Raw genomic sequence first — 72,089 nt, 5'->3', positions numbered from 1 at the left:
GTTGCAGAGGGCCCCACTAAGTAGCTGAGGCTGTCTGCGAACTGCGATGCTCCAGGTCTCAGCCCCCCAAATGCTGGGATTACAAGTGTGCGCCACCATGCCTGGCTCCTGTAACCCTATTTCAAAATAAAGAAAAAAAATAAAATAGGGGCTGGGGCTGTAGCACAGAGGCAGGAGAGAGAGAGAGAGAGAGAGAGAGAGAGAGAGAGAGAGAGAGAGAGAGAGAGAGAGAGAAAAGAAGAAGAAGAAGAAGAAGGAGGAGGAGGAGGAGGAGGAAGAGGAGGAGGAGGGGAGGAAGGAAGGAATCTATGAAAAATTTCAACATATCATATAGACTTATAAAGTAAATATGGCTATAAAGAATAATTATATGTAATCCAAAGATTAGCTTAAATGTATGCAAGGGTGTGCTCAGGCTATATACAAATAATGCATTATTTTATATAAGGGAGTTGAGTGTCTGTAGATTTTGATGTCCTTTATGGTGTCCAAGTATAAATCGTCAGAAGATACTCAGGATTGATTGTATATACCCATGTATTTAGGTGGGTTATCCTCAATAAATAGTTTGAAATTTTTGAATAGAAGGAATAGTATTAAACAAATTAAAATATTTTGTAAAAATTGTATGTATAGTTAGAAGTGGTAGTTTATGCTAGTAATCTCAAGTCTTTTGGAAGCTGAGGCAGAAACATCACTAGTTCAAGTCTAGCCTAGGCAACTTAGGAAGCCTGTCACTATAGAAAAATTCAAAAGCCTGGAAAGAAGCTCAGTGGTACAGCATTTACCTAGCATGTACAAAAGCCTGGATTTGATTCAGGTACAGTAAACAAACAAAAAATACCACAAAACCCAACAATAATTCAGAATCAAAACCTGTGTTGATTTATAGAAAACACAATTGTAGCTTATTTATATACTAGTGTGGAGACAGTAAATCGCAGTGATTAGTTATAAAAGAAAAAAAGGGCTTACTTTCAACCTCTAGAGTTGACTAAGGAGAACCCTCATCAGCCATTGATGGTACAGAAAATTGTATTTTGATAGGAGCCTTTATGGCAGGAGCTTGTAAACTGCTATCCTGAGCTATAGCTTGCTACAGATGTTTGAGAATGCTATAGAAAGTACCTTTTCTTTCAAAATTTCTTGGTTAAATTTTGAATTATTTTAGATTTTAATAGAGAATACAGGAGAATATATTCTATTGACAGTCTTGTGAAATTCTTGGTTAAATGAAATTGAACAACTATGTTTCCTCTGGAAGAGCCCATTGTATTTAATGTGCTAATAGTGTGATTCACAAATAAGTAGATATTTTGAAGACATAATTTTCTTAGCTACTTATCTCATCAAACACAAATTCTATTTTGTATACCATCTCTAAACTAGAAGCAAGAATGATGGATACACTTTGCCCCAAAAACTATACTTCCTTTGGGTATTTTGTTTTGTTGGGTTTTGTGGGGTTTTTGTTGTTGTTGTTATTGTTGTTTGTTTACTGTACCTGAATCAAACTCAGTTCTACAGTTAACTAAGGAGAACCCTCATCAGCCATTGATGTTACAGCAAATTGTATTTCAATAGGAGCCTTCATGGTAGATGCTTATAGGTTAGCTAAAAATTCTATGCATTTTATTTTATTTTTAAATAAATCCTTTATACATAGCTATACACATATATGCAAGAATTTCTAAAGAAGTTACTCCACATTTTGGAGTCATAGAGTATGCACTTCATTTTAAGAAGTAGCACACCTAAGGTATTATTATCAGAGGCAGGTGCTAAAGTCAGTCTTTTTCTTGGTTTTTTTTTCTTTTTTTTTTTTTTTATGGTACTGGGGGTGGAAGCCAGAGGCTTTCTATCTCTGGGCTATATTCCCAGATCCATTTTATATTTTATTTGGAAACAGGGTCTCACTAAGTTGCTTCGAGCCTCACTAAGTAGCTGAGGCTGGCTTTGAACTTGCGCAATCCTCCTGTCTCAGCCTCCCAAGCACGGGGATTACAAGCGTGCGCCACCATGCCCGGCTCTAAAGTCAGTCTTTTTAAGAATATTCCACTTTGACAAACACATAGAATATATATATATATATATATATATATATATATATATATATATATTCTAATCTGCTTTGCAATTATAATATATTTTGAAGATAATGTCATAAATAATATACAAAAATATACCCATTCTATTTTAGGTTTTCTATTCCTGATAAATGTTATGATTTTACCATAACTTATTTAATTATTCTCAGAAGAATAAATATTTATTATTTTCTTGGTAATTTGTTTAAATTCTACAGAAAGTAAACATATATACTAATTATTGTAATTTAAAAGCAATTCAAAAGCTGCATATGTTGTTCAATGATACAGTGCTTGCCTGTATGATCAAGGCCTTGGTTTTAACCTATTGTACTGCTAAAATTTAAAGGTAGAAAAAAAAGAAGAAATGGAAGAAAGAAAGAATGAAAGAGAAAAATGCAAAGCTATTTTAAGAAAGATGATAATATTTACACGGAAAAAAAGATAGAAATGCAAAGTTAGCAAGAAAATATGCTAATATTTACACAGGTTTAGTACATATTCTATGTCCTGTCAGAAATAAATATCCCACCCCTCTTTTGACTATATTTGTATCATTTTCATTGTATTGAGTTAGAAATTTCTTGATATAATGAGTCAGAAACCACTTTATTTTCTTTACATATTTGATGAGGTGTCAAATCTTGGTGAGGTGGTGGATATTTGTAGTTCCAGAACTTGAGAGGCTGAAACAGGAGTCACAGGTTTGCAGAACTCTCAGCAATCTAACAAGACCTTGGTTCAAAAAAAAAAAAAAAAAAAGGAATGGGGGTTTAGCTTGGAGGTAGAATGTTCCTGGGTTAAATCCTCAGTATCACAAACATATTATTTACCTATAACTCACACTTTGACCAATCCTAGGAATAAAGAAGGGATCACTGCAATGATATTGAACCTTAGAAATTATACTGCTGAATACTGGATATCTGGTAAATTTTGTCTAAAACTAATTCCACATTAGGAGTATTACATGTATTTATAATTATTTTAATTACCTTCTGTGAAGACAGACATCATAGGCTAATTATGAAAGGTAATCATAAATTCATTTTATATTCTTTATGCATAAAAGAAAATGTCATTTCTATTTTTTCCTAATTTATAAGACAAGAAATTTATACAAATTGTGAAACATTCAATTCTTTTCAAACAAAGAAAACACAAGAAGAAATTTGTAGATATTAATTTTTGCCTCTCTGCAAGGGCAAATTTAGACTATTTTTTGTAATGGGACAAAAACCTTATGAATTATTAAAAACAATGGTTATGGTTCAACAGTCACATTTCTTTTTGCAAAGAGAAACAATTTTTTATGGTCTAGTTAAGTTCTTAGGTCAACTTTGAATACAATTCCAAGAGTTTTACAAAACTGAAAGAAAAATAGGCTTCATGACTTTAAACTTTATCAAATTTGTATATTAAAAAGTCTCAACTGAACTAGGCATGGTGGCACATCCCTGTAATGCCAGAACTTGGGAGGCTTAGACAGGAGATAAAAGTTTCCATGGCAGCCACAGCAACTTAGAGAGATTCTCAGCAAGTCAGGGAGACCCTATTTCAAAATAAAAAGGAATGGGAGTTGAGCTTGTAGGTAGAATGATCCTGGATTTAACTCCCGATAAAAAGAAGAAAAATATAAAAAAAAAACAAGTCCTAAATTATAAAACATTGAAAAAATAAATTGAAGAAGACCTTAAGAAATGGAAAGATCTTTCATTATTCCTGGATAGGCAGAAGAAATATCACCAAAATGACCATTCTTCCAAAAGTGATCTACAAATTCAATGCTACTTATTAAATTACCAAGGCCATTCCTCATAGACACAAACAAATCATTTCTTAAATTCATTTGGAGCCAGATGTGGTGACCTATGCTTGTAATCCCAGTACTTGGGAGGCTGAGAAAGAAAGATCACAGGTTCACACTCATCCTCAGCTACTTAGTGAAGCCTCTGCAACTTAGTGAGACCCTGTTTCAAAATAAGGAATAAATTATTTTGAACACTTTGTATATTCTGGATGTTAGTCCAGATTAAAGTCGTGGCTGGTAAAGATGTTCTCCAATTCTGTAGGATTTTTCTTTAGATTTTTGATGAGTTTCTTTGATGAGCAGAAACGTTTTAGTTTGATGCCATTCCATTGTTAATTCTTGTTCTAATTCCCTGTGCTTTGGAGTTCTTGTTGAGAAAGTTACTACCTATGCCTCTGTGTTGTAGTGTTGAGCCTATGCCCTCCTCTAATAGCTTCACAGTCTCTGCTCTAATTTCCAAGTCTTTGATCTATCTGGAGTTGATTTCTGTGCATGTGAGAGGTGAGAATTTAGTTCCATCTCTCTACAAATGGATATCCAGTTCTCTCAGCAATATAACCCAATTAAGATACAGACAACTGAATTGAATAGACACTTCACAAAAGAAGAAATACAAATGGACAATAGATAAATGAAAAAATGTTCTACATCATTAGCCATCAGGGATATGCAAATTAAAACTATCCTGAGATTCCATCTAACCCCAATCAGAGTGGCAAGCATAAAGAAATCAAATAACAACAAATGCTGGCGAGGGTGTGGGGAAATAGGAACTCTTTTACACTGTTGATGGGAGTGCAAACTAGTTCAGCCACTATGAAGATCAGTATAGAGATCCTTAGAAAACTGGGAACTACATTCGAATATCTGTTTAGGTATAAATGTAGCATTGTTAACCTGGGCACTCAGTGTTGGAGGGGAAGTACAGGGGAGAGGAGGGCTCCAAGTACTGTGTGAATGTATGCCATTGTCAATATGATATATATTATGATGTGAGACTATAGTGTACCAGTAAAATAAAATAAAATAAAATAAAACAAGGAATAAAAAGTAAGGCTGGGAGTAGGCTCAGAGGTAGACTGTCCCTAGGTTCAATCCCCAATACCTCAAAAAAATTATTTGGAACAACAAAAGACAGAATAGCCAAAGTACTTCTTATTAGCAAGCTAAGCAGGAGGCATCACAATACCTGACTTGAAGCCATATAGCAAAGCCATAGTAATAAAAATAATATTGGCACAAAAACAGACACATAGACCAATGGAGCAGAATAGAAAACTCAGAATTAGTACAGTAATTAGTTTTTGACAAAGGAACAAAAAATATACACTGAAAACAAGATAGCCTCTCCAACAAATGGTGCTGCCAAACTGGTTAGCCATATGCAAAAAAATGAAAATAAATCCCAATTTTTCACCTTGCACAAGAGTCAATTCAAGATGGATCAAAGACTTGGAAATCAGACTAAAGACCTTATAGCTCCTTGAAGAAAACATAGGTGCAATACTTTTCAACACAAAGACACAGCTAAAATCTTTCTCAACTATACCCAAGAAATTAAAAGGAGGATCAGCCTGGTTTGTTAGCACACATTTGTAACCCCAGTACCTGGGAGGCTGATACAGGAGGATCACTTGTTCGTTCCCTACATCAGCTACTTAGTGAGGCCCTCTGCAACTATGTGTGACCCAATTTCAAAATTAAGAATAAAAGATAGGGCTGGATGTGTAGCTTGAAGGTTGAATTCTCCTGGGTTCAACTTCTAGTTCCGCAGAAAATAAAAAAGTTGATGATAAGTAATAGGGATTACAATAAACTGAAGTGCTTCCTTCCATGCAGCAAAGTACACTAGCAAGGACTTCAACAAAGAGCCAAAAGAATGGAAGAAGAATTTTGACAACTACTTTGATAGAAAACTAATATCTAGAATATACAGAGAACTCAAGAAACTTACCGCTAAGAAAAAAAATAACCCAACCAAAATTGGGCAAGTAAATTAAATCGATACTTCACAAAAAAGTATAATAAATGTATGATAAATGTTCAAAATCATTAGGAATCAGAGTGATGCAAATAAAAACTATCCTGAGATTTCACCTAACTCCAATTAGAATGACAATCAGTCAAACCACAACAAATGCTGGAAAGGATGTAGAGAAGTGGAAACTCTATTACATTGTTGGTGGGATTGCAAATTACTGCAATCACTTTGGAAAACAATATGCAGGATCCTTAAAAGAATGGGAATGAGCTAGGTGTGGTAGTACACACTTGTAATGCCAGCGTTTGGGAGGATCCATGTACACAACTTCAACTACTTAGTGAGATCCTGTTTTAAAATAAAGAATAAAAAAACAGGTCTGGGGGTGTAGCTTGAAGGTAGAATGCCCCTGGGCTCCATCCCCAGAACGACAAAAAAATAAAAAATAAAAATAAAGAAGGAGGAGGAGGAGGAGGAGGAGGAGGAGGAGGAGGAGGAGGAGGAGGAGGAGGAGGAGGAATGGGAATGAACCTACCATATGATCCAGCAATACCACTTCTGGATATTTACCCAGAAGAATGGAAACCAAACTACCAAACTAATGCTTGTGTATCTATGTTTACAGTCCCACAATTCACAATAGCCAAACTATGGGAACAGCCAAGATGTCTATCAACAAATAAATGGGTTACAAAACTATGGGATATGTACACAAGGGAATTTTACAGCCATTAAGAAGAAAAAATATTATGTCATTTTCAGGGAAATGGGTGGAACTGGAAAACATTATGTTAAGTGATATTAGTCAGTCACATAAAGTAAAAAAAATCATAAACTATCACTAATATGCAGAATAGAAGCTTGGGAGAAAATGGGTCATAGGAGTAACTCTAGATGAGGAAGGAGAAACCTTTGATGAGCAAATAAGTAGATCTTGGGAAAGGGAGACAGAAAAAGAAAAATTCTCTAATGCACATGATTACATTCACAAACATCAAATTCAATCACTAAGCCAAACATGAGAAGGAGGTAGAGTAGAGGGAATAGGGTTGGAAGTAAGAAAGGGCTTAGTAATGTGTGCATGTACGCCTCTACCATTTTGTACCCCATTAAAATGGATGACTACAATATACCAATAAAAAAAGCCTTAACTGTTTCATTCTACTCAGAAGTCCGCAATTAAAAATATTAAATAAGCCAGGTGTGGTGGCACACGCTTGTAATCCCCGCGCTTGGGAGGCAGAGACAGGAGGATCGCGCAGGTTCGAAGCCAGCCACACGCGCTGGCTTAGGAGAGCCTGTTTCCAAATAAAAAAATATATATAAAAATAGGTCTGGGAGAGTAGCCCAGAGGTAGAAGGGCTTCCAGGAACCCCAGTACCACACCACACACACACACACACACACACACACACACACACACACACTCTCTCTCTCTCTCTCTCTCTCTCTCTCTCTTTATATATATATATATATATATATATATATATATATGTTTTCATATTAGGAAGCCCAGATTTATATGTCTAAAGCATATTTCAAAATATTGTATTTGGTTACTTATTTTCATGCATTTGGGTAATAAAGACTGAATGTTTATTATATGAAGGCAATTCCTAATAATAAACTCTAGTATATATCATTGGGTAGATAAATCAAATTTTAATTAAAGCTACTATGACATATAACTTGGGGACATTTCCTAGAGAACAACCTAAAAACAATCTGGAAATTATCCTATAGTAACATCTCTATGGAACATAGTTTATTTTCTTTAATAATATTAATAAATAATATTAATATAATTTATCAAAAAACACCTTTAAGTGGAGAAAAATAAAAATAAATTTTTATTTCTACAAGTTTTGTTTTGAATTATTTTTGATATAGTATTATTTTAAGTAATTAGATTTTTATCTTACATTATAATGATGTTGATAAGTGAATAGAATTTTTAAGTTTTGATTGTTCAAAAGTATGAAAAACCAAAAACAAGGAATAACTAATTATTGTTATTATGATGTACATTTCCAAATATATTATGTGCTTACCATTGTTTTACTTTTTTTCTAACAAAATATAATTTATATTACCTGACTAATATATCAATCTAGTTTTTACTGAAGGAGATATATTATTACCATCATGTCATTATTGCTAGTGACAAGAATAAAAATTATGCTTTATATCTAAGATCATGCTGTGTTCACATGTCAAAAATTGATCAATTTATGTCTAAAAGTTGTTACATTAAGAAATAGATTTATCTTAAGTCACCAGATATATATCAGAACCAGATTATTTTATTAGACATTTTCATGTAAGAAAAAAATCTTTTATTTATTGCATATGTAATCAACTTGTTTTTTTCATAGAGGTTGTCAGCTGAGAAAGATAAAATTTGTGGGTAGATGATGACTTCATAGCCTGCAATTATGCACATAAATTAATTAGAACAAAATGAAGTACTATCTATCCCACTGCACATTATAAAATTTAGAAAAACATTAGCACAATGATGTAAATTAGTTGACTGAGATTCAGTGATGCTAGATTTATTAAAATGTGCTTTTCAAATGGTGACCACAGAATAACATGCTAAATCCTCCCTACCCTTACCTCCATGAATATATGAAACACTTTCTTTGACCACAAAGCAGTTGAAAAAGCCTATGAATTCAACCAGCAGTGGCAATAAGATGCAGTTAATGAGACATAAAAACAAATCAATCTTCATGTGTACCTGACCTTAATAATTATTTTAAATGATGGGCCATATTGAACAAATTAAAATACTACAAAATAATACTTTTTTCAAAAATAACCCCTATACTTGGACATAATAAGCTTGCAAAACAACAACAAAACCAAAGTCAAGTATTAAGAAGTCCTGTGAATGACAGATAAAGATAGACACATTTTTCGATCATCCTCCTAAAATATAAAATTATAAATCTCAACATATTTTGAAATGACATCACATAAAAGGTAGAATGTCTAATGTTTGGGATTGTCACTTACATTTTTTTCACACACATACATAAAAAATGTAGATTTGGACATACAGCAATATTACATGCTCCTGAATTTAATAATTAATTACACAAAATGAAATACTGGGATATTTGATATATAATAATAATATTGAGTAGAACAAACATAGAAGTGATTTTTCAATGTGAGAATCTTTCTACATTTATTTGCATGAGACCTTTATTAATCATATTTTATAGTTTATACTTATTATATATCTACATAAGCAATCCTGGTATTAGGTCCCATAAAGTTATCAAAGTGACTATGTGACTATTCCACAAATTTCTGAATTTTCTTTATTGAAAAATAATATTTGAAAAAGTCTAAATCTGAGCAGAAGTCAATGAAATAGAGAAAAACAACAGTATGCCAACACCAAATAGCAACAAAACAAATATCTTGCCGTTGAAAAGATCAAGATTTATAATTTCTAAACCAACGTAACCAAAAAAGAGAATTTACTCAAATTTTCAAAATAAGAAATAAAACAGGATAGATTATCACAGATTATGTGACAACCCAGAGGATCATTGGAAACTTATTCTCCAATAAACTAGAAAACATTGATGAAATCCACATATTTCAAAACACATATAACCTACTAAACTGGCTAATTTCACTTAGTCACAAAAAGTAAAGGGTCAGATGTACATCATAATATGGAAAAAAATTAGAGAGAAATTGGGACACAGGAGAAACTCCAAACCAAGGAAAAATCTTAGTGGAATGAAGGAGGGAAACTGAGAGAGATGTAAGGAAGACTTGAAGAGGGGAACGCCTCAACTGACATGATGCACATACACAAACTTGTCAAAGTCAATTGCTGTGAGGAGCACAGCAAGGTGGGGAGGGGAAGGACGTGGAAACTGGGGCACAGCTGAACAAGTGCTGTATGTATGTATACCTCTATCACCCTAAACTGCTTGAGATATATGAGTACAATGTACCAATTAAAAAAAAAACCTAAACTGACCAATAGCAAGCAAGAGTTAGAAACAGAAAAACAAAAGCCTTCCACAAAAGATGGATTCCTACCTGATTTCTATAAAAACTTTTTAGAAGAACTTAATACCAAAACTGAAAGCAAACTCCACAAGGAAAGAAAATTACAGATCAATATCCTTGATGAACCCAAATGATATAAATTCTAAGCAAAATACTAGTGGTATACATTCAAAACAATATAAAAAATTTACACAATGACCAAATTGTTTTTTTTCCAGGGATGCAAGGTTAGTTTAACACAGGAAAATCAATATATGTCATTCATCACATAAATAGAAGTAATGACAAATAGCACCTGATAAACTCAATAACACTAAAAAAGCACTTGACAAAATCTAACAACAATTCATGTTCAAAAACACTATAGAAATTTGGAATAGGAGAAACTTCAAAATCATAGAGGCAATAAACAATAAACTCAAAGACAACATTGTATTGAATGGAGAAAAACTGTAAGAATTCCCTTAAATTCTGGATCAAGACAGGGATGACCATTATCACCAATACTTTTTCATATAGTACTCAAGGCTTTAGCCAGAGAAGAAAATCAAAGTAATACAAGTAGAAAAGAACTGAAATTGTATATATTGTCAAATGACATGCTATTATACTTAGAAGACCAGAAAAAAAAAAAAAAAACCTCAAGAGACCTGTAGAACTGATTAACAAATTCAACAAAGTAATGGGATAAAAAATCAATCTAAAAAATATCAGTAGCTTTTCTCTATGTCAACTATGAATTCACTGAAAGACAAATCAGAAACAATTACATTCACAATAACCTCAAAACAGTGAAATGCCTTAGAATAAAAACAGCAAATAAGGGCAGCAAACTCTATAATGAAAACTATAAAATACTAAAGAAAGAAATTAAACATCTTAGAAGATGAAAAGGTTTTCCATGCTCTTGGATAGGCCATTATCAAAATGGCCATTCCACCAAAAGTAATGTACAGTCAATGCAATTTCTATCAAAATATCAATGTTATTATTCCCAGAGCTATAGAAACCAGTCCTAAATTTAATAAAAGAAAAAAAATCTAGAATAGCCAAAGAAATTCTCAGCAGTAAGAACCATACAGGAAGCATCACTGTACCTGACTTCAAAATATACACAAAGCTACAGTAATAAAAACAGTATGGTAAGGGCACAAAAGCAGACACATAAACCAATGAACAAAATAAAAGGTAAAAAACAAATCCACACACTTGTAACAAATTGATTGTTAATAAAGGTGTCAAAAATTTATGTTGGAGAAAAGATAGCCTTTTTTTGCCTGGCGTGTTGGCGCATGCTTGTAATCCCCACGCTTGGAAGGCAGAGACAAGAGGATCGCGCAGGTTTGAAGCCAGCCGCGCTGGTTTAGGAGACCCTATTCCCAAATAAAAAAGTACAAAATAGGTCTGGCAGTGTAGCCCAGAGGTAGAAGGGTTTCCAGGAACCCCAGTACCACCAAAAAAAAAAAAAAAAAAAAAAGACAGCCTTTTTAACAAGTGGTACTGGGAAACCTGGTTATCCATTTGTAGAAAAATGGTATTAAATCCCTACCTCTTTCCCTACAAAACAGTCAATAAAGATGCATCAAGACAGGTGTGGTGATGTACATTTATAATCCCAATACTTGAAAGGCTGAGACAGGAGGATCACAGGTTCATGGTCAGCCTCAGCTACTTAGTGAGGCCCTCCAAAACTTAGTGAGACACTTTCAAATTAAAGAATGAAAATTAGGGCTGGGGCGTAGCTCAGAGGTAGAATACCTCTGGGTGCAATCCCAGTATCCCCCCCCCAAAAAAAAGATGGATCAAAACCCAAAATTTAGACCAGAGACATTGAGATCACTAGAGGAGGGAATAGATCTAATACTTTAACACATAGGTACAGATAGAAACTTCATCAATAAGACTCAAAGCTCAGGAAATTAAAGCCAGAATTAATAAGTGGCATATCATTAATTAAAAAGTTTCTGCTCATCAAAGAAAACCATCAAGAGTCCAAAGAGAATCTATAGAATAGGAAATCTTTGTCTGATATTTTTCTAATATAGGGCAAATATCTAGAAATAAAAATTAATATATAATAAAAGACTTAATATTAAAAATACTAATAGCCAATCAAGAAATTAACAGTTGAACTAAATAGACAATTCACAAAAGAAGAAACACAAATGGCCAATAAATACATGAAAATATTATTCAACAGCATTAGTTATCTGGGAGATGTAAATTAAAACTACACTGAGACTCCATCTAACCACAAGTAGAATGGAAATCATCAAGAAGTTAAAAAACAATAAATGCTTACAAGGATGTGAGATTGCAAATTATTTCAACCATTAGAGTAATCAGTGTAAAGATTTCTCAGAAAACTAGGAATGGATGCATCACATGATCCAGCTATGCCACTCCTGGGTATCCTTCCAAAGAGACAGAAATCAGAATATTATAATATTGTAATAAATGCATATCCTTGTTTATAGCAGCAGCATTCATAGTAGCCAAGTTATGGAATCAACCCAGGTGCCATCTATAGACAAACAGATTACAAACTTGCGGGATATACATACAATGGAATTTCTACTTGGCAATAAAGAACAGAATTATTTGACTTGCTGAAAAGTGGATGAACCTGAAAAATATTATGTTAAATGAGATTAGCCAGTCATATAAATTGACTCGAGGAGAAACTCCAGCAGTATCTTGGAAAGGATGGAGTGTGGGAAAGGGAGACTTAATGAAAGGAATATTTCCACTGATATGTGACAATAACAGTGTCAATCTCAATGTCTTTTATGAAGAAGAGGGTAGTGGGAAGGGACTCAGGGAAACTTCACCAAGTGCCATGTGCATATATATCACTATTACTTTGAACTGCATTATAATGAGACTTTAATGGACCAATAAACGTATTTTAAAATAAGTGACTTTTTATGTTATTTGATATGGTTCCTCATTATCTTCCTATAGCTTTTCCATTTGTTCTTTCTCTTTTCTTCGTGGGTCTTCCATTACCTATTCTTCCAGAATCATGTACAAGTATTTTAGGATTTATTAAATCATCAACATGGTCCTTTACTGGACTTTGAATTTCTATTTCTTCACCTTTAGAATCTTTATTCCCTATGCACTTCAAATTAAAATATAAATAGTTTTATAGTTTTATAAGAGTTCCAAGGTCATATGAAATTTGTATTCAATAAATATATAGACTTTACTTTTGGTAATTTTTTGGAGACACCCAGGAACCTAGGAGAAGAAAGTTGAATTTTTCTAGCCTTATGCTTTCTTTCCCCAAACTTCAACTTATGTCTTAACTCAAAATATCTAGACTGTGGTCAAGTTCTCCTCCCTAGAAAACAGTCAAAACCTTTCTTCCAGGCAGAAAGCTTGAGCAATGGCAGAACTCTACTTCTGGTTTCCATTCTTTCTGTGACTTAATTGTTGTTTCCTGCTGTCTTCTATCAGCAAAGAATGCTTTCTTCCATTGTTTCTGATACTGTAAATGTTTTCAAATTGCTACATATTTTATCTTTTAATGGATATTCACTTAGGATATTGACAAATTACAAGTAACAAATAAATACATATTTTTGTTTACATAATTTCTTCATAGAGAGTAAAATATCTCTAAGTATCCTGATTTCATTAAGTGATATTGGTTATAATAAAATTGTTTAACATATTGTTTTACCTAATTCAGAGTAAAATCTCAAAAAATTACTTACAAATTGAAAATAGAACCTGCATATTCATCATATTTTGTACAGAAAAGATTCATCATCTGTGCTACATGGATAGCTGATTTTAGATTTTCTAAAACCACCATGAATATCTAATTTCTCTACATCTGGTCCACCAGATATTTTGTTTGTTTTAGCCCATGCATTACTATTGCTTCTCAGAGTACAAATAGAAAGAATGAAGATTATTTAATGAATAATGTGTGGTCCATTAACATGATCTCTAAATGCTAAGAATGGAACACATATCATTTAATTTCTATTTAGCAAGGTTCCAATTAAGCTTGTATACTTTTTTCTTGTTTGGGTTGTTTTTTTTTTTTTTTCTTTTTTGGTGGTACTGGGGATGGAACCCAGAGGATTTTTACTTCCGGGCTATACTCCCAGACCCATTTTATATTTTATTTGGAAACAGGGTCTCACTAAGTTGCTGAGAGCCTCACTAAGTAGCTGAGGCTGGCTTCGAACCTGTGCGATCCTCCTGTCTCAGCCTCCCAAGCATGGGGATTACAAGAGTATGCCACCATGACCAGCAAGCTTTTATGTTTTACTATATAAGGCTATTAATAATTTATTTTCTAAGTTAATATATAAGACTGCTTTCCAAATAGATTAATATAAAACATAAGTTTAATATATGTCAACATGATTAGGATAAAAATATTTCATATTTTATAAGCAATAAATTACAAGTGCATGTTATCTATCAAAAGTGATATTGAGGTATTAAATATTTCCTAGTAGATATTTTCTAGAACAATTAACTAATTTAGTTATAACATTATAATTTTCTTTTATTATAATTTTAGTAACAAAATGGTGCAAATATTTTGGACCAATTTTTTTCCCCTGAACTCCTGCATTCCTCGAAGACCATAAAACACCAATAGTGTAACTGCTTACAGCTCTTATTCAAACATGTATATAGTCATCCATTCTGTGAATCAACATTGCCATTTTCCATTGCTGATAGTAAGAAAAATGTCAGTTTACTTCCCAATCTATAAATTCTACACTGAAAGGCACTACAAAAACTAATGTATTATTTTCCACAAATCTTACTTGTTTCCCAATATAGATTTTATATTTAAGCAGCCTTTGGAGCTCTCCATTTTATAGTTATGATTATGAGGTGATAAATTTTTTGATCTAGGAAGAGTTTAGGCATTCTGAAAGCCCCATTTCTTACCAGTCAAATAAATAAATCAAAAGGTTGTAACATAAAGTTTGGTCTATAGGTAGAGCAACAACAACAAAAAAAAAAAACAAAATTAACAACTGAGTTTCTTTCTTTTTTACATGAACTCGGCTTTGCATTCCTCAGTATATTTTGAAAACTCCTTTCACAGAGAACGTATCCTTAATTTGTATTTACTGTATGCGTACTTTTTGAGAATCTAATAAAGCTTAAACTACATATGTACATGTATGTAGGTAAATAGATCTTTATATCACCTTGACACCTCTCTCTCTCTCTCTCTCTCTCTCTCTCTCTCTGTATTTTGAACATATTTGTCTCATACATAGCATTTTAAAACTCTGCTGAACTAATATATTTTTCTTTCCCCATTGGAAAACATTTCAAATATATAAATATATTTGATCTATCATTTACCATCGCTATAGTTATCTAAAAAGTGAAACAACATAGTTACCTAAAAAGTGTTTTTAATGGTTGGGATTATTATAATTGTTCTTTTTCTATTCATTTTTAGTTGTCTAATTTTACTGCCATTGCATTTTTTAAAGAAATCATACTATAAAAGCTTAAGTTTGTATATGTATTTCTTAAGCATTTCAATTGTCTAACTGCCATATATTTAAGTTGTTTTCTCTTATTCTCAATATTGAGGAAAACCTTAATAAATCTTCTGTTGATGGTTAAAAAAAAGTGTTTTTAATTCAAGTCTTGGATGCAGAAATATTTCATAGAACTGACTCTTGGTACTGATATTTATAGATATACACAATATTTGATATTCTATCTTTACATATCTGTGGAATTTGCCTCCTCCTTAGTTAGCTTTATTCAAGGCAGCCCACCCTTTGTTCTAGAAGTATAATAGTGAACAACTTCAGGTCAAATTCCTACTGATTTAGCAACTCAAGTAGGCAGACATATATTTAATTCCCTAGTCACCCTTATTTGGGGTGCATGCCCAAATATGTAGTAAATTGGATGACTTTATGGGAAACAGGAGCAGCTACAGCCTGGCCAAGGCTTTAGCACAAGTGTGCCACTTCCATATGAGGTGGTGAGGTTAGCCCCAGTGGAAATACCAAACTGCGAAAAGCTAAGAATTCAGTTCTCAAGGAAACAAAGAAGTGGTGCTGGTTAGACACCCCTCAAAAAAATAAAATAAACCTCACCATCACAAGGCTATAGTAAAGCTTTACCAAACAGTCTGTAATGATCAAGATGAAAACATAATTATTTCTCTATTGTATAACTACAATTAATATAATACTAGCAGGAACTTAATAAATTATCTAGTATTGACTAAAAACCACTTGCCATTTATTTTTATTCTTGAAAACTTATAGATTTCCTCAAAAGCATCTGTTACTATGTATGCTATTTTACTGATTTTTTTTCATTTTGACAAATTCAGTCGAAAGACATAGTATGGTATTTTTACTTTGAGCATGTTTAGACAGTTAAATAGCAAAAATATTTTATGTCTCTGGTGTAAATACATCTGTACACAGGGAGAGAAAAAGAAAAAGTGTTGCGAGAACAGTAGAACAAGAGACAGAAAAGAATAAATAACATCATCTAGAGATTATATATATATATATATACACATATATACATAAATATAGATAGATATATGCACTTCTCCTCTTGAAAATGCTTAACTGGAGAAAAATACAAATTCCAAACAATTTTAAAAGATTAATTACTTACTACTTAACTTTAAATTAAAAAAGAAAGTCTCTTATGGAACTCTTGGGCATATATATGTGTATATATGCATATATATTTAAAATATAAATAAATATTGCAAACACTTAATTCAAAATTTTAAAAATTTACTAGACATAATTATAAAATAAATAAGACAAAAACATACATAGAAGTGTTTAAATTAAATCAGAAAAGAGCAACACAAGCTGGGCTTGACGGCGCATGCTTGTAATCCCAGCATTTGGGAGCCTGAGACAGGTTTATGGACAGCCTCAGCTACTTGGTGAGGCCCTTTGCAACTCAGTGAGACCCTGTTTCAAAATAAATAATAAAAAAGGGCTGGGGGTGTAGCTCAAAGGTAGAATGCCCGTGGGTTCCATCCCCAGTATTGAAAAAAGAAAAAAAAAAAAAAAAAAGGGCAATGCATTCTTTGAGGCTGTTTCTCTGCAGTGTCAACTCAAACTAAGGCAGTAAAAACTAATAAAGGTAACAGGTGATTTATTTAAAATTGGGAAAATATCGAGTCAATTCTCTGAAGACTTGATTTATTTTTAAGCCATACTGTGCACTTTAAAATTCACACAAGTGAATGAAAACAAATGTTTTCAATTTATACAGCTATGACTCACAGCATTAAACCCTATCCTGTTTATCCAGAAGCTGCTTTTTTCTGACTTGTCATTCACAATTGTCCTCCTCCTCATGTTTAATTTAACATGACTTGGCATTTATCTTTACTTAAAGATATATATGAACACTCGTTTCCTGTAAAACTCACTATTTTCCCTTAGTAAATTATAAAGCTCTCTTTGTACCTCTGCACTATTCAGATGCACTCATTTTGTACTGTAACCTTCATGCTCTCCACTATACATTATTTGTTTGTTTCTTCGTTTTGAAACAGGGTCTTGCTAAGTTGCTGAGGGTAGCCTTGAACCTCTTATCTTGCTGTTTCAGCCTCCAAAGTAGTGGGATTACAGGCATGTGTGTCAACACACCTGGTTTGATGTCCATTATTCTTTGCTGCATAATGTCTAGATCACAGGAACTGCTTAATTTGAATCTGTTGAATCAGGGAATAGCTTCCTGCGTTTGCTGTTTGTGTGTATTAGACAAAGAGAATCAGAGGCAGGCAGAGAGAAAAGAGCCCTGCACAGTGAGCATAGGTAGGTGTGACTAACTTTAAATGTTGGCAGGTGGGGATAATGATTAGTTTTATTCAGGATAGAACTCCTAGATCCAAGAGGTAGTGTTATTCTTAGGCATTATCAGGATTCTGTTACAATCTTAATAGCACATAGTTTCCTCTATGTCAGTGTCTAAATTTCTAAAGATTAAAAAAGAATGCCTTAATTATGTAGTATCCCATTGTAATTTATGTTTCTAACATTATCTGTAAATAACCAATATACTAAAATCAGATTTTTTCCTGTAAAATAAATTGACCAAAAATGTGTTGTTGTAACTATGCTTTGTTGAAGTTGCTAAAATGAATTTAAATCAGGGACAAAGAATGCTTTATTGATTGGTGTCTCCTTTCCTGCTAAGCGAATCACTTATTTGTCTCTTGAAACCTCACAACACTCAATAAATATTCAAGGAAGACTCAGTTGCAGGTTATTTCATAAATAAGAAGATATAGACAAGGCTTGATGTGCGCTGCTGCCTGTCTTTGGCAGGAAGTTTAAAGTATAGCTTAAAATGTATGGGAAGACCTTGCCCAAGGCTACAGGTACAAATGATTGCCTATGCAGAGAAATACTTTTTAATCAGTAGATTATCCAACAAGATGGGGAAATTCTTGCTTGTTCAGCAGTTTGACAAAGCATTCCTGTAGGTTATTCTATTTGTAAATATTAAAATTATCTTTCTGACTTCCCCAGGGTGCTTGCTTCATTTCTTTTTACCCCTGCTGTAAGTCTAGAGAAAATGTGTCTTTCAGTAACATAAATTAAATTGCAAATCTGTTAAGTGTTGTTTTCTGATTCTGCATGATAAGAGATAAGAACTCAGTAGCGGGGCATGGCAAGCTTGTAATCCCAGCATAGAGAAGGCAGAGATCTCCCGCAGAGACCTTCTTGGTGTGAGACCAGAGGATCACAATTCATGGACAACTCAGTGAGACCTTCGCAACTCAGTAAGAACCTGTTTCAAAAAATGAAAAGATTAAAAAAATGGGGCTGGGGGGGCTAGTTCAGGGTCTTACATGGATACCATCCCCAGTGCCCCTCAAAAAACAAACAAACCCCCCCAAAAAACTACACACACACACACACACACACACACACACACACAGCAGAATTCTAAATTCAGTTCTTAGGTATGATTTTAAAATGTTAATTCCAAAACATCATCGATTCCTCCTATCTCTTTAGTGAAAATGTTTAGACAGAACACAAATAGGAAAGAATATGCTATAATGAAAACTTTACACACAAAGTTTCATGTCTGAAAGATTTTGTTATGAATAAAGTTTGATATCCTGTTGAGCAGAATGTTTTAGTTTCATTTATCCAAAATGCATTTTTAAAAATATTTGTGAATTTTGTTATACAAACATGCATGATTTCTATCTTGGACAGTAATGTTTGTTGTTCAGAAGAAAAAATATAAAATTAATTTTAATAATCAAATATTTTGTTGTAATCAACAATTATTCAATGTTTCTTCTAACTTGTTTTTTTTTTTTTTTCTTTTGTAGTCCTGGTATTGAATCCAGTATTGTTCTATACCCTCAGCCATTTTTATTTGTTATTTTGAACAGGACCTCACTAAGTTGCTGAGGCTGTCTTTACATCTATGATCCTCCTATCTTAGCCTTCAAAGTACTAGGGTTACAAGTGTGTGCCCTATGTCCTGATTCTACTGACAAAATTTTATGAGAAATTATTACATTTTTGTCAACTATGCAATTAATTGACCTTTTAATAATATCACTGGATTGTTACATAGCTTTCTTAATTTCAGAAATAACAAAAGAGATGATATATTAATATTTGGTGTGATTTTCTTAGAAGGACAATTTAAATTGTATGAAAGAGTGGCTAAACTAGGTCTGTCAAAAAAAATGCCACTTTTGATGAGGATTACATAGAACTAAAAAGGTAATTTAAAAAAATAAAATAGTGGATGGAAGAACATTCTATGCTCCTTTCTTCCTAAAAACAAGTTATAAAAATACCCATGTGGTCATCACGGCCAAAAGGGTTCTATACCAACAGCTCTTGTCAAAATATTTTATCTTCCTTTAGCCTCCCCAGATCATTTATTTGCTTTTCTCCAGTTGCCTCCCTTTGTTCTACATACTATAAAATCACTAAGGGTCTGCCACTCTGCAGTTCTTTATTTCATTATAAGGGCTTCCGTGTCACATAAAACATATATTAAATTTGTATGTTTTTCTCTTGTTTCTCTATCTCATGTCAACTCATTTTAAGGCTGGGCTGAAAACCTAAGAGGGTAGAGAAAAAGTATTTTGTATTCTTTCCTATACAGAAAGAGGAGGTAAATGTATTTTCTTTCAGTTGCCTTTCCACTTTTTCTTATTTCCAGCAAAACCTAATCTTTTCTGATATGACTCTTAGGCTTACAGTTAAGAAAAATAAAGTAAAAATAAAAAAGGTAAATCACAGAAAATTCAACTCAAAATTTATTTGAGAATATATAATAGCAAAAGAAATTTAATGAAATGGACTTTTTTTTATAAAGAGGAAACAGTTAACAAAAAAATAGTTCTTAAAAACGTGAAAGTGGATTCAAAATAAAATAAGTCCCTCAAAAAGGAAAAAAAAAACACATTTTAATACATATAATTAAACAATAAAAACTGATTATTGCTAATATCTTGGTTTTGATTATATTTTTCTCAAATCTACTTATATGTTTTCTGTTTTGTATCCATAAAATCACAATAAAAAAACTATTGAAATAAAATATTGAACTGTGCTTTAACTAATTAGTACTTTTTTCATTTGGATTTAAAACAGCTGCACATATTAAATAATTATAATTAGTGTATGCATGTATATATAGTATATATAACAAGGTTGAGAAAGAAGCAAATATAGGGTACCTAGAAGGTGCATGGCACTCTTGGAACAGGAGGAGCTTGTTTGTGGAAATTCCAGAGGGAGGCCAGGGTTGAGATGGGGTGGTGATAAGGAAGCTACAATATTTCATGGTTTTGCAGGGTATAGATCCTGGACAGGAATGGAGTGAAACAGGAGTGAGGCAGTCTTAACTTTAGAAGTTACAGGAAACTACTAGAGATACTTAGAATTAGAGAGTCCAGGGCAGCATCTTTGTTTAGGGGACAAATTATGATAGAAAAAATAGTTATATTTGTCCTGGGTAGAAACTTTAATAGAACAAGACAGTAGCAGATTTAAGAAATGTTTAAGAGTTAAAATTTAAAAAAACTATACTGGTCCTTTGTAGCTACTACTAGCTACAAATATATTTAAATCATTTGATAGTTCTAATTTAGATCCTAATGACTCATCTTTAATTGTTAATACTGAAACATAATAAAATAAAGGACCTGTTTTTTAGTTGAAGTTTCCATCGCTGTAACCAAGATTTCTGACAAGAATGACTTAGAGAACAAAAAACTTATTAAGACTCAGAGTTTTGGAGGGTTCAGTCCACAGGGCTGGCTCCAAGGAATGAACTGTGGTGCTGGTGGCTGCAGCAGTGACAGGGTCCATGGTAGAGAGACTCAGCTCTCATATCAAGGTGGTAGAAAGCAAAAATAGTGAGAGGAGGGGCCTATGGACATATATAGTCCCCAAGATCACTCCTCCAATGACCTTCCTCCTGTGTTGTCCCAATTCTGAATCTAGCTGCACTGGGGACATGGTTTCAACACATGAGCTTTGGATTTTAAATCCAGACTATAACACTGTTTTAAGGGGAATTATACATCTTTAAATTTCTGTTCAGCAAGCATCCTTATTTTTTTTTTCTACACATTGAGATGCTGCTTCCTATTTTCAGATCTGACTACTGAAGCTGTGTTTTTTCTACCATCAACTAGAAATTCTAAACTTAGTTCCCTCATTTCCTCTTCCTTTATGGCACAGGTATCTGAACAACAGACTGGAGGACTATGTTTATGCTTTCTGCCTGGCTTGTGTGGGTAATAGTTACCAAGCAAATGAAACGAAAGTACGTAAATTGTTTATAAACCAAATTCAGAGCTAGAGTTATTCATTTTTATTAAAGCAACAATGTGTAAAGAAATCGTCTCACTATGGGGGAGAATGCTGATAAAGTTATTGAGAGACCCTAACACTCCTTGGAATTGTAATAGCACAGATTTCTATTTCTGGCTGGTTTAGTTTCTCCAGAGAGGGCACTAGGTTACAGATAGAAGTGCATCTGAAGAAAGATACCCCCCAGGAATCTGTATAATTTATCACTTTTACATTCTACAATTACTGCAAGGCTGTGCTATTTTGTTCACATTTAAACCTGAAGAAACTGAGTCACAGCAAATCAAAGTAACATTTTTGATGGCATCAATTTACATAATAAAATGGGAGAATTATACAAGAAATCTACTTTGTACAATGTAATAAAAGCATTCAATTTTTATAAAGAGATCACTAAACCTATCTAAAGAATACATGTATAAACAGGATGATTAAAAAAATTTCCTTGAATTAATTTATTTTTATCAGAAGAGCTTGTTATGCTGTCAAACTCTGCCTCAGTTATCACATTCCTATGCCTCTTATTAATTGACATATACAATAATGTAATTATCTTTGAAAATGTATGTATATATTTAGCCTCGCTGGCTTAAGAGACCCTGTTTCAAAATAAAAATATAAAAAATGGGTCTGGGAGCATAGCCCGGAGGTAGAAGGGTTTCCAGTGAAAGGCTCCATTTAGAAGAAAAAATCATAAGCCCCTAGCAGCCAGCTAATAGTTAAAAAGAAAAGTATATTTTACTGCAGCTTACAGCTTAGGAATGTAAAATATGCAATAAGCCCACCCCATCTTATCTATACTGACTGGGTCAGAGCACCTTGACCCAGGAGCTTACTGACTACACTTGGTATCTTATCTAACACCTGACTACAGAATGTACTTTTCAAATGATTCTGTAATTTTCTATAAACGCATGCAATCTGGCCCAAACCCCTACCCCCCCTAACTGGTGGTCTTTTCCCTATAAATATCCACACTTTCAGTTGCTCGGGGCCAAACTCCTATAGGAGTCGGCCCCAGTGCACTGGCTCCTTAATAAACCTTTTTGCTCATTGCATCAAGGACGTAGTCTCTCGTGGTACTTGACGTCGCTTATCCCGAGGTTGATTGAGGGTCTCCCCTCGGCGGGGGTCTTACACCAGGAACCCCAGTACCACCAAAAAAAAACCAAACAAACAAACAAAAATATACCAAATAATACAAAGGTACTCATAATGTCAGTTCTCAAAAATAACCATATGGAATATATTTATCCTAATGGTTTTAAACATAATATATGAATGTTAAGGGATTATTTTTTCTTTTTTAAAGTAGGATCATGGAAGAGATACTAATGTGTATATATTTTTTTTCTTCTGGCATTGCACTGTAATTTATTTGGACTGTGATTTTATATTTAGATACTTATTTAATGACTGTGTGGTTCAGTCAAATAATTTCTCAGAACATATTTCTATTTACCTTAAGTCAAGTTTTATTAGCAACTTTATGCAAATGCATATTTTTAAACTTTTAGTCTTTTTAAATATGTCAAGCTGAGGGGAGATACAAATTACTCTTCTTTGGAAAAACAATTGCCCTGAGTAATTACCAGGTCACTTCCAAAATCAAATGCCAAATATTTGAATTCAATAATAACTGTCAATTATGTATAATATACTAATATTTATAACCTTTCCCCTGATTTTACTAATAGGATAAAGGTTATTTTCTTTTTCTATTTAATAAAGCCCTAAATATTCTTCAAGACCAATCTCAAAGACCCATTTGTATGGTTCAACTTCCTGTATGTCTCCTGGAGGGCAAATTCTTCCTAGGTTTAAAGTGATACAACCTCCATCCTCCAATGCAAATTTTAATTTATTCTATAATACTTTTAAAAAGTTTTTTTTTAGTTTTTTTGATGTTGTAGTACTGGATATTAAACCAAGGGGCATTCTATTTTCCAGACATACTCTAAGTTTCCCCCTATTTTTAAATTTTGTTTTGAAATATGGTTTCCCTAGGTTGCAGGAAATCTCTTTACTTGCTCAAGTTGGCAGACTCAGAATCTGTAATACTCCTGTCTCAGTCTCATGAGTACTAAGATTACAAGTGTGTATCACCATCCAGGCTTATTTAGAATAATACTAGTATCAGAACTTTAAGAAGATACATCCAATGAGTTTTGTCATAATTGTGTTAGTGATTTTGCTTTTATTTTTAAAAATATTACCTATTTTCTCCTTAGGTTCCACATATTAAGGAGAGCATCTGAATCTTAAATTTTGGGACTAAATAATCTTACTAAGTATAATGTTCTCCAGTTAGATTCATTCATTGTAAATGATATAATTTTGTTCTACTTTATTGCTGAATAAAATCCCATTGTGTACATATCCAATAATTGTGTAATCCATTTATCTATTGATGGACGTGTTGGCTGGTTCTATAGTTTGTGAATTGTGAGTTGTGTAGCGATGAATATATGCATACATTAGTCTGGTAGTTTGGTTTTAATTTTTTGGGAAGATACCCAGAAGTAGTAATGCTTGATCATATGGTAGGTTCATTCCCATTCTTTTGAGAATCCTCCATACTGTTTTCCAAAGTGAGTGCACTAATTTGCAATTGCACAACAATGTATTAGAGTTCCCACTACTTTACATCCTTGCCAGCATTTGATGTTGTGTTTTAAATATTAATTGGATATGAGTGTGAGGATTTGTTCCTGAGGTTTTTTTTATCGTTTTATTGTTTTATATTTTATTTGGGAACAGGGTCTCACTAAGTTGCTGTGGGCCTCACTAAGTAGCAGAGACTGGCTTGTAACCTGAGCAATCCTCCTGTCTCAGCCTTCCAAGCGCAGGGATTACAAGTGTATTCATCCATGCCTGACTGTAAGGTTTTTTTTTTTTTTTTTTTTTTAATTCTGCATCATTGGTCTACATATCTGTTTTTGTGACAGTACCATGGCATTTTTTATTACTATGACTTTGTAGTATATTTTGAGGTCAGGTACTGTGATTACTTCTACATTTTTTTTCTTTACTTTTTCTTTATTTCTTTCTTTTTTATTGCTGAGAACAACTCTGGCTATTCTGTTTTTGTTTTTGTTGTTCCAACTGAATTTGAAGACTGATTTTTCTGTCTGTAAGGAATCACCTTGGCAATTTAATGAGTATTGTGTTGAATCTCTAGGTCACTTTTGGAAGAATGGCCATTTTGATGATATTTGTTTTGCTTATCCAAGAAGATGAAAGATCTTTCCATCTTCTTGGGTCTTCTTCAATTTTTCTCTTCAATGTTTTATAATTTTCTTTGCAGAATTATTTTACCTCCCTGGTGAGGTTTATCTCTATGTAATTTTTTGTGTGTGTGTGTGGGATATCCTGAGTGGAAATGTTTTCTGGATTTATTTTTTGGTAGATTTATGATTGTGATACAGGAAAACTTCTGGTTTTTTTAAGATTAATTTTGTACCCAAACACTTCCCTAAATTTGTTGATCTAAGCCTTTTGGTTGAGATTTTTGGGTCTTCTAAGTATAGTATCATGCCATCTGCAAATAGCTATAGTTTTAGTTCTTTTTCTATTTGTGCTCCTTTGATTTCCTTTTCTTGCCTTATAGCTCTGGCTAGAGTATCAAGTACTATATCAAAAAGAAGTGGTGATAGTAGACATCCTTATCTTGTTTCTATTTTTAGCAGGAATTCTTGTAGTTTTTCACCATTTAATATGATGTTGGCTGTGGGCCTATTTCATATTGCCTTTATGATCTTGAGGTATGTTCCTTCTATTCTGATTCTCTGCAGTGATTTTTAGCATAAATGGATGTTAGATTTTGACAAATGCCTTTTCAGCATCTATTAAAGTGATCATGTGATTTTTGTCTTTGGTTCTGTTTACATGATGAATTACATGTATTGTTTTTTGTATGTTGAACCAGCTGGGATTACAAGTGTGCAACACCATGCCTGGCTTGGCTTAAGTTTTCTATATCTTCTTTATTCAGTTTAGGAAGGTTTTTATGTAGATAGTTGTCAATTTGTTCATGATTTTCCATTTTGTTGGAGCATCATTTCACAAAAGAAAAAATTTAAATGGCCCATAAATGCATAAAATTGCTCAACATCATTAGCAGTCAGAGAAATGCAAATCAAAAAATTACCCTGAGATTTTACCTAACTCCGACTAGAATAGCAATCATTCAAAACATAAACAACATCAAATGCTGGCAAGGCTGTGGAGAAGTGGAAACTCTAAAACATTGTTGGCGGGATTGCTAATTGCTTTGAAAAATAGTATTGAGGATTCTCAGAAAAATGGGAATGAACTTACTATATGATCCAGCAAAACCACTTCTGTGTATCTACTCCCCCCAAAATGAAAGCCAAACCACCAAATTAATGCATAAATATCTAAGTTCATAGCTAAACAATTCACAGTTGCCAAACTATGGAACCAGCCAAGATGTCTACCAATAGATGAATGGATTACAAAACTATGAAATATGTACAAAATGGAATTTTACTCAGCCATAAAGAAAAACACAATTATATAATTTACAGGGAAATAAAAGGAACTAGATAAAATTATGTTAAGTGAGATTAGTTAGTTTCAAAAACTAAGAAATCAGATGCTCTTCCTAATATATGGAAGCTAGGGAGAAAATGGGTCATAGGAAGCTCTAGCTGAAGAAGGAGATACTCTAGATAAGCAAATAAGGTGACCTAACTGAGGGGATGGGAGGTGGAAAGAGGGAAATTCTCTAATGTACTTGATGTACATTAACAAACATATCAATGTCAATCACTAAGCCAAATATGAGAAGGAAGGAAGGAAAGGGAATGTGACAGGAATTGGGTAAGGGTTAATAGTGTTTTGCGTGGATCTATTAATACACAATCTTGTACCCCATTAAAATGTATGACTATAATACACCAATAAACATTTTTTAAAAAGTAGTTTCTGATAATCCTCTGGATTTCTAGTAATATCTCCCTTTTCATCATTTATCTTTGTAATTTGAATGGATTTTCTCTCTCTTTTTGGTTATGTTGGCTAGTGGTTTATCGATCTTGTTAATTTTTTCAAGAAACTAGATTTTGTTGATTTTCTGTATTTTTTTATTCTCTAATCCATTGATTTCTGCTATAATTCTGTCTTTACTGACTTTGGGATTAGACTGTTGCTGTTTTTCAAAGGCTTTGAGATATGCCATTTGGTTATTTATTTGGTGATTTTCTATTCTTCTTATATGGGCACTCAGTGCTATGAATTTTCTTCTTAATATGTCCTTCAAGGTAGCCCAGAGGTTTTGATATGTTATATCTCTATTTTTGTTTGTTTCTAGAAATTTTGTTTTATTTCACCTCTTACTTTTTCTATGATCCATTCTTCATTCAGCAGTGTGGTTTTCAGTCTCTACATGTGTATATGGCTTCTCTGGGTCTTACTATAGTTGTTTTCTAGTTTTATTCCATTGTGTTCTGAGAAGAGACAGGGAAGTATGTCACATTTTTTGAAATTGCTAATGCTCATTTTGTGGCATAAATTGTAATCTATTTTGGAGGAGGTTCCATGAGCTGTTGAAAAAAATGTGAACCTTGCTATAATTGGGTGGAATATTCTATATGTGTCTAATAGGTCCATTTTATTTATGGTGTTCTTTAGGTCTGAGGTATCTTTACTGATATTTTGTCTAGAAAATTGGTTGTAGCAGTGAGAATTGTGTTGAAGTCTCCCAGTATTATTGTATTGAGATTTATGTCTGATTTAATGCCACAAAGAGTTCATTTTATTTTTTATTGGTGCATTATAGTTACACATCTTAATGGGATAAAAAATGGTGGAGACATACATGCACACATCACCCAATTATCCCTTACCCATTTCCCACCACTTTTCTTCCCCCTCCCTCCTTCTCATGCTTGGCTTAGTGATTGGCATTGATATGATTTTTAAAGTATATCATGTGCTTTAGAGAATTTCCCTTTCCCCTCTTCCATTCCCTCAGTTTATTTTATGAAAAGTAGCTGCACCGATGTTTGGGTCATAAATGTTGATTATTGTTATTTTCTTTTGCTGAATTTTTCTTTTACCAGTAAAAAATAACCTGCTTTGTCTTTTATGCTAAGCTTGCACTTGAAGTCTAACTTGTCTGACACCATAGTTGCTATTCCTGCTTATCTTTGAGTTCTGTTGGCATGGATTACCTTGCTCCAGTCTTTACCTTTAGTTTGCTATTTTCTTTACTTGTTAGGTGTGTTTCTTGTGGGCAGCATATAGATGGATTCTGGTTTTTAATCTATTTTGCCACCTTATATCTTTTTATTGGGGGCTTGAGGCCATTTTTGTGCAGAGTAATTTTTGAAAGATGATTTTTAATTCCTATCATTTTTAGCTCATTCTACTTAATCCTATCTGTGGCTTTATCCTATTCTTGCATTTTATGACTTCACTTTTCTCCTCACTCAACCTTCATCATTGAATACAAAACTGGTATATCCCCTTGGATATACCAGTTGACACTTACAGACTGAGAAAAGCCTGTCAAAAGGAACAAATACAAACTTTTGTAATGATGAAAAAGAGCAATAACAAGAAAGCAATGAGCTTCATAACCCTACAATAACACAACCCGACAATACAGAATTGTAAAGATTGCCAGAAGGAAAAATTAGAAATTTAACAGCAGAAAGGATACTGGATTTCTGAAAAGAATTTAGAGAGAGTCTGAAAGAAATAAGGATGCAATTATTGAAGTGAAGACATTAATCTAAACTGTAAACAATAAATTAGACCACATGGAGAATAGAATCTGGCTCTTAGAAGATGATTACTTAAAAAATAAACACATAGTGAGATTTGGGCCCATTTTAAAAGAGCTAAACTAAGAATAATAGCAATAGAAGAGCAAATAGAAGGTGAAACCAAAGAGATCAGCAATCTTTTCAAAGAGGTAATATTAGAAAAATTTCCAAACATAATTAAGGTCAATACACAGATACAGAAAACTTAGAGAACCCCCTTTCGATAAATCAGAAAAAACATTTACCATGCCACCTAGAAGTCAAATTGACCAACATAAAAGCCAAGGAGAGACTCTTAAAGGCAACAAAAACAAAAGACCAAGAGTCTTTCAGAGGTAAACCAATTAAAATCATGTCAGACTTCCCAATCCAGGTCATGAAAGCAAGAAGGCCCTGCAGTAAAATATTCTAAACTCTGAAAGAAAGAAAAAAAGAACTTGCAGCTAAAAATTTACTATCTAGCAAAACTATCTTTCAAATTCAATGGGAAAATAAAAATCTTCCAGGACAAATATAAACTGAAAGAATTGATGTCTTCCAAATCATCACTAGAGAAAATATTCAAAAATATTAACTGCAAATTAATAATAATAATAATAATAATAATAATAAAGTAATATAAGCCAGAACCAGAGAAACACTAATTTTTATCAAGCAAATAATGAAGCAATGAAGAACATGCACTACCTCAAACAGAAGTTAAATATTCTTTTTTAGACTAGTGTTGCTGCAAAGTAATTTATTTATTTATTTATTTATTGGTGGTCCTGGGGTGGAACCCAGGGGCTTTCTACTTCTGGGCTACACTCCCAGACCTGTTATATATTTTTACTTGGAAACAGGGTCTCACTAAGTTGCTAAGAGCCTCACTAAGTAGCTGAGGCTGGCTTCGAACCTGTACGATCCTCCTGTCTCAACCTCCCAAACGCGGGGATTACGAGCGTGCGTTGCCACCACGCCTGGCTGCAAAGTAAATTTTTACCTCTGTCCTCTAAAGTCTTCATAAATTGAGTTTGCTAAAATAAACTGGTAACTAGATTAGCAGGGGGAAAAAAAAGCATACAGGTTTACTTTTGCATGGGGTGTCACAGTAAAGTGAGAACAATCCAGTGAGACTTGGAAGCCTAATTATCATCTTTATAGTGTTGCAGGATACTCAGTTAACACAGCTTGGTCCCCAGAAATAAAGGAACATTGTGATGGGAGTTGGAAAAGCAGGTTTATCCACTAGTGAAGACTCAGAACGCAAGAGCTTTGGGTCTGAGCATTGAACATAGAGATTACAGTTTTTTCCACATTTTGTCATCTAATTGCAGAGAAGAGGGGAAGACAAGTGTGTGATTTATTATATCTTGCATAAGCAAGATACCAAAACAGAAAATTCATTAGCCCATTAAATTATATCTCCCTGTATCTGTCTTTTGTCTTACATTGCCTAAGAAGATTCTGCCTTGTTTATATTAGAGGAAGGTGGTGCTTCATTGTACCATTCTGGCATTCTAGGGTAGCCAGGCCTATTCTGTCTGGAGCTGTTTGTTTGTTACCATCTGGTTGAAGGAGTTTTTGAAAAAGCCTTGATTTTTAACTTTTGAGCTTCTAGCTAAAGGTAGCTTGAAGGACCCAGTGAAACTCCTACCTCATTAGGGGATAGGAAGTCAAGGTATAGATAATTTAGAGGGCGTTTAAACGGTTTTTAAAGAAGATGAATGGATACCAAGAATAGAATATAACCTAAAACAAAGGTCATTTAGGCTCTGAATGTAGCCTCAAATTTAGTCTTCTTTCCTGTGAGTTAATCTTCTCTGTCTGATGAAATTATAAAAGGGGTGCTCAAGAAAAGATGAATTATTAGAAAAAAACACAGAAACTAGGACTTTTTGTTATATAAGAAAAGTTAAGAGAAAGCTTCTTTTCTCTGAGCTTTGGGGAAGGAAAAGGGGTAGTGAGAGACAGAATCTCAGCAAGACCTTGGATTTGAGACTGCTTTTTTTTTTTAGCCCAGATTTGTCAGAATTTAAGTACCATACTTTATAGTATCATTTTCTGAACCTCATCACAGGTTTATATTAAGTGAGCAAATAGAGTTCAGTTCAAGGCATAGTGAGTTACATTCTCCCTTTGAACTGTTAAGCTGAATAGAGTAGTGTGTTGTAACGGCTGATGTTAATACATTTATTGGTGTATGGTAATCTTACATCATTGAGTAATTCAGAGTGATAGAGAACCGGTGCTTTTTGTTATAGTGAAGTTACATATTTACAGATACCTAAACCGTTTTAGAGCAGCAGATACTATTGAGATCCTTTTTGAATTTAGATTCTCAAATTTTTCCTTTTAATTAATATACCATAAACCCAAAGAAATTTTACTTCCAAGTTATGCTCTCAACCCGATTTATTTTCTGTTTTGAAACAGGATCTCACTAGGTTATTGAGGCTAGTCTTTAACCTGTGACCCTCCTGTCTCCTCCTTCTAAGTACTGTGATTACAGGCATGTGGCTCCATACCCAGATCAAACATTGCTTTTAAGAATTTCCTAACACTGAAAATAATTTCAAGAATTATGTACTGAAATAATAAGTCTATTCTACATTTCAAAAAACACTTAACCATATTATAGACTTTTAGCTTATTGACATTTTCATAACACTGTTGTGATATACTATTCTGATATAATGTACATTGTAAAATAGTGAAATAAAACATATATTCAAAGTAATATACTTTTCTTAATATATTCAAAATCAGAATCATCTATATTTCTAGACTGAACTGAAGACCTCTATTCTGACATGAAAATCAGAAATAGATAAGACTATACTACTTTCTAATGCATTATGACTTTATTATTCTTTCTCTTCATTTTCAGCAGATATTTTCTTATGATTTATTTATTTATCGGAGCCTGCTGTGAGGCAAGGTCAATGCTGGGGCCTCCAAGGCCGGGATTGGAGCCTGCCGTGAGGCAAGGCCGGTGCGGGGGCCTCCGAGGCCGGGATCAGAGCTTTCCTTGAGGCTAGGCTGCTGCACCAAGGCCGGGATCCGAGCCAGCTGAGGGGGTTAGGCCAGTGTTGGGGCCAGTGAGACCACAATTGGGGCCTCCCATGAGGCAAGGCTGCTGCTTGAGCCAGCGAGGTCTGGATTAGTCCACCGAGTAGCCAGGCCACTACTGGGGCCATCAAGAGTGGGATCGGTACTTGCAACGCGGCATGCACAGAGAAGTATCGCAGGGAAAAAAAAAAAAAAAACAGATGCTTCCCCTAATCAGCAATAACTAGGAGGAAAGGGGCAACAGGAAGAGGTCGAGCTATAGAAAGGACCCTATAGTGAAGCAATTAAGGTGACCAATCAGAGGGTATGGAATAGGGGAGTATGGCGCCTCTTTAAAACACAGGAGGTACATAAACAGATGTATCAAAGTTAATCACCAAACAAGCATGGGATAGAGGGAGGGGAGGGAATGGGATGGGGGCTGGATGAGGGCTAATTAGATCATGTGTGCTTGTATATCCTCTCAAGTCTTGTATTCCAATGTGATATATGATTACAATGCACCAATAAAAATAAATTAAAAATATGTAAACATAAAAAAGAATTTCCTAACACTGAAAATAATTTCAAGAATTATGTCCTAAAATAATAGTCTATTCTACATTTAAAAAAACACTTAACCATATTACAGACTTTTAGCTTATTGACATTTTCATAACACTGTTGTGATATACTATTCTGATATAATGTACATTGTAAAATAGTGAAATACAAACATATATTCAAAGTAATATACTTTTCTTAATATATTCAAAATCAGAATCATCTATATTTCTAGGCCGAACTGAAGACCTCTATTCTGACATGAAAATCAGAAATAGATAAGACTATACTACTTTCTAATGCATTATGACTTTATTATTCTTTCTCTTCATTTTCAGCAGATATTTTCTTATGATTTATTTATCAAAGTTTGCTTGAAAAGTTAAAGATTATTTTTATGTTTGTTAATAATTTGTATTTCTCCAAATCAGTTTGGATCCAGCTATTTCATCTATAGAATTTTTAATAAGTGGACAGAGAAGAGAAATGGAAAATAATATGAAGTCTTTCAGTATGATAAGGAGAGTAAGTATGAGGAGCTGGAGGACAGAACAGTAACCTAATCCCCTGAATATCTTTTCACTTTGGCTAACTTCCTTCCTGTAGGCTAGAATTCTCCATCACTCTCCCTCATTCTATTATCTTAGGCCTTGACTATTATCTTAGGCCTTGACTCCTTTTGCTCTAAGATGACATTTTTTTTAAACCAAGAACTTAGTCCCCATTAATGCTCTCCAGATTCACTCCAGTAAATGAATGGATTTCTGAACCTGTTTTTTCAGTTCTAGCATTAGATCATATAATGTTGATGAAATTACACTCGTATCTTACTTCTTAATAAAATATCAGTGTAAAAACTAGTTCAACATTAATGGGAACAAGTTCTGTAAAATATAGTACTGGGTTTTACTCATGAAGGAGTTAAAAATATAACCACACTGATATATTGACTAAGTAAAAGGCACTTCAAAAACAGCAGGTGCAAGAAAATTGCTTTGACCTTCATATAGTTCCTTAAAAAGTTAAAGATGAAATTCCCCATGTGAAAGAAATTCTTCCTCTACTAGAAAAAAAAAAACAACAACCAAAAACAACATTCTTACGATCCAGGATGGGAACTTTAGACTATCATAATTCAGTGCAAATAAACCTTGTTAAATTAATCCTTATCTTCCTAATCACATCTCTTCCTAATTACCCACTCTAGACCCAGTCCTTCTGACTTTTCACATTTTCACAGTATTATTTTTGTCTAATTTACTATATAAGTAAATGAATTTAATTTTTTAAGATTTTTATTTCCTTATGAGGTGCTGTGTCATATAAAACTTGTATTAAATAAATTGCTATGATCTTCTAATAATCTCTCTTTATTTATTGTTTTTTATTATCAATCACATAAAATTATTATTTTATTTGTAGAAAATATTTTTAATGATGATTATTCATGTAAAATATTAGAGCATTCAAACAAATAAATCTTATTTATTTATTTATTTATATATTTTGGTGCTGGGGATTGAACTCAGATGCATTCTTCCTTGAGCTCCACCTCCACTTCTATTTTATTTTTTATTGTGAAACAGGACTTAATTTAGATACTTAGGGTCTCATTCATTTGCTGAGGCTAGACTCAAACCACCAGATAATTCTGTTTTCCTGCCAAGTACTAGGATAACAGGCATAACCCACCACACCCAGGTATTCCATAAATCTTAATCACTCAAAGTTATCTGAGAGATGCTATTTTTAGTTAACAGGAATATTCATATCCTTATATTGTGATACCCAAGACTAATGATTATTAATTCTCTAGGTTCTCCTATAGTCTATGTGAAATATGTCGACTTTATATGAACAAGGTAACCAATTTTTTAAGTATAAACTTGAGTTTCAAAAGAAAAAACTGTATTGACTAAGAAACATGTTTACACCTTGATTATAAATTAATATTATATAGTTGTACTTTATGAAGAATTCATTATTTGCATTTGACTACTAAATACTTGCTCTCTAATAGCAAGACGTAAATCATAATGACAATTTACAATGTATACATATTAGTACACAAATCATTTTCGGTGGATAAATATGCTTTTCAAAATAAAATTACCTGTGGAATATCTTCCCAAAATCATGTTTATTACTGAAATAAATAGATTTTTGTTAAGCATCTTAGTTGAGGATTATAAGAAAATATTGACACAATTTATTCTTTGACTACAACTGATTATACCTACTTAAAATACAATAGTTTCATGAAAATTGATGGAGAGAATTAAAATCACAAAATTGTCATTGTTAGAAAAATCTAAATTTTTTTAAGAAATAAATTAGAATTGATGTTTGAGTTCCTGATATTTTAGATTATGTTTCTATTTTACTGTTGAAAAATACTCTTCAAAATATTTCAGGGGAGTGATGAGTTGGCCTGGGCCACCCTCCCCCCTCATGCCATTTTAGCATGGGGCTGTAAATATTTTCTGTATTTATATCTTTTTAATAAACTTCTTTAAATCTTCAAAAAATATTTCATAGCTGGGTCACAACTTCAAAGGAATTGTTGCAAAATAGGACCTTTTTGTAGAAGCCATAATTTAAAGTCTTTTTTTTTAACAGCCCCCAAAGTTTAAAATTCTGTCTTTTAATGATTTATTCTGAGAGTAAAATTATACAGTGTTATTTCATTTACTTTTGTGCAATATAATTTTATAAGCTTCCACTTTCAAAGCTTATTTGTATATGATATTTTTATCTTTTTGTTTAATGAAGTATTTTTATATACTATACTTTTCATTTTATTTTAATGGCCTAAGATGATCAAACTTCACTGTAATCTACTTTCAAAAAAATATCCAAATTAGAATTTGCATTTACCAGTTCACTGTGCTGGTAATAATCAGACAAATGAAATGGGAAACACAAGGAAATGCATCTTTTATGGTTGGATAAACCCGTCGATAGAAACAAACAATGGAAAAAGGCTGCCTCCCATTTTTTTTTAAATATGCTTAAGAAAGCAGCTGTCTTACTCTAACAATATACTTTACTAACCATTTAAGAATTTATTTCATTGTTGTTATTTAGTTACTTGAAAAATGTCTTTTACCAGCTTGCAAGTTACTTCTTGTTCTTATTGCAGGAGGGTTTTTATGGGGAAGTCAATGGACTGCAGTAGATAGTTGTTTTATAAGGTAGGAATGCCACAGCTCATGCTTCTTTCGCTCATTCTGTAGTGCTTAAGTATCATCAAACTAAAGCCAGTTAAGAGAACTGATGACTTGATAAAAACCTTCTGGATGTATAAAGAGAGGGAGAGAAAGCAAGGGAGAAAGAGAGAGATTTTGAAATCTAGAAATATGGCTTTCATTAAACTTAAAGGGAAAGTAGACCTAAGATAAAGAGAGTAGGAATCTCTCTTCTTCAGTGCTGGGCAAAAAGTAAGTGAAGAAAATGCAGTTATGCTACAAGAACATAATTATAGTAATAGTTTTACTCAAAAGAATTTCTTCAAACTCTTCAACTGTAGATATTCTATGGACACTAATAGGTTATGAGTTCAACCAATTGGATATTTATCTCGGAAAAAGTTGATTATATAGACATTAGGGTATCTTTCAATAAATAGATGAGTTACAACACCAGAGGACTTGTAGGTTATAACATTTAGCTACCTTATGAAGAATAGTTAAGTAGTATATTGGGATATTTATGGAGGAAAATATAAGAAACACTAATCATGGCAATGTGTATGAAAAGTTACTTAAAACATAAAATTATCATTGCATTTTGGAGAGCCGGTGACAAAAATGAAGAAGGGTAAAGTTTAAAAAAGGAATAATTTAAATAAAAAGCACTAAACAAGTGACATAATTATTTACTTGAATATATCTAAATAGTACAATAATAAGTTATCTTGGGTTAAAGAAATACAATAATAGATCAATTCGAAACTTAGTAACTTAAAACAAAAGCCATTTTTTTTTTGTTTGTTTCCAATTCTATGACCATTTGGTAATTTATGTTGGGCTCAGCATTTGTTTTTGTTTTCTTTTGTTTTTTCTCTTTTTCTTGCTTATTTTAGTGTTGCCTTGGATCACTCACTGTTAGCTGCTGTCAAGTATCTACTGGTTGAGCTAAATGTCTAAACTGCATCTGTTTCTGCTCCTGTGTTCTCATCTGTTCCAGAATCAAGCAAGATTCTTAGAAGTCAGCACTGGACAGCAAGAGGACATGGAGCTTTAGCACACCAGTTTGAAAGTCTAGATAGGCACATGCTGCCCAGTTGCCACCTCCAGGGATAGAGAAAGTTTCTTCATAATGATCAAATTATGCTTCTCTGTAGATCCCTAATTCATGTGTTCCTTGGTTCTGGTCAAATGAACTGGGTCTTTGCTATGTTCACAAAGATAGATTTTTTTTTACTTATGAGAAATAGACTGTATTTATTTAAAGCTACCTTTGTCAGACTGTTTTCAGCTCATGAAAGCTTTAAAACCCAAAGGCTTCTTTTCATTTTGAACTGTCTTGGTACCTGTTATTACAATTTATAATGCCCTTAAAAACATCGAGGGCTTTCTATGTCTCAGGTCAAAAGTACTCCATTAGTCAATTTTTTAAAAGTAAGATTTCGGTTTTGGGGGGAAGTTGAGGTGTTTTGGTATTTGGAACAACATTTACAATGTTCTGAAAAATCTTTTCTCATAGGTAAGAATGTCTACTTAGCATCGGCCTATTCTTTCTAATCTTCCTTGATAAAATGTTGCACTGTCTTTTCCAGGAGTGCTCATTATGGAGAAACTATTTTTTAGTTTCAAATTTTCTTATAGTCTATAGTATCTACAAATAAGAAAATTTTAATTTTCAAATTATCAAAAATTAGAGCCCTTGTTTGTTTATTTATTTACTTACTTATTTTACTGATAATTGAACTCATGGATGTTCTGCCTCTGATACATTTTCAGCCTTATTTATTTATTTAGTTTGGAAACAGAGTATCTCCAGTTGCTGAGAGCCTCACTAAGTTGCTGAAGCTGGCTTTCCTGTGATCCTCCTGACTCAGCATCCCAAGTATTGGGATTATAAGCATGTGTCACCATGCCAGGCTCCTTTCTATTTTTAAAATTATTTTATTAGTGTATTGCAATTATACATCAAAGTGAGATTCAATGTGTTAAAAACATATATTCACACAGCTCTTTGCATAAATACCTTCACATCCCACCCTGCTCCCTTCTCAAAAAAATCAATTGGTATATGTGGGTATATATATATATATATATATATATATATATATATATATATATGTATATATGTATATATTAACATAATATATATATCAACATATAGATAAAATGTGAACATAATATATATGAATATATATTCATCATCACTAACAATCAGAGAATTACTACACCGAGATTTCACATAAGTCAGCTAGACTTGTAATCATCTAAAATACACACAGTAAAAATGCTGCTGAGAATATGGAAAGATAGAAAGTATTATACACTATTTGTAAAATTGTAAATTGGAAAAACAACTATATATATCAGTTGGCGGTTCCTCAGAACACTAGGTATGGAACTACCATATGATATACTTTCTGTTCCATGGACCTACTGCAACATCTTTTTCGGTTCATCATTCACTTATAGTGCCTTATGGTAAATAGAGCAACCTGTGGTCCATTCTGCTAGCTTCCTATATTGCTCCTTAATTGGGTTCTTTCTGCTAAATATCCACAGATGATAGCTCTGCCAGCTATTTAGAACATAATACAAAAGTTCCTTTTCCAGAAGTCAATAAGTTCCTTCTTCAGCCTTCATCAAAAATTTGAAAACCATGCTAAGCTTAACCAACAGCATTCATTTACCACCAATCTTAAGGCCTCACAAATTTTGATATTCTGTATGACAACATCCACTCTTGAACACCACTTTCTGTATCACATATATTTCTGGATTAAAAATCACACCTATCTTTGTGATTTAAAACAAGAATATTTTATTTGCTTATAATTTCATGGAATAGAAATTTGTTCTGTGGTAGCCTAGGTGGTTGTTATTGGAGATGATTCATGTAGTTGCAATGAGATGTTGGCTTAAAAACAGTCCAACTCATTTAGAAAATCATGGCTATGTCAGCTTGTCTCTGCTTCGTGTGTTTCAGACTCTAGCACTAGTCTCAAATTCTTCCTGTAGTAGCATTGTGTTGTAAGATGGAAAATTCAGAACTGCAAGGCTTCCAAACTTAGAAACTGTAGAAGAGAACTTCTGTCACACCCTTTTAATAAAAATAATCCATGATGTCCGCCTAGATTCAAGCACTGGGGAAAAAGAGTATTAATTAGAGAAGTGGCAAAAATCTCATTCCAAAGGGACAACATAAGAGATGAAGAGAGTTGTTGCAAACATTTTTTTTTCTCAGTAAATTTATTGTGAGGATTCTTTCTTTTAAAAGAAGCTTTGTTAACACATACAAATTTAGAAAAAAAGAAGCTAGAGACATGAATGCCAATGAGAAATAAATACAGCAATTCGCATGAAATATATACAGATACTGAACAAGGGTAGTAAGAATTTCAAAGATAATAAAAGCTCAGACCTCAGACATTAAAGAAAAATAACTTTTTGATTGATAAGATCATGGAAAAATATGAAAAAATTTAAGAACTGGAAATCTTTGGATGACGCTACCACTAAAGGAAGCTTAAATTTATGGGAAAATAAAGTTTTAAGGGATGTTTTTAAAATTTATTAAGGACATGAGGATTTTGAGATGTTCATTCAATCCAACAAACATTAACTGCACACTGGGTAGTTGCTTCTTTTTAGCGCTCTTCAGAGCACACATATAAATAAGAGAAGAATCTGCATGTAAAATTTTAGAGTTTACAAGGGACATAGATCTGTAATTGAATAAACATGAATGTGTTGTTACAGAGTAATAGGGATAAATGAGTAGCAAATTAGCAAAAATATATTACATATTTGGGGAATTTTAAGTAGCTAATCATGTACAGAATATAAATGTTATTGGTACCAGTGATATACCTGAATGTGAAAACGTTACACATCCCTCAGTTAGAAGGACATTTTGCCCAATTCAAAATAGTTAAGAATTTCTTAACAAAGAAAGGGATTCATAAAAATTAAGTGTGTGTATATGTATATATAAATATGATATATAATTATTCATATATGTATATAAAATAAGCTTGAGAGAAAATTAACATGGATATTAGAAATAAAAAAAATCTGCCAGGCGTGGTGGTGCATGTTTGTAATCTCAGTACTTGGGAGGCTGAGACAGGAAGATCCAGGTTCACAGCCAGCCTCAGCTACCTTGTGAGTCCCTTCACAGCTTAGTGAGATCCTTTTATATTTAGGTCTGGGAGTGTAGCCTGGAGGTAGAAGGGCTTCCAGAAACCCCAGTACCACCAAAAAAAATGTATTTGAATATTTGAAACACTATTTCTGTGTTAAATATTCATTATGAATTAGGTGTAATAAAGGTAACTAGAAAACATCTATTGAAACATATGTTATAACATATGTAGATTAGCACCAAGTTTGAGCCCCATATGATATACGTACATATATACAACAAATAAGTCTTGATTTTTAAATCATTGTACTGTATACATACATTATAATTTTTCTGTAAGCAGATCTCTCCTGACCTGAACAGTTCTCATTTTAGCACTTAGCTTCAGGAATGTAAACTTTGAATGATGTCTGGTTAGTTGAATAAATTATTTGAAACTTTTAGTTAAGTATACAGGAAAAAAATAGAAGAAATTCAGACATTCAGACTACTCAGATCAAAAAACGATGAATGGATGAATGAATGAATGAGCCAGAATTTTTGAGCTTGAGGTAAATGTTTCCTTTTTTGTTATTTTTATGTGGATCTTATTAAAAATGGCATACATTCAGACTGTGGTTGGTGCCCTCTCCACCCTCCAATGTTTTATATGCTAGCTTTTGACCTCAGAAAGAAGCATTTTTGACTTGAGACAAGATCCAGTATTAAATTCAGATGCTAAGTTTAATAAAGGTGTTAAAAGATTCACAGGGTTCTAATTGCGCTCAGAAAGTCAATTACTTTAATTTTACCTTTAATTGTAGTTGCTGCTAATATTCTTATGTTATAAAGTGTGATTATGTTTCATGAGAATGATTGATAACATGATCTGCCTTTATTAACTTCATAATTAAAAAAAGACACTGCATCACTGGCTCTGGTCTACCTAAACAAACCAACCCATTAATTTCATTGAGATTATTAACTGTGCACTCAGATGATTTTGTTCTATTTCTTTGCAAGCAGAGGTTGTATATTTTTACTGAGAATCAAACCAAAAAGTCCTTGTTTTAAATAGCTACAAATATCTCTGTAATGAGAGCTCAATAGGGCATTCCTAATGCCAGTCCTTTCTTTTCTTTTTGATCACAGTCATTGAAGATTTTCTCTCATGTCTATGTTCCCATCTTCTTTGTTATTATAAGAATTAGAATTAAGACAGTAGTGACATACCCTGGTCAAGGTAAAGAGGCCCATGTATTAACCAAGGCCACTAGAATGGAGCAGCAAATCTCACACACCCAAAATAAAAAAAAAAAAATAAAAAATCAATACCATGAAAAAACAAGAAGCAAAATAAAGAAGTCCAGGTTTCGGAAATAGTAGAAAATATGAAGAATATTTGGCAAAACTGAAGGTCTTCAGAACCTACTGTAAAGGTGACAGGGAGGATAGAGTTGGGTGGGACGACAACATTCTCATAGAGAGGCCATGGAGAGGCAACTCTGCATGAATATTCTGAAGAAAACTTTTAAAGTTATAGACTTGTTCCTCACTCTCATTGTCTTAAAACAATGAAATTTCATCTTTGATCTTAGAAGTCAATGGCAAAAGACCAGGCCACAGAGAGTAAAACCAGGGCAGCTTCAATGTCTTCCTGTGATAAGGCAACATGAAAAAAAGATAGAGGCTCTACATGTCCCTTGAGTCATTTCTCCAACCTGATTTCCAGTTCCAAGTTCAAAGGGATTATGTGTTGGATCCCAGAAAAATTAACTTCCTTCCAATCTTGATTCTTTTTAAAGAGAAAGCTTATCTCATCAGCACACAGAAGCAGAATTCTGTTGTTCAATAGTATCTGCTAAATTTTTCTTATGATGTATATCCTCTTCTCTTCCCTCTTGAAAATTCTGATGCCTAGCACCCTTAACATCAAAAATAGGTTATCATGTGCCTGTAATCCCAGTAATTGGGAGGTTGAGATAGGAGGACCCCAGAGGTTTGATAACAGCCTCAGGAACTTAGTGAAATTACAAGCAGCCTAGCAAGACCCTGTTTCAAAGAAAAATAAAAAAAAAAAGAAACAAAGAAACAAATAAGGCTGGGGGTATATATCTTGGAGGCATAACACCTCTGGATTCAATTCCCAGTACCAAAAAAAAAAAAATTAAAAAGGTCAACCTTGAATACCAGGAGAGTATAGAAATAGGTTGAGTATGTACACCAACACAGTTACTCTAGACATATCATGACAGTGAACATAAACATATCCTAGCAGACAAACACTATTTAAAAAAATAAATAACAAAAAAACATACTATGTTAAAGAAAGAAATAAGAAATAATTATATATCTCACCTTATTAAAAGGAAGTATTTTAGTTTGTACTTCCCCATAACAAATTCTCACAAATGCAGAGGCTTAAAACAACACAGATTCATTATCTCCCTGCTTTGTAGTGAGAGGATGCTCTGTAGCATCATCATATTGGCTTAGTTGACTTCTTTGCTCTGGGCTTCATCCAGACATCAGTTAGCCAGTTGCTTGCCAGGAAGCTCAGAGAAGAGTCAGCTTGGAGCTGATTGAGGTTGTTGGCAGGACCCATTACCTTTCAATTACGGTGCTGAGGTCCCAGTTTCCTTGGTAGCTTGTCTGCTAGGGTCTGCTTATTTGCCTCCTGGAAGGAAGCCTGTGCCTAGTCCTTTCACACTGTGCTCTACTCTGAGCCAGCAACAGCCTGTTGAATTCTGATCATACATGGAATCTTTCTGACTCACCTTTCACCTGAATCTCTGATTCTAGCCTGAGAATTGTATCTGTTTCAAGGGTTCCTGTGATTAGCTTGGGCCTACATAAGAAATCCAGGATTTTAATACCTGATTTTAAAGTCCCTTAATTGCATAGTCCATAATTGCAAAGTCCCTTTTTCCATGAAAATTTATGTGTTCACAGATTCCAGGAGTTATGACATGGGCCCTCTTGGAGGATGTAGGTATAATTTGGCTTATTCAAAAGAGGTGTACAATATAATTAAAGAAAACATTAGCCGGGCATGGTGGCGCACGTTTGTAATCCCCGAGCTTGGGAGGTGGAGACAGGAGGATGGCGCTGGTTCGAAGCCAGCCTCGCTGGCTTAAGAGACCCTGTTTCCAAAAATAAAAAAGTATAAAATAGGTCTGGGAATGTAGCCCGGAGGTAGAAGGGCTTGCAGGAACTCCAGTACCACCAAAAAAAAAAAAAAAAAAAAAGACATTTTTATTATTATTATTTGTGATAATGTGAAATTTATCCAGGAAATTTATACCTCTGATATATATCCCCAGCCAAATTTTATTTTTATTTTGAAACAGGATCTAGCTGTGTTGCTGAGAACTTCACTAAATTTCTGAGGGCTTCACTAAATTGTTGAAGCTGACTGTGAACCTGAGATCTTCCTGTCTCAGCCTCCCAAGTACTCAGATTACAGCTGTGCAGCACCATGCCTAACTAAAATAACAAAAACAAAACACTTAACCTAAGAGGGATAACTAAAATCCTGGTTATTGAACACACAAGCCACGAAGCCTTTGGAATCTAAATTTAAATTTTATTTTATTTTTGGTGGTAGTGGGGTTCCTGGTAACCCTTCTCCAGGCTACACTCCCAGACCTATTTTGTATTTATTTTATTTTGGAAACAGGGTCTCATAAACCAGCGGAGCTGGCTTTGAACCTACACAATCCTCCTGTCTCTGCCTCCCAAGCACAGGGATTACAAGCGTGTGCCACCACGCCTGGCTAAATTTAAATTTTTAAGGCTCTATTTCTTCATCCATAAGATAAAGCCAATAATGTTGAATTCACAAGATTACTATAAAACATGAGTTTCAAAATTTAGGTTAACTCCAAAAATGAGATGAATATAAAATAATACTTAGCCGGGCATGGTGGCACATGCTTGTAATCCCTGCGCTTGGGAGGTGGAGACAGGAGGATCGCGCAGGTTCGAAGCCAGCCTTGCTGGCTTAAGAGACCCTGTTTCCAAATAGAAATAGGTCTGGGAGTGTAACCTGGAGGTAGAAAGGTTTCCAGGAACCCCAGTACCACCAAAATAAATAAATACATACATACATACATACATACATACATAATAAATAAATATTTGTTTGAAAAATAAAATAAAATAATACTTAAATATCTTTAGAAAACTTTTCATGTACAAAGTAAAGGGTCATAAAAATTGAAGTCAAGTATTTTCAACTATAATCCACATAAATTGTTTGGTCATAAATAAATAATCAAAATAATTTGATTTTAAAAAATCACTGAAGCCATGACTAGATAAATGGGTAAATTTTATAAGATAAGTTTTACTATTCCAGAATCTAATGACCAATATAAATATATAAAAAATGCTCAATCTCACAAAAGTAATTAAATAAATGAAAATTAAGAGAAAATCCAATTTGTTAAGCTAATGAAGGCAAATTAGGAAGTTGATTTGATAATTCAAAGATACATTAGAAAAACATATTTATTATTGTCACTTATCTGATGAAATTGACATACCCAGACAAATGCGTGTGATAAATTTGTAACACTCTTATCCTCAAAATGAATTTGACAACCTTAATAAAAGAATCCACAAATATTTGTATCCTTTAGTATGTGTGTACTTCTAAGAATCTTAATGAAATAACCTAACTCTAGCAAAGTTGTATTTGTAAATTTATGAATCACAGTGCTACTTATTATAATAATAGCCTATTTTGAGGGCTTAATGTGGGCAAGGATCTGTTATAAGCGCTCCTGCTGTGGTAAAGACAGGTGTTGCTTATCAAATGTTCCATGCGCTTCCCTTGTTATTTAGCCTTCAAGTAATTTAAGGAGTGTGTATATGACTGTTTCTAGTTAATAGAGAAAAGGAGTGATTTGTGCTATTTCTGGGCTGGGGCATTTACAAGCCAATGTATCTTGGCCATTCTTTCTTCCCTGCTGAAAGGACCTTGGAAGTAATGTGAGGACATGGCTTGTGATAACCTAAAATCATTATAAAATAAAGAGAGCCTGGTTTCCTGAGGGAACAACAGGCAGAGGACATTCCCACTGATGCATGTCAGATTTGATGTGACTGAGAAATAAGTGTTTCTTCTGCCAAGCCACTGTGATTTGCATTTCTATGTTATTCTAATGTAACCTTACCAGAACAATATAATGTATTGATTGAAGGCAATCAATTAAAAAACTTTGAGAGTTAGGCACATTTTCATCACATTACACTTGAGAAACTGAAAATATGCTATACTTAAGAAAAAAATTGTGAAATTTTTTTGTGGTGGGGAAAGCATGTGCAAGAAATTGGCTTCCAAGTTCATGTTCTTAACTATTATAGAGCAAAGACCAATATGAACAATTCTTATTTAATAGGTAGGGGAAATATATATAATCAATGTCAAATTCGTTTGCTAGAATCTTATTACAATTGCATTGCAATTCCTCTAGTTTGCTTTGGATAAATTTTGGGGGAAAAAAGCAAATCTGATAAAAATTAGTTTATCTAATTTAATTTAAAAGACATAAGTATAATTATAAAAAAAACTTAAACTGTGGCTAAAAGTTTGTTTTAGGTCTAGTAAAATGGTATTACAATAGAAATGAAAATTTTTCTGCTACAAATACCTGGGAAAGAAGGATAATATAAAATAAACATCACCTTAAATGCATAAGTAAGCTTGCAAAAAAAAGAAAATTACCAACTATTATAAATAAAAGGTGAATTGATAATAAAGTTAAGCCATAAGCAGATGCTGTTACTGTCATCTAGGTGGAATTGGTCACTAAAAGTTTTGGGCATTAATTCTACACAAGGAAGAGAGATGAGGGCACTGGTCTGTAATTCAAGGAATATGAGTTTATCTCAGAGATTATTCCACAGCCACAAATTTTAGAGGTAATCTCACTGGATCATTTAAAAAATCTCTTTTGAGATGAGCAAATAAGTTTCTGTAGATATATGAAAGCTCAAATTTTTACTTTGCATAGAAATTGGGTAGAAATTTTAACCATATTTGAGTACTGAAAAATATCATGTTGTAAAGAACGTTTTACATTTTTATAGTTTTAGTTGTATAACTTTTGTTATACAACTTAAAGTGGAATAAAATTCTCTGGCTATAAACACAGAGAAACAAATGGCTTTGAAGCATACTCTCACAAAACAATATAGAAAAGACCCTAACAGGAAAACTGTTTTTAACAGTTGTGGATTATGCAAATTCCAAGCCATATATATTTTAAAAATTGCAAATAACATGAACATCCTGGAGAAAAATCAACAGCCATAAGTATCAAGATTAGACCAATAAAAATTTAAGGTAGCTGGGTGTTGTGGCTTGTAATCCCTGGATTTGGGAGGCTGAGACAGGAGGATCCTGCTGGTTCAAAGCCAACCTGCTTAAAAGACCCTGTTTCCAATTAAAAATATAAAATGGGTCTGGGAGTGTAGCCCGGAGGTAGAAGGGTTTCCAGGAACCACAGTACCACACACACACACACACACACACACACAAAAAAAAAAAAAAAAAAAAAACTTAAGGTAGAAGAATGGTTTACATTTTTATAAAGTTTAAGAAAGACATTATGAAAAGAGAAAAGTCAATTTTGAAAGAGGAATAGGTTGCATAAGTAGAACAAACTAGGTATTGAAATAAAAGAGAAATGCCAAAATAGCTTAAACAGATTAAACATATTTAAGAAGAGAATTAGTGATTTGAAAATAAAGGATAATAACTTAGACTACATAATAATGATTGAGATATAGAAGACAATTGTTCAATACCTGTCTTACTGGATTTCCAGAAATAAGGACCAAATAATTGGCAAAATAAAGTAAAATAATGGCTTGTTGTCTGAGGTGATAAAATAAATAATTTATCATACTCAACAAAGCTCAGTATATTCTTGGCAAGAAAACACATGAATACCCTAAATAAAATAGAGTAAAAATTATAAAATGTCAATGAAAAAATAAAAGCATAAGTATTATTACACTAAAAATAGCCTTCTTACCCATTAAGTCCCAAGTTTTAAATTCTCTATCGAATGTTGGCACATAGCAGGTTAAGGCAAGCTGGAAAAAATTTAGGATAAAATATCTCAATGTTAAATTATTCACATCTACCTAATGCAAAATTCAAGTGAAAGACATAAAAATGAAGAAAAAGGAGATTTTGTTATTATTTGTAGCATCCGAGAACTACAAATTCAAATATTCTTCAGACAGAGAAAATGAATCCAGAACAGATGGAATAAATTCAAAAGGAGTTTTAAGAAACTTTTCACATTTTAGGGCTCATCTAGTAGCAATGGTTGTACAAATACCACCTCCATGTTACTAATGACTCTCATTATGGAAGTATAAAAATAAAAAGATTATTATTAGTAGTATAACTGGGGATGGAACCCAGGGGCATACAACCTTTGAACTACACATTATTCATTTTATTTTTAAACAGGGTCTCACTGAATTGCAAAGGACCTCACTAAGTAGCCAAGGCTGTCAGCAAACCACGATCCTCCTGCCTCAGCCTCCCCCCAAAACAAGGAGGTTATTCATAAAATACTATAAAAACTGACCTGCAAGCCATAAGAACAGAACTATGGATGTTTGAGTTTGCAAAAACTTTTTCAGTGTTTTAAGCAGGTCTGAAATATTATTATCAATGGATTTTATTATTAGCTCATTTAGGAGCAGGGTATTGGATGGGAAAACAGAAACTTTCCCTGTGGGTAAAATTAATGAGGCAAAAAGTTGCCACCTGATTGACTCCCAGCTCCCTCATAGGACTTTGCTAGTTAGGCAAGAGCTAACTAGCTCCTTTTTTTTTCTTTCTCACAAAACTCAGGATGGATTCACAGGAAGGATTCTGAGGCAGCAGTGGACAAGCTGATCATCTAAGATGACAATACAGCTGTGTCGAAGGGAAGGGTCCTGTGACATCCAGAGAAAATCCTGCCATGATGGAGGGCAGGCACTTCTAGGTGCCACACACCTCTGCCTAATAAGCAGAGCAGCTTTTATGTCTCTACCTCTCATGCCTCTTTTGTGTGCCCTGATCAGAAGATGGGAGAAAAGAAGACTGAGAAACAGTTACTGAGTATAGTATATCCCTCTCTTATTGCAGGTGCCTAACACAGGTGAGTGGAGCATGGCCAGGTGTGATATAAGATCAAGCTATGAATTTAAGATGACTCTACTTTTTAACTCTTAGAATTAAATGGTAAACTTCCAAAATGTGTAACTGTATAAGCAATTTTGGATTCTTGTGAAGACGGACTAAGTTGAAGAAAGGATTTGCTGCACAGCAGGGTTTAAAGGAGCAATGGAGCACCTTTCATGTGCACAAGGGGACATACTCAGCGACTTGGATGATTCATATTTTAACACTTTCAGAATTAAATTGCAGATTAAAAATAACCTTTAATGTTGTGCATTTAAATGGTAATATTTAGCAAATTAAGCAAGTTGTAAAAGGATATATGCAGACAATCATTAATATAAAGATTTAAATATCCAGTGTCTATAGATGTGTGTGTATGTGTAACCTTAAGTTATCCTTGAGAATGTTAAAAATATGTTACTATGGTTAATAAAACTCAACGCTAAAAATTTAACTATGTTAAGCTTTTTTTCAACACTTAAAGTGATGTAATGAAGGAGGTTAAAATTAATAGGAGAAAGTAATTGTAATATATGTATTTTCACAGCGTAAAGTCTATTGAAATTATTTTTGGTGATTTAAGTATAGTTCTAATGATTTTTAAAAACTTAATTCTGCCTGCAACATGCGAGGGGCTTTACAGTCTAATGCTTTTTTTTTTTTTTTTTTTTTTTGTGTGTGTGTGTGTGTGTGTGTGTGTGTGTGGTACTGGGGTTCCTGGAAGCCCTTCTACCTCCAGGCTACACTCCCAGACCTATTTTTATATTTTTATTTGGAAACAGGGTCTCCTAAGCCAGCGCGAGCAGCTGGCTTTGAACCAGCGCGACCCTCCTGTCTCTGCCTCCCAAGCGCGGGAATTACAAGCGTGCGCCACCACGCCCGGCAAGTCTAATGCATTTTTAATAACAGAGAAGTGCATCCATCTATGGCCTATTTCTTTATGCATAAAAGAAGATGGCAACTATTATATGCCATTAATCTAAGTATTTATCAATGAAGTGAAAAAATTCCCTAAAGCATTACTTATTTACCTTTAACAGTGTTAAAGGTAAATAACAATGTTATTTACAATAAAATACATATAAATAAAATAAATAAATAAACAATAAAATAAATAAATAAATAAACAAACAAACAATAAAATACATCTCATTTATATATATTTAAGGTCTTTCTATAAAAATGAACTTGTAGATAATAAATCCACTCATGCAAATCATATAAGATCCCCCAAAATATTTTTTTAATGAGAGATTTTTAGATAAATTACCAAGCTTGGTATCTTTATAAGTTTAATATATTCTAAAGTTTAAATTGTCCAAAAATTTTAGACTATAATTTCTTTTTATTCCATACCCTGGAGATTGGATTCTAGTCTTACAACTTTAAAACAAGCTTACACAATTGAGATAACAGATTGGTGTTCTTGCCATATTAATCTTGACATAAAAATATTATAAAAGTATTTAAGAGCTAAAGAACATAAAATGTAATCGATGTATTCTATATGCAGCTAAATTAATTTGAGAAGGAAAGTTGATAAAATTATCATAGATAAGGGACAAGCATTTGTTTCATAAATGTCAGTTGTTAGCTTTTGCATTGATGATGTATTTTTTTACAAAGTGAATATTCTGAAAACCAGTACAGAGAACATAATTTTATTACATGGTTGGGTGATGGGCTTAGCTAAAGTCCATCTTCTCTGAAAATTGGAAAACCTGAAATTCTGAAGTTCATAAATCTCAAAATTCACAATTATGCCACCTCATAGTTCAAAGAAAAGAATACACATATATTTAAGATCTAAAAAGTAAAGCTCAATAGAGTACTTAACTTTATATGGCTCTTTAAAATGCAAGATCTTTATGACTTAAAGTGCAAGCTTGTAAAAAATCATAAATTAATTTTTCTTTACCATGGGCTTGGAGCTTTAAATAGAAGATGAAAGTGGCTATAAAATGTTCTATTGGTTTCATTCTTTTTAACACACTAAAGAAAAAAAAAGAATGTTGGTCTTAATATATGAATTCAACTGTGGACTTCACTTAGCAAATTGGGGAGGGAACAGAGTATATGTAAATTAAGATAATATTTAGGAATACAATACATTTTTAAATAAATAAACTCCAGAAAAATCAATCACTTTTCTTATTGTCACTAAAAGTATAAATCTGATTAATGTTTTCACTGAATTGATAGAGTATATCTATTAAAATGTATTATGGATGATCCTACCTATGGTTTACAAATGGTCTGATAAGGATATGTGAAAATGTACAGCTTTTAATATATGGAAGTAATCATAATCATTGTGAACTATTTTACCTTTATGGATAAAATATTTGCTCTAATTGGCCTAATAAATTATGTCAACATTAATTGTAGCCATACAATTTGAGTCCATATAAAAGTTGAGAAATATACTCTCTTTTTTCCTCTCTCCTCCAGCCTTTTGTTCTGTTGCTATTGCCCCTGATCTAATGCTTTTTTTTTCATTAAAGAAAAGGTGTTAAATGACTGGTTTAGAGAAAATTATCAATCTCATACATCCATGAATTGAAATGCCCTAACATAATTTACCATATTTTTACCTCAAAATTTAAACTCTAACAAGTAAGTCTAAGAATATAGTCATGAATGTAGAGTCTTAAAATCATTGTTTGTTTGTTGTATGTTTTTTTACAAATATTGTTAATAACCAATTAAGAATTCTTTAAATACATTTTATTTAAGAATTATTAAGCCAATTATTTAACCAATGTAGAGTTAAACAAATGTAACACATTAAGAGAATAAAATTTAATGGAATACTTTACTAACAATAAAAATATCACAGAAGACTATCTTACTAAAGCACATAAATGTTAATAACATTTTTAGATTGATAATAATTAAAACTATTATGTAAGAAAAAAATTTAAATAGGTAAATGGGTAAAGAAACAGCAGTACAAATGAATAATACTGAGAAATAAAAGCAACAGATCATTAATTCCTGTAATAAGATTGAATCTTAAATATGCTTTGCCAGTACAAAGATTATGTCTTATGTGATACAAACTAAATATATCAATTTGGAAAAGTTAGGGCATGACAAAATGTTGCCATACACCTAGGTGACTGAGCTTTGTTTCATCTGCTACTCCCTCTGCTCATGCCTAGTAACTAGTTCTGGTAGGATGAAGACACATGAAGACCTTCCTCACTTATTTTTGGTTGAACTTAAATTCTGCTTTCTCTAGTCCTCATTAAATCTCAACTAGACCTCAGATAGACAACTGAGAAATAATTACTCCTGGTTGAATGGCAATGAGCTCTATGGCATATCAATCCAGCATTAGTGTTGTCATGAAGCATCACTGTGGCAATACTGAAATGGTAAAAAAATGTCAACATAAAACAATTTTGTATATGTACATAGTATTCTCTGGACATTTTTACACCATTTATTGTGTCTCCTTCCATTACCTCCCAATGGTTCTGTAATTTTCCTTGTAGAAATATTACTTTCTTGGTTATATTTATACCTAAGTATTTTATTATTTGGAGGCTACTGGAAGTGGAATTGTTTTCTGCATTTTTTCAGTGAATATGTGGTTGATGTATACAAAGACTATTGTCTTTTATGTTGATTTTGTACTTGACTACTGAGTTTGTTTATAGCTCCAGAAGTGTTCTGGTTGAGTGCTTTGGGTCTTCTAAGTATAGCATCATATCATCTGAAAACAGAAAATGTTACATCTTCTTTCCTTATTTCTATCTCTTTAATTTTTTTTCTCCTGCCTAAACTTTTAAGGCCCTGTTCATGTCTCCCTCCAAGGAGAATCCTATAAGTTTCCAAAACTTTGTCTCATCTTTCCAAGAAATTGAGAAATCTTTAATCATTGCATTTGTGTTACTTTTGTCTTCCCAGAAACATTTAAAGGAATTAAAATCAACAACTGCTTATTATAGTTGCTTATATTCTACACAGATTCATGTAACCTTTTCAATATTTACTTCATGCTTAGTAAAGAACTTTTGGCTTATCAACTGAATTTATATATAATAATTTAGAAGTACTATTATCACCTTTTTATGTTTTTATTGGCACACTAGAGTCTCACATCATAATGTCGTTCAAAGTGATAATGACATACAGCACACAGCATGTGGTAAGCTTTCCTCTGCCTCTCTCCTCATTCCTCCCCTTCCCTATCCATGATATGGACATTGGCATTGCTATTCTTACATATTTACCGTATTTCTCAGTATTTTCATAATCTAAAGACTTGAAGATGCAAGTTAGGGGAAAATTTTATTAGCTCACAGTTTTAGAGTTCAGTCCAATGTGATGCCAGGAATGTGAATGTCAGGGCATGGTGGTGGCAGGAAAGAACAGAATTTGCTCTCATATCATAAAGGCTAGAAGCAAGAAAGAGCGTGTAAAGGAGAGGAAGAACCATATATTATTATATATTCCCCAAGGCCACATCCCCAGGGACTACCTTCTCTATCACCTAGCATCCTATCAGCTAGGCCAGCTCCTAGATAGATCCATTAAAATTGATTTATCCATTGCTGGGATTACAACCCTTATGACCCAATTATATCAACTCCAAATACCAATCTATAAGCTCTTCAAGGGTCCACTCTACACCTAACTATAACATTCTATACCTGGCTGTGAGGAGCTCATGCCCAGAAAAATGCATTAAATTCACTCCAAGAGTTTCCACAGTCTTAATAGGTTCAGGATCTCTGAAAAGTCCATTCTCCTCTGAAACTCAAGGTGAACTCTTTTGAGTCCTTGTGAAAAAAAAAAAAAAAAAAGAATGACGATCAAAAATAAAAAGCAAGTTACATGGTTCCAATACACAATAACAAAGAGTAAACATTTGTATATCTAAAAAGAGTAATTGGACCATAAAAAGAAGGAATGGGCAAAAATGTAACAAAATCAAGCAGGGCAAGGATTTCAACTTGGGGTTCCATTTTGGCTTCTGGGGTACATGGCAGCAGCATGAATTCTCCGAAGGGTCTTAGCAGCCCCACCCCTGTAGCCCAGTTGATTGCAATGGGCAACATCTTTGCTTCTCCAGTGTGGTTGCATGGCTGGAATCTTGCAGCCTTTCCTTAAGGTCTTTCCACATCCCTAGCATTTCTAAATCACAGGGATTTCTTGCATTCTGGCCCCATCTTCAGAGCTTTATAAATTGCCTCCTTCAGGCCTCTCTGAAGAGATCCTGATCCTGCCACACATTGTCTGGCTCCCTAGGCTTTCTTCTGAAGTCTGGGGGAGGGGGATAGAGCCTCCATGGCCCTGCTTTTTCCAGCAAAGCCAGCATTATATGAATTCCAAGATAAAAAGGCAGCCCTACCCTCCATCATTGTCACTGCTGGGGTCTGTTCAATCACAGCCAGCCCGTGTCCATCTGCAGTGCTGCTGGCCCCAAGCATATCTGTGCTACTCCTGGCACCAATGCCATCTTTTGCCTCCATTATGACCATTGCTGAGGCCACCTCCACCACAACCACTGCATCTTCCTTCCTTTCAGCCATCTTCCTTCCTTCCTTCCATAACATCAGCTTTCTGAGTCCTAGCTTACACATGCCTTTCTAGACAAACTGCAAACCTATGAAGTCTCTCCTTTACTTCCCACTCCAAAATTGTGGTGTACAATTCACTGAATGTAGACATCAATATCCATAATGCAGTTTGAATATTTTTCTGTTTGAAAATTTTCTCCACCAGTTTAATCAGCCCATAGTCTTTAAATTCAGCCTCATACAAAGTTTCATGACATGGGCAAAATGCAGATACGTTCTTTGCCAAGATGTAATATACATGGCCTCTACTCCATTTTCCAATGAAGTCCTTTTTGCCCTTCAAGCTCTCCTCTCCAATTTTCTCTTACACAACAGTTCCAAAGACTCAGTATCCACCTGGTCAGACTTAGATATAGCTACGATCTCACTGCCCTAGTACCGTTTTTGGTATTCATCAGCATTTTCAAAGCCATAATCTAAAGGCTTGATCATATAACTTAGAGGAAGAAAGATTTATTAGCTAAAAATTTTGGGGTTCAGTCCACGTAAAAACAGGGACAGAAAGCAGATCTCAGGGCATGGCAAGATGGGGAGCAGAGAGAAAGAGAACACAAGACTTTGCTTCAGACCATGAAAGCCAGAAGCAAGAGAGAGCAAAGAGGAGAAACCAGGCATAACCCTTTAGGCCACACCTCCTCCAGCCACACCTCCTCCAGCCACACCCTACCAGGATAGGCCCCCACCCGGAGAAATAAACCCACTACAGTGGATTTATCCACTGCTGGGATTACAAACTTTAAGACTCTACATCAACTCCAAATACCAAGTTATGAGCTCTTCAAGGGGTCAGCCATTCTCTATGTAGCTATAACATGTATATAATGTCCATAGAAATATTTTCTTCATTAATTATCCCTATCTGCCCTCCTCAGTCACCTCCCTCACTCCAATGGGGTTTCTACAACATTATCTAAAGCCCCTCTTGTATCCTAATTACTCCCTAGGTTCTACATAAGAGAGAAAACATGTTCCCCAGATCCATTCATTTTCCTGCAAATGACAATTTTGTTTTTTATTGCCAAATAGAATTCCACTGTGTATATATCCCATAATGTTTTAACCCATTCATCTGTGGATAGACACCAAGGTTGATTTCCTAATATGGCTACTGTAAATTGTGGTGGATATGCATGTATTACAATAATAATAATAATAATAATAATAATAATAATAATGTATTAACTATAATATTTTTATTTCAGTCACTTTATAAAGATACTGAGGAATAGAATAGCTAAATCATATGGTGGATCCATTTCCTAGTTTTCTGAGGAATCTCCACACTTATGTCCTTAGTGGAAGCACTAATTTACAATATCAGCACACCACATTCTCACCAACATTTATTGTTGTTTGATTTCTTGATGATTGCTATTCTGATTGGCCTTTGATAAAATCATTCAATCAATATCATGTGTGGCATTCTTATTTTCTAAGTATTATATTTTTGAAAATATATTTTCAATCTATTGTTGGAAGTCTTTAAATAAGTAATTAGTGATAAGCTAAATAATTACTTTTAACCTAAAAATGGCATGGTAGTTCACTTACTACCTTCTTTTTCTTAGGCATGGCATTGACGATACTTCATAAAATCTATTTATCTTCTCCCAGCATTTCAATGCAAGCTGACAAACATGAGAATCTTAAGAGAAGATACGAAAAACAAATTCACACAATTATAATTAATTATTTTTTAAAGGTGCCAAAATACATGTTGGAAAAAAGACAGCCATTTCAACAAATGATATTGAGAAAACTGATTATTTATTTATAGAAAAATGGAATTAAATTCTTACAGCTATCTCTGAATAAGAATCATCTCAGGATGAATTAAAGACCTGGAAATTAGATTAGAAACTTTGAAATTACTAGAGGAGAACATAGGTCCCACACTCCAACACATAGCAGCTACATGTAGAAACTTACAGAAATTAAAACAGAAATTAATAAATGAGACAGCATTAAAGAGTTTCTCTGTTCATTAAAAGTAACCATCAAAAGTCTAAAGAGAAAACCTACATAATGAGAAAGATGTTTGCCAATTATTCTTCTGATAGAGAACTAATGTCTTGAATATACAAAGTACTTCAATGACATAATATTAAAAATAAAATCAAGATATGGGCAATTGTACTAAATAAACACTTTGCAGAGGAAGAAATATAAATGGCCAATAAATATATCAAAATTTTCAATTATCACATATTGATAAATGATAATATTAGATACTCCATCCTTTCAAATTAAAAAATAATTTATTCACTCAGAAGCATATTTATATTTTGCAATTTATAAGATAAATAAAGAATTTTAGAAACTGAGCCTAGAAGTGTCTTCAGCAGTTACCTATTTTACATTGCTAGGTACAGAAGTTTATTTTATAAACAAAATATTGTAGCTTTCATTGGTTATAAGGGGTTTCTTAATTCATAAATTTCTTTCAGAACTGTATCAATTGTATAGCACTGTATAGTTAACAGATCAATCTGAAATAAGGGCCAGACTAAAATATTATGTAAATAGTTTAGAATATGGTTATTTCTTTAATATGTTTCAGTCATATTTTTTAAATTCTGGAAAACTATTCAAAGATAAAGAATAAACAGCAAAAACTTTCTATAGTCTTTTGTGGATACTAACTATTGTCAAAGTTTTATTGGATTTCATACATATATGTAAACTTACCTATGTATTGCTCAAACTATTTATTTATGAATATGTATATGTAGTGTAACTTCATATAGAAGAAAAACTGTGGCTTCATTTAGCTTCAGTTAAAATGAAAGTCATCCAGAATACACATAGTAATAAGTTCTATTGGGGATGTGGGGACAAAGAAGTACTCATACATTGTTGGTGGAATTGTAAAGTAGAGCCTTAATTTTGACTGACTCGATTTTCTTTTAGCTTTTATAAAATTATTCAATTAATTCATGATGACTTTCTTATTTTCTAAGCATTATATTATTAAAATACATTTTCAATGTATTGTTGGAAGTCTAACAAATATGTAACTATTTGATTAGCAGTATAATTACTTTAACCTAAAACTGGTATGGTAGTTCACTTATTACCTTCTTTCCCTTAGGCATGACATTGACTATGCTTCATAAAATCCATTTATCTTCTTCCAACATTTCAATGCAAGCTGACGAAAAGGAGAATCAGACTGTTCTAATCTATTTTCCTGTGTCAGCAAATAAGACATCAATCAAGTCACTTCATAACTGGCTTCCCTTGGGTCAGGAGCTCATACCTGGTGCAAAAGTTAATCATTTACCAATAATCCCATCAGTAGGAGATGTAGTTGGAAAGTGTGCTAAGGAAGCGTTCTGTGTAGGGAAACAGCATCAGAATGGACTGAAAAGCAAATTCAAAGGAATCTTTAGAGAAAATCTGTTGCTCTAATACCTATCATACTTTTCTCATAGTGGTTTAAAAATAAACATTTTAAGAAGACTTTTTAAATATCCTGAGTATAAGTCTAATTTTGTAGAAAATAAGAAAGTTTAAAAAATAGGGGTGTATTCATTTCGAGTCACCCCCTCACGCCATTTTGGCATGGGGATGTATCTCTATTTTCTGTATTTCTATCTTTTTAATAAAGTTCTTTAAATCTTCAAAAAATAAAAATAAAATAAAATAAATAAAAAATAGGAATGACTTATTCTCTGAGTTTAATTTTTTTTTTGGCCTGGTCTAGTATTTGAACTTGAAAAGCTATGGAGGCTATGATAGATACCAGAACACCACATCTGAAAAATCCTAGTGGTCTTGATAGCACAGGACCATGTCTGTATTACATAGGGATATATAACTTTATTTTATTTATTTATTTATTTATTTATTTATTTATTTATTTATTTATTTATTGGTGGTACTGGGGTCCCTGGAAGCCCTTCTACCTCCAGGCTACACACCGAGACCTATTTTATATATATTTTTTTAATTTGGAAACAGGGTCTCTTAAGCCAGCGAGGCCGGCTCTGAACCAGAGCAATCCTACTGTCTCCACCTCCCAAGTGCGAGAATTACAAGCATGCGCCACCATGACCAGCGGGATATATAACTTTAAACTGAGAGAAGTTCTTTATTTTGCAAAGAAATAAAATTCCCTCAAGAAAGAAAGAAAAACAGAAAGAAAAATTGAAGAATTAAAATAGGAATAGTATTAATTATGGCTAGCTTTTAATACCATTTTGCTCATAAATAATAATAATATTTAATAATAATAATAAACCTAGTAAGCTTATGTTATTTCATAAAAGGACATGCAGCTTTTTTCTGAAAGGGGTCTACAGGAAAAGTGGAAGATGTTAATATTTGCTTGGTATGGTCAGATAGCAAAGCATATAAATTTCTTTGAAAACTATGATGAATAATTTTAATAAAATGTTAAAATGAATGAATCAATTTAAAAAACCATTAAAAGTTGTTCCCATAAAATGATAGTTTCAAAGTTTTACTTTATGTAATTTAAATGATTAATAATAACATTTGATTTAAAGGCAATTTTCTATATATGCAACAGAAAAGAATGGATATGAAGATATAGTGTTATAAAGGCCCAATAATTTATAAATTATGAGTATATACTACAGATGTTGAGAAAAATATTAACCCTGCTTCCTTTTCCTGGTCAAAACATTTTAAAACATTTTAGTACTCTGTTTTTATCAAGTGAGTTTACTAGTGAGGTCCATTTTTGCTATTGGCATTATTATTCATTAGCAACAAAATACACAACATAATCCTCTTTATTTTCATATCTATATTATACTGATCATCACTATAAGTGACATTGTCATAAAAACGTATAAAATTATTGCTTACAGAACAAACATAATTGTTTTTGTTTTGTTTTGTTTTTTGCTGTACTGTACATGGAACCCAGGGGCATTGTACCTCCAAGCTACACTCCCAGACCTATTTTTTATTCTTTATTTTGAAACGGTCTCACTGAATTGTGAAGGCCTGAGTTGCTGAAGCTGTCCATAAACCACAAACCTCCTGACTCAGCCTCCCGAATGCTGGGATTACAAGCCTGTGCCACAATGGCTGGCTCAGATATCATTGTTTTAATAACAAAATTATCACTTCTGTCAATAGTAGGAAAACATAGAAAAGTACTATGATGAGAGACTGTCTTACCTATGTATAGTGCATGATTAATTTAAAACCTAAGTAATATGTCATATAATTTCCAAAAATAACTGTGTAAGCAATATTTACTTTGTGGTTTGAAAAGAGGCAAACATGGATTTTTACACTATTAGTGATGACATGAGAGATCAAATATTTTTAAATTTTATGTGTATAACATGACCTATAGGATAAAAGACTTATTATAATGACTTGTGTAGCAAATGAAAGATGGCACACATCATTTGCTACTACTTCCACTAATAAATACATCCATCACCCACTGAATCTGTACTGGCTTTAGTAACTGTCTTGACTTATATTGTAGTATGGATATGATTTTGGAGAGTTTATGAAGCTAGGGCATAAAAAATAAAATATTTACCTTAATTTCTTAGAACAAGGTCACTGGAGTGTTCTGAGCCGACCTATAGTAAGTCTAACTATTGTAAAAGCTGTCTTGAAAAATCTTATCATTTCCCTACAAGATAACAGACAAGTTACTAATTTCATCTTGGTCCTTGAGATCAGCCATTAGGCAAGCTGAATACCATCACTGTGACTTTTACTGGCATCAATCAGAAGATAATAATGATCAGAAAAGGCCTGTAAAAATTTCTCTCTGGCAAAATCATGAGATAAGATAAAATGGCTGTGATACTAGCAAATAAATTTTAGGATAGTATGTTACATTTTTATAAATGACTAGAAGATAATTTAGTGTCTGATAGCTGGTGCTACCAGGACAAATGCACTGGTTTTGGACCCAATGATGGGTAAAAGTAAAAAGGACCTCCAAAAAGCTGTTTCATGAAAAGTAGAAATGCAGCAAGGATATCGTTATTGAGTAACAAAATCAAGATGATACTTTTGAAATCATGGCACAAAGTTTAGAAATAATGTCACTTGAAAAAAATGAAAAAAATCTACTTAGAGATCTGGTAGATTTGGCTCAGAAAATTTTCAGAAAGCATCAAGTTCCCTTTTTAAATTCTATGTATTTTAAGTATAAATAGAAAATTATAAACTTTAAAATATATTTGTTAAAATTAAAAAATAAAGGTCATATAAAATAGGGCACATTGAAGTTTTTGTGTGTATGTGAATATGTATGTATTTGTACTGGGAATTAAACTCATGGGCATTCTTTTTATATAATTTCAGTGGTGCACTGTAGTCTCACATCATAATGTACTTCAGAATGATAGTGACATACATGCACACCACAGTTGGTGAGCTCCCCCGGCTCCCTTTCCACTCCCTCTCCTTCCCAATACATATTATTGTGACTGGCATAGGTTTTCTCACATATGTATGTAACTTCAATGGAAGTGCATCTGTTATTAATCTCCCACCCCCACCCCACCACCACTTCCCTCTCTCCACTGGGGTTTCTCCTCCTTTATCTAATGTCCCACTTGTATCCTGATTATTCCCTAGTTTACACATATAAGAGAATACATATAAACTTATTATCTAACCTAATGTTCTACAGGTCAACGCACTTTTCTGAAAATGACATAGGTTTTTTTTCTTCATTGCTGAGTGGAATTCTATTAAGTGTATATCATATCATCTTGTAATTTATTCATTTGTGAATGTATATTTGGGTTGGTTATACAATTTGGCTATTGTGAATTGAATTTATGGGCATTCTTCCTCTGAGCTAAACTCTCAATCCTATTTTATTTTTAAATATTGAAACTTAGCGCAGTCATGCTAAGTTGCAGAGAGCTTCATTAAGTTGCTACCTGTGGTCTTATCATTCTCCAAAGTAATGGAATTATAGGCATGTGCCACCATATCTACCTTCACTGAGTCTTAAAACTAATGCTTTTTTTTTTTTCTAGTCTCTCCTAATGGCGCTGAGATCTACAAAAAAAAGAAAGTGGATGCTGTGTAAAGATTATCTTATGAGATAATAAGACTAAAACTGAGCCAAGTCTGGTGGCACACACTTGTAATCCCAGTACTTGGGAGACTGAGACAGGAGGATTGTGTTTTGCAAACAGCCTCTGCTACTTAGTAAGGCCCTCTACAACTTAGTGAGACTTTGTTTTAAAATAACGAATAAAAATATGGCTTGGGGTGTGGCTTGGAGGTAGAATACCCCAGGATTCCTCCCCTAGAAACACACACAAAAAAATGGCTAAAACAGTTGAAACTTGAGAAAGCTTTAATTGTGTGTCTCATACTCTATCGTAGCCACTCTGAAAAGACACAGTGTTGGGAAACAGAACACCCTGGCATCAAGCCAAAAGAGAATAGATTCTAGTCTTTAAAAAGATACACAAGCCTGGATTTTGTCTAATTGGAAGAACTCTAAGATTTCTAGAAATGCCAAAAATGTATTTAAGCATCATAAACTGAAATAAAAGTAGTTAAAAGTGAAGAAGAAATATAAAGGAAAAAAAGAAAAATTGAAAGAAAGAAAGAAGGAAAGAAAGACAGAAAGAGAAAGAGAAAAAGAGAAAAAGAAAGAAGAAAGAGAAAGAAAGAAAAAAGAAAGAAGGAAGGAAGAAAGGAAAGAAAGAAAGAAAGAAAGAAAGAAAGAAAGAAAGAAAGAAAGAAAGAATAAGGAAAGAGTGTCCTTAGTTATCTACAATTTTCTGCAGGCAGTAAACAGATTGGCAAAATTCCCCGGTAGCAAATATAGCCCATTTCTTACAGAAGAGGATACACAGTAGAGAATATATCAAAGTAATTCAGAGACACATCTATATAGATAAAAGTCTAAACCAATGACCACTGCTGATGATTTATATTCCGAATTCTTATTTTAAATTATGAACATGGGCATTTGGGGAATTCTCAGAGTTAATAATGCATGTTATACAACTATATTAAATAATTGCATTACCCTTTACTGATACATAAAATAGTAAATTAAAATCTGAAATATCTGCAATTCACCTTGAGGTGTATTGGCTAGACACACACTATAGAGGCAAGCTGCCTTCTTCAGTGACCCTATAATCTTGCAATTTGTTGGCTCATTCACAGTATCTGGGGAGTTGTTGGTATTACAGTAGTTTAGTTTTTGTAATAAAGGAAAAGCAAGTAATTTCAAGGCCAGCTTTTAAATCAAAATACTGACTTTTAAATAAACATGTATAATTTAAAAATAACATGTTTAGTAACATGTTTAATAAACAACTAGGTGAATTACATCATGAATATTGTGGTACTTTAAACTCAACTCAGCCAAATACCTCTTAACTTTTTCTTTATAAGACTGAGTTGAAAACACACATAAAATTATTGTTAGATAAACACAGTATTCTCAGAAACAAAAGCAGACCATAAGACATGAAACAATTGTTCTCATTTGTGTTATTTCATCTTGTATTTACCAAATTATTATTGAGGACACAATGTATGTCAGGCACATGTATTAAGTCTTCAGTTTAGCAGGGAACTAAAAAAAAAAAAAAAGAAAAAGAAAACAGGTCTTGCCTTTGATGAACTAGCTGTCCTGTGCCAAGGACATAATGAACAAGTAAGCTAGGAAACCATAAAACACTTATTAACCATGTAAAGTATTATGGAGAAAATAAAATATGTCTTTTTAGATATTATGGGATATCCTTTGGATTGACCTGCAAGGGAAGGCCTGGGAACATTTATATAGAGACTTTAGAAGGTAAGGGAAAAGTTCAACTTAAAATAAAAGACAGAAAAGAAAGTCAAACCTAGGATTTGAAAGCAGAGAGTAAAGCAATAGTAATGCTCTGAGAGCAAAGAACCTGAGCTTGATTAATGCTCAAGAGAGCGTGAGTGTGTGCTGGAGAACAAGGTAAATCATCTTTCTGCTGCATTAAGAATGTTTTAGGACAAAAAAGATTGGGTTGTACAGGGACAAGTTGCAGCCCCTGTTAAGGTTTGGACCTTAAAGTTCCCACAAAAAGCCTGTGTATGGAAAGCTTGCTCCTCTATTCAGCAATGTTCAGAGGTGCGACATGATTGGATCATGAAGGCTCTGTTCTCCCACATGGATTAATCTATTTGATAGGCTAATAATCTGAATGGACTATTAAGAGAAGGTGCCAATTCTAGGCTGGTGAAACATGGTTAGAGGAAGTAGGTCACTGGGAACATGTCTTTAGAGACTGTTTTAACCTTGGCCCCTTTTTTTCTCACTTTCTATTTCTCTGTCTGTGGCTTCCCTGAGCTAAGTGCTTTCCTCTGCCCTGCCTTTCTGATATTTCTGCCAGAATGTTTCTGTCTTGGAGCCAGTCTACCATCTCTAAAATCCTGAGTTGAAATAAGCCTTTTCTCCTCTAATTTGTTTATGTCAGGTATTTTGGTCACACCAATGAAAAGCTTACTAGCAAAATACTAATAGTTAACATGATTTTTCTCTTAATTTTTACTTATTTGACATACTTCTATTGGTGCTTTGTAGTTTTACATCATAGTAAGGTTCCATGTGGTACAATCATACATGCACACAGGCCTTGATGTGATTCCCTCCAGATCCTACCTCACTACCCTTCCTCCTCATAAATGTTAGTGAGGTTAAATGCTAACTTTGTTTCTAATCATAGCATTATGTGAACCACAGCTTTCCTAATCAAGTCTCTTTTCCCACCCTTCTTATCTCCCTCCTCCAGTACCTTTCAACTATTCTATTGGTCTCTTTCTTCATTTATTTGAAGTCCCTTTTGTTTTCTATTTTCTCTTGGGCTTCTACATAGGAGAGAAAACAGGACCCTTGACTTTCGATGATGAGGTGATCTCATTTAGCATACTATTCTCAGAGTCACATCTATTTTTATGTAAACAACACTATTATGTTCTTTATGGATGAGTATATACAAAGCATTTTTATGCTTCTATATTGGTCTGTGTGACTCAAAGTTTATAGCAATGGAGATGAAGAAAAATAAAGATACTTAAGATACATACATCTTGGTGGTAATGCCACTTAGGAGTGTCTAATGCATCAGATGCCTAGTGTTGAAGGTGAAATGAGAATCAAAGAGGTCTCCATGCTTCTTGTTTGCAGTTTAGTTTAGTTTAGTGAGACAACTAAAGGTGAAATAACTGAAGGTGAATGGAGAGCTAGGAGAGGAAGAAGACGAACTTGATTAATGAGGGGCTACTTCCAAATATGTGTAAAAGTATGAATATAGCATGGTTACCCTGGGTATTCATTGTTGGAGTGGGGAAGGGAAAATGGGGGGCACCAAGCACAGTTTAAATGTATGTCATTTACTTTCAATTAAAAATAAATATAAATAAATATAAGTTCTTTAATTAAAAAATAAAATGTTTGTCTTCCCCCCCAAAAATCTGAAACCAATTTTCTAATTAATAAAGTGTCATAAAACAAACAAAAATAAAATAAAATAAAATAAAGTAATGGACATGGATAAATCAAGAACTGAAAAATGTCAAGAAAAAACAAATTCAAATAACAAGCACTTAAATTCGCTTTTTATGAGCTCATACATTATATTGGCATAAATTGCAGAATATAAAATTCAAAGTTAAATTTAAAACTAGTTAAAATATTTTAAAAGATTTTAAATGACTATTTCTTTTTTTAGACTATGAAGTTACATTATACATATTTCTTATCTCTTACAAACTCAAAATCCTCAATTCATAATTTTTAATTTTTTTATGTTTAAAACTTCAGTTTAATTATATCGTCCATACAAAATCCTATTATCTAAAATACATTTTTCTAATCTTTACCAAAATTTATTGCTCTTACTTAGTCATTTATATTCTCTTTATTCAAAAATTTTAAGATTATATAAAATTTCAATTAAAATAAATGATAAAATATGTATAATTTAATAGGAATTGTATTCACTTCTTATTTTGAGGTTACTTGGGAAACATATATGCATAAATGTATTAACATATTAATGTATTTCTTATTAATTTATTTTTCTATATATTATTTCAATGATAAAGTTTTTACTATATTAACCTTAATCTGAAGTAGTATATTAAAAGTCTGTTAAATAGTATCAATTGTTTTAAAGAAACAGCCAACAAAATTCTTAATTAGAAAGTGTTCTAGCATGATAAATACAGTGTCACAGATTACCAACTTAGGTAATGGTTTATAAGAAGCTGTTCAATTTCCAACAACATTATAACACATTTTGGGAAGATGAATCATTCTGTACTGCTTGCCACTTCAATCCATTTTATCTTGGAATGTGATTTCTACTAATTGCACCAGTTCTGGTAAGACAGAATACAAAACAAATGAAGTGAAGCACCTTTATTACTCATAGATAGGCAATCATAAACAGTAAAAATACTGAAATTCAGGACAAACTGGTTACCCTGTGATCTGGAAAGCTGCCCACAGTGGATGGAGTCTTGTATGCATGTGTCATAATTGTACCTTAGCTGAGGAACCCCAAAAAACAACCTGCTCTGAGTTTTATACCCTAAGAAAAACATGATATGCCAACCTAAAGCACTATAGGACGTATGATTTTGAGAAGGGTAGGAGGAGAGCCTAAGCTGCTTTGGCTGGTCCCCCCTCTTCAAAGTTGGGGCAGTACCAGCACATTCTTACAGCACATTCTTACAGCACATTCTTTTGAGATCAAATAAGTGGAAAAAGTAAAAGACCTAGGCTGATCCAAGCCATAAATGGACAATTATCCACACTTATCTTAGAAAGTATGGTAAATTAAATTTATTTAATCTTTATTATATTTTTATCTATAATTTTGGTGTGAAATTACAATTTCACACTAATTTATACGATGAACATATCTTGTTGATCTTATTTTTAAAATATATTGAAATTAAGACTTATTAAATAATTTTTCAGCTATTTGAATACAGCACTACTCCAAGGTCAAACTCTCCTCACCGTACTACTACAAATTAAGTACCTTTGTGTGGATCTTTAAAAACACATGCATCAACTTCACACACATGCACACACTGACTACAAAAACAATTCTATCTGATTTATATAAGTAAGATATCAAGGGAATAGAATGATGAGTAATGATATAGTTACAAAATTATTTGATTCATGTAGGTTCCCTCCATATATGGTTTCTGAAAATATCAAATCCCACCATTTAAGCACTGTAATTTGTAACCATAAAGAAATTCTTTCAAAATGTTTTTTTTTTCAGACATCTTATTGTCTTAAGATCTATAGTATAGGCAAAGGTTGTAAAACTGTAGTCTGAAAAACAAAATATGTCAATCTAGTAATGCACACAACTCAGTCTTCACATTCAACTCAAGTCAACTTAATGTGAAATGGCAGACAGGACTATTACTGTTCTCAAATAATGACATGCTGAGTCCGCTTACTCGTACAGAACTCATCCATCCTGCTGCACTGGGAGGAGATTTTGGCTTCCATGGCTTCCATGATGTGTGTATGGGTGATGAATTGTTTATCTTGGTAATATTTGTTGAGTTTTAACGTAGTATATAATAAAAAGCATAAACATAAGCACAATTATTTCTTCATACTTGGAGATTGAAGTGTAGCAAGGTATTGGTATTGAGAACTAGAAAAAGTCAACTGACCATAATAGAAAGATACATCTCCCCAATATTTTTTTAAATATTATTCCATAAATAAAATATACTGTACTGGATAATAGTGCAAGTACAAAAGCCTAAATGATTATATTAAACATTATTATGAGTAACCCTTTAAAACATTATCTTTTCAGCTACTATCATTTATATTTCAAGAAAATCTATAGAGCCACACTTGTAATCCAAGCATTCAGAAGGCTAAGACAGGAGGATCCCAGTTTGCAGACAGCCTCAGCTACTTAGTGAAGGCCTCTGTAACTTAGTGAGACCCTGTTTCAACATAAACAATAAAAATAGGGCAGAGTGTGTAGTTTGGAGGTAGAATGCCCCTGGGTTCCATCCCCAGACCCACAAAAAAAAAAAAAAAGTATAGATAGAAAAAGCACAAATCTTATACCAAAGATGCACTATTACATATATGTCAAATTCCTAAAAGATGCAATAAAAGCTTCTTTATGTTTCTACCAGTCATTATTTGGGATTATTCATAGAATTTGTTGATTAACCAAAGACCATATTGCCAATAACTTGATTGCCACAAAATATACTATAAGGTCATTTTCCTTTCCAGAAATTGATAATAATACAAATACTGATGTAAATTAAGGTACAAGAGAGATGTAAAATGTAGAAATAAGCATTGCATAATGATATAGAAAAATTAATGAATATAAATTTAAATGTGAACTTTGTGAGTGAACCAAAATAAAAAAAGAAAGAATTATGCAATAGGTAAAATATGGAGAAAATATTGAACATATAGCACTCCTTTGTACCCAAGAGACAAACTTAGATGAAATATAAATGTACTCATAAAAATTGTTAAAAATACATTACTAAGTATATATTACAATTCTGAAGATTTGACTTTAATTAATAAAAGTTATCATGAAATATTTTAAATTGTTTTTATTTGTAAGTCATGGTAAAATGATTGTTTTTTCTTCAAATTTGTACTACATTTTTCAAATTATACTTTTGTCAATACTTTTAAAAAATGAGTTAAGTGGACTGATGTATAGGAATACATTCTATTTTTAATATTTACTATGTAAACTTGGAAATATGATAACACAAAAACAAGGATGAGTATATAACAAAGTCCATAACAGTTTATCACAGAGAATTCTTATACTACTGTGTGAATATATAACCAAGTCTATCACAGTGAGATAATTCTTATACTTTTGTGTTTTCTTTCTTTCTTTCTTTCTTTCTTTCTTTCTTTCTTTCTTTCTTTCTTTCTTTCTTTCTTTCTTTCTTTCTTTCTTTCTTTCTTTTTTTTTTCCAGATCTGAGGATGATGGAACCTAGGGACATTCGACCTCCGAGCTACATCCCCTGCCCTATGTTTTATTTTTTATTTTGAAACAGGGTCTCACAAGTTGCAGAGGGCCTCATTAAGTAGCCAAGGCTGTCCGCAAACCGCGATCCTCCAGTCTCAGCCTCTTGAATGCTGGGATTACAAGTGTGCGCCACCACACCCAGCTGTGTTTTCTATTAGTTGTAGTATATATTTACATTGATAATAATTACTGTAGGAGAAGCCCTTGTTCCCGCTGCTAGGACTGAGAGTCGCTGCGGAAAAGACGGCGAAGGGGGAGCTGAATGTGGACAGCAGCATCACCCGCCTGCTGGAGGTACAAGGATGTCATCCAGGGAAGATTGTGCAGATGACTGAAGCAGAAATTCGGGGCTTATGTATCAGGTTTCGTGAGATCTTTCTCAGCCAGCCTATTCTTTTGGAATTGGAGGCACCCTAAAAATCTGTGAAGATATTCATGGACAGAATACAGATTTACTGAGATTATTTTAATATCGAGGTTTCCCACCAGAAGACAACTATCTTTTCTTAGGAGATTATGTGGACAGAGGAAAGCAGTCTTTGGAAACCATTTGTTTGCTATTGGCTTATAAAATCAAATATCCGGAGAATTTCTTTCTCTTACGAGGAAGCCACGAGTATGCTAGTATCAATCACATTTATGGATTCTATGATGAATGCAAACGAAGGGTTTATATCAAATTGTGGAAGACCTTTGCTGATTGTTTAACTGTCTGCCTGTAGCTGCCATTGTAGATGAGAAGATCTTCTGTTGTCGTGGAGGACTGTCACCAGACCTGCAGTCTATGGAACAGATTTGGAGAATTATGAGACCCACTGATGTTCCTGATACAGGTCTGCTCTGTGATTTGCTGTGGTCTGACTCAGATAAAGATGTGCACGGCTGGGGAGAAAATGATCGTGGTGTTTCCTTTACTTTTGGACCTGATGTAGTCAATAAATTTTCTCAGTCGTCATGATTTAGACTTGATTTGTCGAGCTCATCAGGTGGTAGAAGACGGATATGAATTTTTTGCTAAACGACAATTGGTAACCCTATTTTCAGCCCCAAATTACTGTGGAGAGTTTGAGAATGCTGGTGGAATGATGAGTGTGGATGAAACTTTGATGTGTTCATTTCAGATATTGAAACCATCTGAAAAGAAAGCTAAGTTCCAGTATGGTAGACTGAATTCTGGTCATCCTTCCACTCCACCTCGAACAGCTAATCCACCAAAGAAAAGGTGAAGAAAGGAATTCTATGAAGAAACCATCAGATTTGCAAAGGACATACTTCATAATATGTAAGTGTGCACTCTAAAACCATCCAGCCATTTGACACCCTTTATGATGTCACACCTTTAACTTAAGGAGACCGGTAAAGGATCTTAATTTTTTTTCTAATAGAAAGATGTGCTAAAAATGTATTGTTATAAGTATACTGTTAAAATATTCAACAAAAAACTTAAATCCAAATTTAAAATTGTCCATTAAAGTTACATCTTTATGTATCACAATTTTTAAAGTTGAAAAGCATCCCAGTTAAACTAGATGTGATAGTTAAAATCAGATGAAAAGTATGATGATCCATCTGTGTAATGTGGTTTTAGTGTTGCTTGATTGTTTAATTATTTGGGGCTTGTTTTGTTTGTCTGTTTTTGCTAAAATAATGACAACTCTTTAAAAATTTTTTTCAGAAACATTTTAAAACGTGAAATATGGGAAGAGATTTAAAGACATTCACCAACTATTATTTTCCTTTGCTTATCTACTTATGTACCTATTTGATCTTACAAAGAAAACTTATGCCTCATTACACTGAAAAGGAATTTTAGAGATTGACAGTTTTTAAAAATATGCAAACTGTACAATTCAGTATTTTAATCAAACAGTTGGACTGGGCAAACTTTACAGCTGATAGTGAATATTTTGCTTTTTACAGAAATTGCCACTGATTTGGATTTGTGCACTCTGATTTTTAACTTATTGATCATCTATTGTGCAGTAGCATTTCATTTAATGTGATTATGTGGTACCTTGGCTTTAGGTTTTAATTCGCACAAAACACCTTTTGGCATGCTTAACTTTATGGTAACACCCTTACCTGCAGCAGTTTTGATTTTTGGGTTTTTGTTGTTTGTTTGTTTATTTTTAGATCAACAGAACATGAGAATTCTTTTTTGACAAGCCTTAGAAAGCTGGCACTATTTTCCCCCCTCCCCTGTACGAAGGATGTATTTAAATGAACGCTGGTCAGTGGGACATTTTGTCAACTATGGAAATTGGGTGTTTCACTGTCTAATATTGCCATGTGAATGTTGTATTTGATTGTAAGGCTATGTCACTAAAAGTTTTTATTCTGTTTTTTCATAATCAAAGGTCATATGCTATTGTATAGACATGCTTTATAGTGCACTATAGTAGCAATAATTTCTGTACATGATCAAGAGTTTATTGAAGCATTTTCCCTGTTTTCTCTTTTTTTAAGGGTCACCATTAACAAATGGCAAGGAGTAGAAAAGTCAACATAAAGATTTTGTCATGGAATTTAGAAAATCATAATAATTTAAAATAAAAATTTACACAGAATTGGGGAATGCAAGTTATTTTCTCACTTTTAAAGACTAGTTATGGCTTAATTACTTGAAAATTTTATTTTGATTGACTTCTAAATTAAATCAGTAATGACAAATGGGCTAATCTGATTTTCATTTTTACCCTTATTTTATATCTAAATAGATATGTAGACATATGAAGGAGTGGTTAAAGGTCAATTAATATCTAAAATTTACTGGCAGTGTTTGAAAAATATAATGTGTTATTTTAATATATCATTTGCTAATGATTACATAGAAGGTTTTAAACAAAATAAATGAACATGGAGTATCTGAAATTTGTACAAAGCATGAGATGCTAGGTAAACTCAAAGACCAATAATGACTGCAAAAATGATATTGAAAATGAAGTCTGCTTTCTTCATATTTCTACCAAGACATAAACTCATTTATTAAATGAAGTATAAAGTTCTAACCTATGATACTATAAAAAATAAATTTGCCCCCATATAAACAATAATTTGTGAATTACATGAATTCTTCAAGAGAAAATAACTTTTCTTTGAATGTATGATGTGAGTTTATATGTTATAAACTAGTATAACATATAATATTACAAAATTTTAAGCTATTATTGAATAATGTATATATCCTAAAATCAAGCTTATCATAATTCATAAAATATGTTTTATATCTCAAAGTATAAAATTTCCATCTGACTACAAATGTAAGTATACACACATACAGTATAGAAACTCAAACTGTATGATTTTTATATGCAATAATGTTCTTAAACCCACTTAGATTTTGGAACATGCAAATCATTTGAGAAAAAATCTGAAAATGCTCGCTTAACATGACTACATTAGAATTCTTTTGTGTTGTTTTTGGTACTGGGGATTGAACCCAGTAGGATTCTACCTCTGAGCTACACCCGCAGACCAATTTTTTTTTTTTAAGCAGAGTGTCACTCAGTTACTGATGCCCTTATTAAGTTACTAAATCTGACCTTGAGTTTGCAATACTTCTGTCTCAGCCTCTCAAGTACTGGTATTACAAGCATGAAAATAGAAAGATTCAAATGATTTAGAAAAAATCAAAATGATTAGAAAATATAATAAAGAAATATCTTTTTAATTTTTTATGTGGATCATATTGAAAATGTCATACATTCACACAGTGCTTGGTAGCCTTCCCCCTTCCCCTTTCTCACCCTCGTAACAATGAGAGTCCAGGTTGACCATGCTACATACACATTTATACACATATTCAAATGTACCTCCTCCATCAATCAACCTTAGCCTTCTTCTTCTCCTACCCTTCCTTTCTAGTTTTGTTGAAGTTTCCCCTCCATTATCTGGAGTCCCTCTTGTATTCCTAATACTCCCTAGTTTGGGCATATTAAAGAAAACATGTCCCTTCTCTTTCTGTGCTTGGCTGTTCTCACTTAACACAATGTTCTCCAGGTCTTTCCATCTTCTTGCCAATGACATGATTTTATTCTTCTTTATAGCTAAGTAGAATTCCATTGTGTGTATTTCCCATAATTTTGCAATCCATTCATCTATTGATAGAGACCTAGATTGGTTCCATATTTTGACTATAACGAATTCTGCTTTGAACCTGGGTATGCATATGTTACTGTAGTTCTCTGATTTCAACCCCTTTAGGAAGATACCCAGGAGTAGTATAGCTGGAACATATGGTGGATCCATTCCCAGTTTTCTAAGGAATTTCCACACTGATCTCCATAGTGGCTAAACTAGTTTGCATTTCTACCAACAGTGTAAAAGAGTTCCTCTTCCCCCACATCCTCGCCAGCATTTGTTGTTATTTGACTTCTTTATGCTTGCCATTCTGATTGGAGTTAGATGGACTCTAGTGTAGTTTTGATTTGCATTTCCCCGATGGCTAATGATGTTGAAAATTTTTTCAGTTATATATTGGCCATTTGTATCTCTTCTTTTGTGAAGTGTCTATTCAATTCAGTTGTCTGCTTCTTAACTGACCTCTTTGTTTTGCTAGTGTAGAGTCTTTTGAGTTCTTTGTATATTCTGGAGAAAATAGAAAGCATGACTCCATGGGATTGTGTGTGTGTGTGTGTGTGTATGTGTGTGTGTGTGTGTGTATGTGTCTAAGGATTAAACCCAAGGCTGTTCTAACTCCAGGCTAAAGTCCTAGCCATTTTTTTTATTTTTGGTTTTGAAACAGGGTCTTGCTAAATGCTGAGTGTGGTCTCAAACCAGTAATCTTCCTGTAT

General features: G+C 33.2%; 1 pseudogene across 1 annotated transcript; it reads left to right on the top strand.

Annotated features, from left to right (window-relative positions):
- The first annotated feature begins 53,465 nt into the window (after positions 1-53,465).
- Positions 53,466-68,522, top strand: LOC308273118 (serine/threonine-protein phosphatase PP1-beta catalytic subunit-like; annotated as a pseudogene). The gene is made up of 3 exons: positions 53,466-53,490; positions 56,353-56,600; positions 67,492-68,522. The product of its transcript is annotated as a serine/threonine-protein phosphatase PP1-beta catalytic subunit-like (transcript).
- Positions 68,523-72,089: the final 3,567 nt, after the last annotated feature.

The sequence above is a fragment of the Muscardinus avellanarius genome, assembly GCF_963383645.1.
Source record: "Muscardinus avellanarius genome assembly, chromosome: 14".
NCBI classification, from domain to species: Eukaryota; Metazoa; Chordata; class Mammalia; order Rodentia; family Gliridae; genus Muscardinus; species Muscardinus avellanarius.
The sequence above is the reverse complement of the archived record's forward strand: the minus strand, read 5'-3'. Positions and strand labels throughout refer to the sequence as shown.